Source organism: Crocodylus siamensis, chromosome 5 (genome assembly GCF_052110815.1).
Source record: "Crocodylus siamensis isolate JL-2025a chromosome 5, ASM5211081v1, whole genome shotgun sequence".
Taxonomy (NCBI): domain Eukaryota; kingdom Metazoa; phylum Chordata; order Crocodylia; family Crocodylidae; genus Crocodylus; species Crocodylus siamensis.
This window is the reverse complement of record NC_143399.1, coordinates 206228479-206299590: the sequence shown is the minus strand read 5'-3', so window position 1 is coordinate 206299590 and position 71112 is coordinate 206228479. Positions and strand designations below refer to the sequence as shown.

General features: G+C 49.8%; 2 protein-coding genes across 4 annotated transcripts in view; one reads left to right on the top strand and one right to left on the bottom strand.

Moving 5' to 3' along the window:
• Positions 1 to 14918: 14918 nt before the first annotated feature.
• Positions 14919 to 43508, top strand: LOC149865236 (uncharacterized). The gene is made up of 13 exons (XM_090048105.1): positions 14919 to 15160; positions 16974 to 17046; positions 20633 to 20681; positions 27280 to 27342; positions 27711 to 27773; positions 30032 to 30094; positions 30463 to 30525; positions 32784 to 32846; positions 33215 to 33277; positions 35387 to 35449; positions 35818 to 35880; positions 39539 to 39601; positions 40533 to 43508. Exons 1-13 carry the CDS (start codon positions 15081 to 15083, stop codon positions 41303 to 41305), a joined length of 1542 nt encoding a protein of 513 aa, XP_089904231.1. The 5' UTR covers positions 14919 to 15080; the 3' UTR covers positions 41306 to 43508.
• A 23286-nt stretch (positions 43509 to 66794) lies between these two features.
• The window catches only part of LOC149865235 (GTPase IMAP family member 4-like), a 9846-nt gene continuing 5528 nt past the window's right edge, over positions 66795 to 71112 (bottom strand). For all 3 annotated transcript variants that reach the window (XM_090048125.1, XM_090048124.1, XM_090048126.1), the window contains one exon: positions 66795 to 69664. In XM_090048125.1, the coding sequence (XP_089904251.1) occupies positions 68697 to 69664 (968 nt within the window). In that variant the 3' untranslated portion in view covers positions 66795 to 68696. The remainder of the gene's footprint in view (positions 69665 to 71112) is intronic.

Genomic DNA, 71112 nt, shown 5'->3' with positions numbered 1-71112 from the left:
CACCTTGCACTTGTCGGTCTTGAATCCCGTCCTATTGTCATCTGCCCACCCCTGTATCCTGTCTAGGATTGCAGCCTATTCCTCCCTTCTAATGTCCCCACATCCCCTCACATCTTAGTGTCATCAGAAAATTTGAATAGGGTGCTCTTTACCCCCTAGTCCAAATCACTGATGAAGATGGCCAAGCCTTGTGGAACCCCATTGCCCACATCCCTCCAGGTCAAAAATTACCCATCCACTACCACTCTCTTGGTGCAGCCCTCCAGCCAGTTGGAGACCCATTTAACTGTGTAGGTGTCGACACCACAGTCCCCCAGTTTCTTAATGAGAACAGGGTGAGAGACAGTGTCGAAAGCCTTCTGGAAGTCCAGGAAAACTATGTCCACTGCTACCCCTGCATCTAAGAATTTGGTGATCTGGTCGTAGAAGGGATCAGGTTGGTCTGACAGGACCTGCCTCTAATGAACCCATGTTGGTTGCCCCTAAGCATGAAATCCCCTGCTGGCCCCTCATGGATGTGTGCCGAGGTCTAATTGTAGCCTATTCCTTCCTTCTAATGTTCCCACATCCCCCCACATCTTAGTGTCATCAGCAAATATGAACAGGGGGCTTTTTACCCCCTCGTCCAAGTCACTGATGAAGAAGTTGAACAGTGCAGGCCTGAGGATTGAGCCCTGCAGAACCCTACTGCCCACGTCCTTTCAGGTTGACCCATCCACTACCACTCTTTGGGTGTGAGCCTCCAGACAGTTGGCAACCCATTTTTTTGACTGTGTAGGTGTTGACACCATGGTCCCCCAGTTCTTTAATGAGAATGGGGTGAGAAACAGTGTCAAAGGCCTTCTGAAAGTCCAGAAAGACTATGACCACTGCTACCCCTGCAACTAAGGAATTGGTGACCTGGTTGTAGAAGGCCACCAGGTTGGTCTGACAGGACCTGCCACTAATGAACCCGTGTTGGTTGCCTCTAAGCATAATCTCCCCCGTTGGCCCCTCATGGACATGTGCCAGAATAATTCCCTCAAAAAGCTTACCCAGGATTGAGGTAAGACTAACTGGCCTATAGTTTTCCTTATGTCCAGCCTGAAATGGTCTTGTAGTAGTTTAGTGATCCAGAAAGCATTTGTGTCAGGAGGCGCTACTTCACAGTCAGGGCAGCTAGGAGCTGGAACCAACTTCCAAAAGAAGTGGTGCTCACTCCTACCCTGGGGGTCTTCAAAAGGAGGCTAGATCGACACCTAGCCGAGGTCATTTGACCCCAGCATTCTTTCTTGCCCATGGCATGGTGTCGGACTTGATGATCTGTTTAGGTCCCTTCCGACCCTACTGTAGAAGTAAATTTAGTTGGGCTTCTGGCCTACTTGACTAGAAAAACAGACAGAGGCCAGAAGTGCTGATACTGATTATTTCAGTTACATATTTTGAGATAAGAAATCCTTCATGTCTTATTACCCTGTGCACAGATGTCCAATTAAGTAAACTTGTTTTAGTTTCTCCAAGGTCATATTTTTTTTCCTCTTCATCTGTCTTAAGTATGAAAATGCTTGAAACCTTAGCGAAGAGGAAGATTCCTTTGAAACAGACAAGTGGGTAATTCCCCGTGCTGTATGAAATCCTCCCTGTGATCACTGTATAGCCCTAAATAAAGAAAAGCTGGCTCTGTCAGTTGTGATTCAACCACAAAGCGAAGTTTGATTTCTTCCACACTACTAACTATGAAACTATGACCAGGTTTAGTTTAAAGTGCAAAACTTACTTTTAAAGTGGTGGGATATCCCATTCATGCAAACACAAATGCAGTTGTAGTGTTGTAAATGGGAAACTGTGTCATGTATAAATCCCCTTGATTACTTGCATTAGAAACACAAATGCTTTCTGGATCACTTCTAATATTGGTCCCTACTCTGCTTCTTCCCTGGCCTCTTCTTCTTTCTTCTCATAATTTCCCTTGATTTCTTCTGCCACCTGCTGATGCTTTTATTCCAGGTCTCTCTGCTTTTGCAAAGTTTCATTTTTATGAAGCAGTGTTTTGATTTCTCCTTCTTTTCCCTGGAGTTTTCCCTTTAGCATTGGCATTTCTTTTGCTGAGCCAGCTGAGTCTGTTTGAACCTCATTTCTCATTGATAATGCTTGGTTTCTTCCTGAAGCTTTTCCTCAGCATGTTTATACTGTTCATTCATGAAGCACATCCCACTGTTCTTCTGCATCATCTTCTCTATCATCAGTAGCAGATCATTGACCTGGATCTGTTGCTTCTGTTCAGTGGCTCAGTTGTTGAATGCACAGTAACATTGTCCAAACTTGCAGATCAGCTCCCAAGTGCTACCCCCCAACTCCATTAAATATAAAACATGTTGTAAAAATAAAGAAACATTATTAGTGAAGACTATAAACTAAGATAACAAGAAAACAGTGTTGAATGGCACTAGGGCTGTGCAGAGCAGGTAATATTCAATTTGACAGCCATGTTGAATATTAAACCGGGTCCCGCTTTGATTTTCCATCCACTCTGAGTCGAAGCGGCTCAGTCGAATATTCAAGCTGCTTCGACTTCCCCATAGGTTATAATGGGGAAGGTTGAAGCAGGCTATAACTTTGGCATTTCTTGCCTAATCTTGATGAAACTTGCAGAAATGGTAGCACCTGAGGAGTCCACAAAGTGTGCCAAGTTTCAACAAGATAGATTCAGGGGGTGCAGAGAAACTACACCCCAAATTCTTGAGAGCAAACTGCCTGTAACTTCTATGTGCAAAGCCACAGGGAGCTCAAACTTGCAGCTCCTGAGGATCCCACAAAGCCTGCCAACCTTCAGCAAGATAGGTTCATGGGGTTCAGAGAAACAGCACCCCAAATTCTTGAGAGGAAACCTCCTGTGACTTCTGTGTGTTAAGCCACAGGGAGCTCAAAACTGCAGGCTTGCTAGCCCCTGAGGAGCCCACAAAGCCTGCCAACATTCATGGTGATAGGGGCAGGGGTTTGGGGGAAACTGCACCTTAGGCTGCTGACAGACAAAACTCATGATACTGATGGAGTGAGGAGGGTGGCATTTACTCTGTCTGCCCCTGGCGCTTGGGGACCCCCAGCAGCAGGAGGTTCACCTTGAGGAACACCAGCTGCTCCCCCAAACCAGGATCCAAGCAGGTGCGGTGGGGTGTCACAACACCTGCAGCCATGCTGAACACCCTCTCACTTGGCACACTGGTAGGTGGACAGGACAGGTATTCCCGGGCAACTGTGGCCAGATCCGGCCACATCGGGCTGTGGGTTGCCCAGTAGACCAAGGGGCTCCACAGGCTCGGCAAGATAGGCAGACACTACGTCTGCCTGATCCTAGGGTCTGGTGGGTCTGGACCCCCTAATGTTTGCCATGGCCTTAGCCCATCTTGGCAGCACCTGTGGTGGAGGGGAAGACTGGCTCGTGGATGGCAGGCTGGGTTCAGGCAGTGGATCCGCCTGTTCCACGTCCCCCGCCTCCACTGTTCTGCCTCCATCACTTTCTTAATAAGTACCTCCCTCCAGTGACTCAGTGTCTCACTGCCACATATGCTGGCCTTCACCCTTGGGTCACAGACGGTGGCCAGCATATGCACTGTGTAGGACCCCAAAGGTTCAAGCTTTTTCCTAAGGCCCTCCTTCAGCCGCCTCACCAGTGCCTGCACATCTGGTGAAAGTGGCCTGCCCCAGCCAGGAACATTGGTCCCCAGGAAGCTCTCCATTTAGCTGCAGAGCTCCTTCACTATGGGGACCACCTGCCTGAGGAAGGCTTCAGCAGCACTGAGGGTGTCAGTGGCCTCAAGGAAGGACTTGAGAACCAGCAAGATCTGGGAGATGGCATCCTACTCAGCTTTGGTCAGGGGTCCACTGATCCCAATCTCCCCGAGCAAGCCCCACTCATGGATGGCCTTCTGTTGCTCCACCAGCCTCATGAGCATCAGGTATGTGGAGTCCCACCGAGTCTCCACATGCTGGGTGATTCTGTGCTGCGGGACATTTAGCTCTGCTTGTTTGTCCCGCAGCATCTTGCCCTCCTTGATGCTCTGGTGGAAGTAGCCTGCCATCTTCCTGCATCTGGAAACAAGCCTGCTGGTGTTGCTGGTCCCATCACTGGCAGCCCTGTCCCCCTCCAAGGCATCCCTCACAATCAGATGTAAATTGTGTGCCACACAGTGAATACCAGAAAAGCTGGCATCATGGACTGCCTTGACCATATTGACCTATTGTCAGTGACCATGAAGCCGCGGGTGAGCTCAGCGTGCCCAACGCCCAACCACCCCTGCACCAAGCAGTTCATGGCCCCCCTTATCTCTGCTGCTGTGTGGGACTCATCCATCACCTTGGCATGAAGGCGAGCCCACCGACGGCCTGACTGGCCACACCAGTGCCCTGTGAGGGAGAGGTATGCATGATCTCCATCCCGGCTGCTCCAGATATCTGAGGTGAAGTGTATGGTCATCTGAAGACCTGCCTTGTGCAGCTTCTCCCTCAAGTGCTCCCTGCATGCTTCATATAGGGAGGGCACCACCGTCCTGCTGAAGGTGGTGCACGTGGGCACCTGGTGAGATGGAGACAGCAGTGCCAGGAGCCCTGAATCCTGGCCACTCAACAAAGGTGAAGAGCTGGCCATCCAGAGCAAGCATCTCCTCAGTGGTCCAGAGGAGAGCCACACACATGATCAGAGGGCAACAGTCTCAGACCATTGGGTAGATGCTTGCTCTGGATGGCCAGCCTTTTGCCCCCAATGTTCCAGGGTGCCCTGCCTCTGCTGTGGGGGGACGGGGGGTGTGGAACAAGTGGGGATAATTCCTGTGGCAAAGGGGTGCTACCTGCAGAGATGACTCAGCATCCCCGAGGTGGTCATGCACGTTGTTCCCTTGCCCTGGCTGATTTTGTCTTGGCAGCACATGCAGATAGCAAACGCAGGATCATCTGCCAGCTCATAATGATCCCAGGCTATGCTAGTACTAGGCCTTTCCCTCTGGCATGCGGATGCATCTGTGGATGCTGCTGAACTCTCCCCCTCTTCAGCAGTCAGAGGCACAGCAAAAGAAAGAGCGGACTCAGCTGAGCCACTTGCCTTCACCTGTACAGAGGCACTTTCTGAAGTGCCTTCTGGGAAAGACCTCATGGCTTGAAAGGAAAAAACTTGAGAGGTGTCGAGCTCAAACTCAATTGATTTCCCCCTCCTTCCCCAGAACTTCCCTTGCCAGGGCACTGAGATCCAGATCCAGCTCCAGCTCCAGCTCTTCTTCTGGCACGGGAAGGCTCAGCATCGGCAGTGACACAGGGGTGCAGTGCGCTGCTGTGCTGGTTGCAGTTATGATGGGAGAGGTTGTGGCTGCTGTGTCTGGACACGAGAGAGTGGCTCTAGTGGCACTGCTGCTCCCTTCTCTTTACTGCTTGTAGCATCCTTATCCCTTGTAGCGGGAGGAAAGAGGCTGTGTCTGAGTTTGGTGGGGGGAGAAACTGCAGCTCTCCCGCTTGCAACCCCCCTTGCTCCTCTTCATGCGGGCTGGCCAGTGCGGCCATCTGCCTTTCCACCCAGCTTCATAGTGTGTTCCTTCAGATGTAAACTGGAACCTCTAAGTGTGCTGTGCGCCGTGGATTAGATTTCTGGATGTTATATAAATGTGTTTGTGTATGTAGATAATATATTGAGAAGCGCTGGTGTGGTGGAAAGAATGAATGATGTATAATATATATATATATATATAAACCAAATTCCTGTACATAGAATAGATCCTGGGCTACTACTAACCCTATCCAATATAAGTGTAAACTAATATGAAAAGTAGTTATAAAATAAAAGCACCAAGTTCTCAGAAATCTCTGTTGCTAATGTTGCAAGCAGGGAATCTGTTGAAGATCAGGGCTTCCAGCCGGTGTGGCCTGACGCAGAGGTGCTGGAGAACACCAGCAGCTCAGAAACTGGCCCCAAGGCAGAAAGTAGGCAGCTGAAAAACTGCTGCCTTTTATGCATTTTCTCTGGTCCGCCTCCAGAGCACTGGGATTGGAAGGGACCTCAGAGAATGCTGACAGGTCACTGGCCAGCCATACACGTCAGTCATGAAAGCGCTCCTCCCCCCTCTCCCCCTCCCTCCCCTTACTTTCCTCCCCCCCCCCCCCCCCCCAGGGAATCCAGTATAGGCAAGTCAAATATTCGACCCTTGTTGAATATTCAACCCGCGCTGTTCATATTCGACTCGCGCTGTTAATATTTGACTTCTGGTATTTGATTCAACAGCTATTCGACCAGCTGCTATTTGACTTGAGTTTCACTTTTCAAGGTTGAATATGTTGAATATTTGTCGAATCAAATATGAAGTCGAAGCTTTGCACAACCCTAGCTGGCACTATTCCAAGGTGATAAAGGAACGAAGGAGATAAAAAATATGCCCTTCTGTTTTCCCAAGGACATACATCCCACCTAATAGACACCTTCCAAGTCCATAACAGAACTGGCTTGATATAGTTTTAAACGTTTCACTGAAACAAAGAAATTTGATAAAACTATATACTATCCATTAGACAACAGGAACAAGCTATCTACAAACATAAGCTACAGGATAGAGAGAAAATGGGGAAACTCCACAAATTCAAGAAGATCTGCTGCCAGTCTGCAGGCCACCTCCTGGGTCTCTGCACCTGGTGAGGAGCTGTATTAGGCTGTACTGTGTTGTGGAAGGAGCTAGATGGGAAGTGAAATGTGCCTGTTTCTGTGCTTTGGGGATGTGACAATAGAAAGGCGAGGCTATAGGTTTGTCTCTTGCCACTTTTCTGCCTGGGCAGTGAGAATTAAAGGACCTGGGCTTTACTTTTGTGTTTAATTTGGTAGCAGATTTCCTGACCGTCAATAGGCTGTAGTCTTGTCTCTCAAAAGGCCAAATGGGTGACATGACATCTGGACCTTAACTGAGGGCCATGAAAATGAAAGGGACTGTCGTTTCTGGGAAGTGGTCTGAGCAGAAAACACATGCAACTTCTGCTGGCTGTGACTCATCCACTTCTACCACATCCTACTGGGGTAGAACACAAGGTCACCAGAGGATGTAAATACACTAAGACAGGGGTTCCCAACCTTTTTTTCCACCATGGACTAGCAGCAGAGCTGGGTGGGAGCGAGGGGCCAAGAGGCCGGGTCAGGTCAGGCAGAGGGATGTGACAGGAGGCAGGGTGCACCTGAAGAGCTGAGCTGAGAGACAGAGGGACAAGCCACTGCTACCACTTGAAGCTCGTGCCACCACAAGCCAACACTTCATGATCTGGTCCCAGGCCACTGACCTGTGCTTGGGAACCTCTGCACTAGAAGAAAGGCTCATGAAGGGATGCATGGGGATGATAAAGTTCATCTTCATTGTCTTGACCTAAAGGTTTTAATTGATCAGGATCAGAGCATGGTGGGTGATTAATATGCTGCTGGTGGTTCTATAGGAAAGCAAAGTTCATTGTGCTAAGAAATAGGCTTGAGGGGAACATACAGTATAAATTTCTACCTGTCTCCACAGACGATGTAAGGGAATGTGAAGCAAAGTAGTGAGAAGTGCAGAGCAAGTCTAGACTGGCAAACCCAGGAGAACTGCTGAGAAGCATATCAACACCTGGTGCTGCCTCTCAGCATGTTTCTGGGCCCAGGATCTAGGCCAGGCATGGCCAAGGCAGAAGCATGGCCAAGGCAGACAGCAAAGGGATTTTTTGGTGGTGATTTCTTTAATTGGAACAACTGTATGGTTAGAACAAGGCTGAACAAGCCTGAGAGTACAAGACATTTTTCATCTGCCAATTGCAATGTTAGAGCAGCACTGCTTTCCTAGTGAGGGAAGCCAGCCTTCTGACTCCGACTCTTTGAGACCCTCTTGGAGTGCAGGGGGAAAAGAGCCGGTGAGTCAGATTTCTCCTCCACCCCAGCCCTCTTGATTTGGGTTGTGCCAAACCTTGGATTATGTTTTCCAGAGAGAACTTCCCCTTTGTTATGAATGGTCTGTCCAAGAACAGGAGGTCCTGAGTCGCTGGTGGCCAGTGCCTGATCTGTGTCAGCCCTGCAGAGAAGAGAATGAGCAAGATCTGAGATATGGGGATGTGTTGAATATGCTGGTGTGAATCAAAAGACATTTTTCTGTGAAATTTGCTAATACCAGTGCATGAATAGTTTTACAGTGTAACAGGCAGTTTAAGGGCAATAACCTTCTGAGTGTCCTACTTTGGGCTCTGCCTGAATGCTTGAGGGACACCATACTTGTAATTTAGTATTATCTCCAGAAAGGGGATGCAAGATTCAAAAACCAGTTATGGATCCTGGGAAAATTCCTGATCAGGGATTGGCTGGCAGCTCCCCTTAAAACCAGAGTGTCTCCCTGCCCCGGAGTGGAGAGAGAGAGAGGCACGTGCTGCATGAAAAGGGCTGGGAAGAGCATGCAGCATGGTCCCACCCTGGGCCAGAGGCTACTGGAGCACCTAAAGGGTCAAGCTAGAGAGAGCAGGCCCCTAGATAAACACAAGGAGTTTGAGAGCGAGCTGGACAAATTCCTTAGGGTGGGGACACAGCCCTGGGAAGCCCCCAGAAAGGCAATTCCCCAGTGGGTTTGGAGACTTGGGGGGGGGGGCGGTTGGTAAGAGTGTGATAACTCCCACCCACCCATGTGAATGGTTGGGAAAAGGACTGTGACAGGACTGGGTCAGCTGGGTGGAAAGAGAAGACACCTAGGGAAAGGTCACAGGATGCCTGTGTGTGCTAAGACCCAGGGAAGCTGGACCTGAGGGGAATCTTTGGTGTGCCTGTATGCTTTAAATGGGAAGTCAGCCCAGTGGTGCTGCCTGGTATGTGGTGGCACTTTGCTCTCCCTCAGTGGCTCAACTGTGTAAAAAGCTCTGTGGGCTTGGAGAGGCTGTGCCAGGCAGAGACGAGTGCATGGAGGTGTGTGGGGAAGAATTTGTGTTTTGCAGGGGTCTGAAGTGGAAACAGCCTCTGCAGACTGCGAGACACCTGGGCCTGCATGGGATAGACTGAGGCAGCTGGAGCCCACAAGCATGTGATGAGAGCAGTGAGAGACTGCCCCTTCCTCCATTCTTGGGTATAAGTCAGGGTGAGTGGCTATTAGTTATAAATAATTAATTAGGGATGTATTAATTGGCAAAGCGTAGGAGTGCACATGGGTTCACACGCACTCCTTGAGATTGACCATGCACCCGTTGAGATTAGCCACTGCCAACACTGGTGGCGGCATCTGCGGGCAGTTGCCACTTGCCCCATCCCCCACCCCACCAATGCTGCTGGTGGCATCTGTGGGTGGTCTCTGATCATCTCTCAACACTCGCCGCACTGCCCCCCCCCCCCGCCACTGACAACACTGCAGCCACCTGTGGGTGATTCCCACTTGTGGCCACCATGTCCCCACCACTGCCGCCCCCGCTACCACCTGCAGACAGTAACCTTGCTCTCCCAAGCCTCGGGAGGTACTAGGTGTTCATGGATTTAATATAATGAATATTTAACCTAGTGCATAGTTATTAGCTTTGTATTCATTAATACAGATGCACTAGGGGAAATACCTTACTGGACTTGGTCCTGGCTACTGGGAATGATTTGGTGGGGGATCTACTGACACAGGGTAACCTAGGGGACAGTGACAATCACTTTTTTGAGTTCACTATCCAGTTAGGGTGGGGATAACCAGTAGGTCAGAAGTCCTAGACTTCAGAAAGACTAACTTTAGTGTGCTCAGGAAATTAGTTAATGAGGCACTGAAGAACAAGAGAATTGGTTAAATAGGAGTCCGGGAAGGGTGCTCATTCCTAAAAGGAGCAACCCTACAGGCACAGAAGACCCCAGGGGAGGCACACCTAGGCCAAGGGTTAGTGAGAAACTAGTTAAGGAACTTCTGGAAGGACTGGATGTATTCAAATGAGCTGGTCCAAATGATCTCCACCCTAGAGTTCTAAAGGAATTGGCTGAGGTCATTGCAGGACCCCTGGCATGGCTTTACGAGCACTCGTGGTGCTCTGGTGAGGTACCAAAGGACTGAAAGAGGGCCAATGTGGTTCCCATCTTCAAAAAGGGTAAGAAGGAGGACCCAGGAAACTATAGGCCAGTTAGTCTTACCTCGATCCTAGGCAAGCTGTTTGAGAAAATTATTCTGGCACACATCCACAAGGGACCCCAAATGCCTCTACACAAACGCTCGTAGTATGGGAAACAAGCAGGAGGAAATCACCCTCCTGCAAGCTGACACCAACCCGGACATAGTGGGGATCACTGAAACATGGTGAGACTCAACTCATGACTGGGAAGTGAATATCAAGGGCTATAGGCTGTACAGGAGGGACAGGATAGGAAGGAAAGGTGGGGGCGTGGCACTCTACATTAAGGAGGAATACCTATCCTCACCAATTAACAAAGAATCAGAGGAAGGGTACTCTGAAGTGGTTTGGGTTAAATTGCAAGGCAGCCGTGGGGAAAGAGACTTCATAGTTTCATAGTTTCTAGGGTCGGAAGAGTAGATCATCTAGTTCGACACCCTCCCATGGCAGGAAAGAGTACTGGGGTCAAATGACCCCAGCAAGGTGTTCATATAACCTTCTCTTAAAACCCCCCAGGGCAGGAGCCAGCACCACTTCCCTTGGAAGTTGGTTCCAAATCCTAGCTGCCCTGACCGTGAAGTCGTGCCTCCTGAAATCTAGCCTAAATCTACCCTCTGACAGCTTGTGACCGTTATTCCTGGTCACTCCTGGCGGTGCTCGGGGGAACAGGGACTCCCCCAATGCCTGTTGGTCCCCCCCTGACTAGTTTATAACAGGCCACTAGATCCCCCTCAGCCTTCTCTTGTGGAGGCTGAACAGGTTCAGGTCCCGTCACCTGTCCTCGTAGGGTCTGCCCTGCTGCCCCCTAATCATGCGAGTGGCCTCCTCTGGACCCTCTCGATGCTGTCCACATCCCTCCTGAAGTGTGGTGCCCAGAACTGGATGCAGTACTCCAGTCGCGGCCTGCCCAGTGCCGCATAGAGGGGGAGGATCGCCTCCCTGGACCTGCTCAAGATGCATCAGTGGATGCAGGACAAGGTGCGGGTGGCCTTCCTGACCGTGTCCCCACACTGCCGGCCCATGTTCATCTTGGCATCAATGATGACTCCCAGATCCTTTTTCACCTCTGTGCTCACAAGAGGGAAGTTCCCTAACCTGTAGGTATGGTGCCGGTTGTTCCTCCCCAGGTGCAGCACTTTGCACTTGTCGGTGTTGCATCCCATCCTATTCTCATCCACCCACCCCTGTAACCTGTGCAGGTCCAACTGTAGCTTGTTGCTTCCTTCTAGAGTGCCCACATTCCCCCACATCTTAGTGTCTTCGGCAAATTTGAACACGTGCTTTTTACCCGCTCGTCCAAATCACTGATGAAGATGCTGAACAGTGCAGGCCCGAGGACCGAGCCCTGGGGGACCCCACTGCCCACATTCCTCCAGATTGAGAAGGACTCATCCACCACCACCCTCTGGGTGCGGCCCTCCAGCCAGTTGGCGACCCATTTGACTGTGTGGGTGTTGACACCACAGCCCCCAGTTTCTTAATGAGAACAGGGTGAGAGACAGTGTCAAAAGCCTTCCGGAAGTCCAGGAAGACGATGCCCACTGCTACCCCTGCATCTAATGATTTGGTGATCTGATCGTAAAAGGCCACCAGGTTGGTCTGACAGGACCTGCCACTGATGAACCCATGTTGGTTGCCCCTAAGCATGCAGTCCCCTGCTGGCCCTTCATGGATGTGTGCCAAAATAATTTTTTCAAACAGCTTGCCTAGGATTGAGGTACGACTAACTGGTCTATAGTTTCCCGGGTCCTCCTTCTTCCCCTTTTTGAAGATGAGAACCACGTTGGCCCTCTTCCAGTCCTCTGGCACCACAGCAGAGCACCACGAGTGCTCGTAAAGCCGTGCCAGGGGTCCCGCAATGACCTCGGCCAGTTTCTTTAGAACTCTAGGCTGGAGATTGTCCAGACCAGCTGACCTGAATACGTCCACTCCCTCCAGAATCTCCCTAACTAGTTTCTCACTAACCCTTGGCCCAGGTGTGCCTCCCCCGGGGTCTGAGGGGGGCCCAGCAGGGAGGTGGCTGTTCTGGTCCCTACTTAGGAAGACTGAGGCAAAGAAATCGTTAATCATGTTAGCTTTGTCATCTGGTGTGAAGACGAAATTTCCCAACGCGTCCTGCAGGGGCCCCACATTACCTGGAATCTACTTTTTACCCCCTATGTATTTGAAGAAGAACTTCTTATTATTCTTTATCTGGGAAACTAATCCTAGTTCCATCTCTGCCTTGGTCTTCCTGACTGCCCCCCTACATCCCTGAGTGACTGCAGTATAGTCATCCCTGGTAATGTCCCCTTCTTTCCATTGGGTGTACACCTCCCTTTTAGCAAGAAGACATTCCCGGATGTTTTTGGTGAGCCATGAGGGCTTGTGTGCCCTCCTGCTCCCTTTGATCCTCATTGGGATTACCTCCCTTTGGGCTTGTATAATTGTCTCCTTAAGGAGCAACCACTCTCCTTGGACACCTGGCTCCCCTCCCCTCCGGGACCTCGGCACTTCTCCAACTATCCTACTTAGCTCATTGAAGTCTGCCCTCCTGAAATCTAGGGCTGCTGCCTTGCTGCAGGCCTTTGCCACCTTGCGCTGGATGGTGAATCCCAGCAGGCGATGATCGCTGTCGCCCAGGTGGTCAAGCACCCGCAGCCCCCTCACCAGGTCGTCTCCCGTGGCCAGCACCAGGTCCAACAAGGTGTCTCCCTTGGTTGGGCTGTGCACCTCCTGGGTGAGATGGAGGTCCTACATTCTGGTTAAGAACCTACGTGAGCGGTCAGACCTGGCTGACTGCTCTTCCCAGCAGATGTCTGGAAAGTTCAGGTCACCCATGATGACCACATTCTAAGACTTCACTACCTCCATGAGCTGACCTAAGAATTCTTGGTCGAGCTCTTCCCCTTGGTTGGGAGGTCTGTAGTAGACCCCACCGTTAATGAATAAATGAACAAAATGAATAAACAGGTAAGCAACAGGGGCCAGGGCAACTCTGGGACTAGGTGGTCAGTACACACATCCACAGGACACCTCAAATGCTTCTCCACAAACGCTCGTAGCATGGGCAACAAGCAGGAGGAACTCACCCTCCTGCTAGCTGACACCTGCCCGGACATAGTGGGGATCACTGAAACGTGGTGGGACTCAACACATGACTGAGCAGTGAATGTCAAGGGCTATAGGCTGTACAGGAGAGACAGGACAGGAAGGAAAGGTGGGGGTGTGGCACTCTATATTAAGGAGGAATATACATCCTTGTCAATTAGCAAGGAGTCAGAGGAAGGGCACTCAGGTCCCTTCCAACCCTAGAAACTACAAAACTATGAAACTATTATTGACTCCAAGATGACCATGAGCCGGCAATGCCAGACTGCAGCCAGCAAGGCCAGCCGTACCTTGTCATGCATCCAAAGGTGCATCTCAAGCCAGTCCAGAGAGTGATGCTCCCCCTCTACGTGACACTGGTCAGGCCGCAGTTGGAGTACTGTGTCCAGTTCTGGGCACCACACTTCAAGAGGGATGTGGCCAGCCTGGAGAGGGTTCAGAGGAGGGCCACCCACTTGGTGAGAGGGCAGCAGGACAGGCCCTAAGAGGAGAGACTGAGGGACCTGAACCTGTTCAGCCTCAGCAAAAGGAGGCTGAGGGGGGACCTGGTGGCTGCCTACAAACTCATCAGGAGAGATCAACAGCAGATAGGTAGAATCCTTTGCTCCCCAACTCCACCTGGGGTGATGAGGAGCAATGGTAATAAGCTGATGGAAAATAGGTTTAGGCTACAGATCAGAAGGCAATATTTTACAGTTAGGGTGGCCCAAATCTGGAACCAGCTTCCCAGGGAAGTTGTCCTCGCCCCTACCTTGCGCAAATTCAAGAGGAGGTTGGAAGATCACCTGTCTGGGGTCTTGTGAACCCAGCATTCATTCCTGTCTGTGGGAGGGCGTCAGGCTAGATGATCTGTTCAGGTCCCTCCTGACCCTAGCTACTATGAAACTATGAATTTCCTACCCTATGTCTAGAGCCCTTTCTGTTTCTTTTGACTGTTATTGACACTCCTGTTGCATTTATGCTCTAAAAGGAGAGTGGATTAGACTGCTGATTTATGGCTGGTATGCATGGATGTGGGCTTCTATTTAGGGTTTCCAACATGCTGTCAGGGTGTGCATGCACACAGGCTGATTCTCAGCCTGTGCCCAGAATAACCAGGTAGAGAAGCATGAAAAAGACCTAGCACAGGCTGGGCATGTGGCCCACGCTTTTATACAGGAGAATGGAGCAGGTCTCATGGTCCAGTGCAGGGGGTGTTCAGTGAGGGAGTCTTGGGAAAAAGTTTTTCTAAGATGCCATGTGATATCCACATGCAAGGTTAGACATGGTTATGTATGGAGAAAAGTTACTTTTCTCTCTTCCTCCTGGTCCCATGTACCTCCCCCTCTGGGCTGTCCAGGGACCATCTGAGCTGGTCAGTAGCTTTTTGTAAGATGTCAAACACTAGGAGAGGCAAGTGTTTCTTTTGGGGTGGTATCTTACATTGGACCAGCTGCAGAGTTGGCAGAGAGTTCAACAAGCTTTCCATGTTCTTCAGCTCTTCTTCTCCTTGCACAGAGTATTTCCCACACAAGGGTTGCAATGTGGCTCTTGGAAAGTCCCATCAGTTAAGTCTACCTTTCACTGGGAAGGGACGGTGAAACTGTCCCTTGAACTGCTCATCCTGGTTCTTGCTGTTCAGTGTTAAGCAGCAGGGACTTCAGTTTCATGCTGAATACGTATATCTGCTGCTTCCTTTCTGCACCCCCTCCCCTTCCTGTAGCATTCAAAATGGTTCATGTAGCAAAGATTCGTGACTGTTTGGTAGCAGCAGCCCAGTTCCAGTCTGGATGTGGATAGCAGTTTCCGCCACAACATCATTCTCTCTCTTTTTTTTCTGGTTTCACTTCAGTTGAATCTCGGGTTCACATGACACTGTTGCTAGAAAGGAGAAGCCAGAAGAGCCCTGTCATTTCTGTGCAAGGCCAGCTGCTTGGAGCATGAGTCGGGAATTGGAAACACCGGAGAAGCTGAAGGCACAGCACTGCTCTCTTCTACCAGCTGGAGCAGATCCCCAAAGGTAGCGTGAGTAAGAGGGGAGAGAGAGAGAGATTGCTGGGGGAGAGGCATAGACAGGGTGCCAACAAGGATGAAAGCGCAGTGGAATAACTAGGATAGTTTTGGGCTGCCACTACAGAAAGCATGTGAACTAATTGGAGAGAGTTTAGCAGGGGGCAACAAAAATGATTGGAGATTGGGGGGACAGGAATTGTGAGGAGAGGCTGAAGGAAAAGGGCTTATTTATGTTAGAGAAGAGAAGACTGAGGGAGGTTTAATAGCAGCCTTCAACTTCCTGTAGGGTGGTTGCACTCTTCTCTATTAAATCCACCCTCAGTCTTCTCTTCAACAAACTAAATCAGCCCAGTTGCCTCAGCCTCTTCTCAGAAGTCATGTGCCCCAGCCCCCAAACCATTTTCCTTGCCCTCCCCTGGACTCTTTCCAATTTGTCCACATCCTGCCTGTAGTGCAGGGCTCAAAACTGGACACAGGACTCTGGATGTGGCCTCACTAGTGCTGAACAGAGGGGGGTCACTTCCCGTGAACTGCTGGCAATGCTTCTACTAATGCAGCCTATTATGCCATTAGCCTTTTTCACAAAAAGGGCATCCTGTTGGCTCATATTCAGCTTCTTGTCCACTGCCATGCCCAGGCCCTCTTCTGCAGAGCTGCTGCCCAGCCAGTCAGCCCCCAACCTGTACCAGTGCATGGGATTGCTCTGTCCTAAGTGCAGGACTTTGCATTTATCTTTGTTGTACCTCATGAGATTTCTTTTGATCCAATCCTCCAATTTGTTGGGTTCTGTCTGAATCTAGCCCTACCCTCCAGTTGATCTACTACTTCCCCCAGCTTGATGCCATCTCAGATTTGCTGGGGGTGCACTCTATGCCATCTTCCAGGTCATTGGTGAAGATATTGAATAAAATCAGACTCAGGACCGACCTCTGGGGCACTCCACTTGATGATACCAGCTGCCAACTAAGCATTGAACCATTACTTACTACTCTCCGAGCCTGATGCTCCCTCCAGTTTCCTGTCCACCTTACAGTCTGTTCATCCAGCCCATACTTCCTTAGCTTGCCTGCAAGAATGTTGTGGGAAAACATATCAAAAGCCTTGCTAAATTCAAGGTTTGCAACATACACTGGTCTCCCTACATCCACAGAACTAGCCATCTCATCATAGAAGGCAATCAAATTGGTCAGGCACGACTTGTCCTTAGTGAATACATGCTGACTGTTTCTAATCACCTAATCACCTCAGCCCTGGGGATTTTTTTTTTTTTTTAGACTGTTTGATGCTCAGATATTAAGGTGTACTAGGCATCACATACGCCATATTCTGTACTCATACAGTAGGGACAAGGAGAGAGATTTTTCAAATACTCAGGTTGGGGTATAATTCTCCCTGGCATGGACAGATATCTTATTGCCATTTGTGCATTCAAAATCCCTGTTGTCTTCCATCCTCTGTTAAAAAGCCAGGTATGTTTATGGCATTGTATAAATACACACATACAAGAAGAACTGCTGTGAAATCTCTGAATGTTCTTCTGTGGATCTAAGATAATTTTTTTTATGGTTGAATCTGGTGTTCACAGCTGATAAGAGTTTTACCTTATGCCCACAATATAGTTAGTCTGTGCTGGCCAGTGTGGCCTGACTCTGACCCATGCCAGTAGTTTGGAATGTCCTTTTGCTCACCACAACTGAGGAAGAATCCAAGTGCCAAAGCAATAAACCTCCCTGTAGCTTGCACAGACAAAACACAACACATTCAGGTTGGGACTTGTGTTTAGCTTCCAGGTACATTAACTAATTCTGTTCATTTTACAGGAAAAACCTCAATAAGGACTTTCATCTTGGGAAAGAAATGCCCAGCTATGACTCCCTGGAAAAAACAGAGGGGGTAAGTGTAAAAAACATACACACCAACCTAAGCTGGGTTGTTCCTTTTTACCTGACAGTTTAGTGGTTAGAGCAGGCATTGACAAATCAGGAAAGCAGAGCTCAAGGCTAGTGCAGCCAACAGAGAGGCCATTTCACACACCCCACACTCCAGAAAAATGCCCTCCCCACCAACCAACCTACAGGCACATCTGGGTGAGCATTCCCTTCCCTGCTCTGCTGGAGCTGAGCTGTTGGTTGGCCAGAAGCATAAGGTGCCTGTCACCAGAGGCAGCCAGCCCCTTGGAGGGCCCTGCAAGGCAAGGAAAAAGCAACACAGCCATGCACCCACATTCACCTGTGAAGCTGTTCAGATCATTTGAAGGCACCCTGATAGTGCAGGGGGTGGTGGAGCCAGTGAGAGCCCCAGTGAAAGGACATTGTGCACACTGTGCAGGAGAGATATTATATCAGGGGTAGGCAAAGTACAGCCCATGAGCCAGATCCAGCCCACCAGGCAGTTTCATCCAGCCCTCGGCACTCCCCAGTGAATTGTACCCCACCCAGCCCTTCCAACTACGAAGGTAGGAGCAAGGTGCTTATATCTGCCCTCAACATACCTTATTATGCCTTGCTGCCACTCTCATGGGTGGAAGGACCTGGTTCTGCCACCACCAGGTGGGACTGTTGTTTCAGGCTTCTCTGGTGTCCCATTTCCTCTGGGCAGCAGGTAGGAAAGCAGCAGGGGAGGGGGGGTAGGCAGGGCAGGGACAGGGGTGGCAGGTGCAGCTGGGTGGGAGTATGAAGAATGGGGCTGGCAGCAGTACAAAGCCCACACCCAGGGGGTAGGGGCACTGTGGAGATTGGCTGGGTAGGATGTGGATGTGAGGGAGGGTGGAGGAGTTTAGGGAACCCTTCCCACACCCCCAATCCCATGCCACATCGCTCTGGCAGGCAGCAGGGGCAGCAGCAGCAGTAGGGTGGTGCTGGTGCCTGGTTCTGACCAATGCTGCACATCATGGTGAGGGATGCAGGCCCCAGTCAGCCATCTGAATCACCAGCACTCCCCACACTCGCGTGGCATGGGAGGGAAGTGCCAGGCACAGGAGAGCTTCCCCAGGCACTGGAGCCAACTGGGGTGGGGAAAGGAGCCACCTGCAGTGCCTGGTGCTTCCCTTCCCTGCCTCATGCATGCTGGGGAGTGCAGGGAATAGAGCCTGCCTGGCAAAGGGATGCACTCCTGGATGTGCCATGGGGGAAGTGTGCAAGTGTGTGGGGTCCCCACACACTTTCAACTCTCCCTCACACCCAAAAAATGCCCCCTCCCCTCTCCACACATACACTTCCCTGCGTTGACTGCAGGAAAGGACAGTGTGTTCCAGAGACCAATGTGTTCCAGAGCCACACACCCACACATACCACACAAGGCCCCCCAACATACCCTATGCCCCACAAAGATAGCCACACCCTTCACAAATTCCCCACACACCTCACACTCTCCCACACCCCACCACACACACACCCCCTCACACCACACTGCGTTCGCTCTAAGCTGCGTGGTGTGTGTGGCTGTGCAGGCATGCTCATACCATGCTGACAGGTGAGCCTGCACAGTTGCACACACCACACAGCTTAGAGGGAATGCTGACCACAGACACGTATACACGCACACCTAGTCACAACCCTCTAGACAATATAAGAAACTAAGAATTTATTTTTGAGTTATTATGCAATCACCTTTATGTTCTTTAAACAAACACAGCTCATTTCAAAAATATTTTTATAATAAAATTAAAATATGTTTTAGTAGGTGTTTGGCTTTTAGTGTATGATTTGTTCGATTTTTTTCTGGTTCTAAGCACTCCCCACTCCCAAAAGGAGTATTGCCCGGGAGCCGAGCTCAGGGACTTCTGGTAAAAAAGGTCAGGGTTTAGGGGTAGGACTTCTGGTCCCAAGATGGTGACCTGAGGAGGGGCAAAATTCAAGGGGCAGGGCTACCCATGTGCTCCTCAACAGCTCACCAAACCTCATCAGTGGCCCTCTGCCCAAAATAATTGCCTGCCCCTGTGCTAAAGCCTGATGGGAAGGAAAACATGAGCCATGCAGTTTTTGCATTCTTTTATCTAAGGGGCTCGGTCTTCCTCCTGGATCTCTCCAATATATCCTAACAAACTTCTTGTCCTTGCAGTGGCAGGACACTTCTAGTGACCTCAAACTTTTGTTTTACCTGAGGCAAGTTAAAGGGAGTTTGTGATATGCTGGGCATTGTGCCTGGTAGCCATGTGAGGGGCCTGCTCATGCAGGTTTCAGACATCTTAGATGAGCACTTGTTGATCATGATTTAGAGTAGGAAGGTGCTGCACTGAGCAGGGGGTATGGATTATATGGGACCTCCTGAGGTCCCTTCTAGTACAGGTTTCTTGTGATTTTGTATGAAGAATGGGAGACACTTTCCTGCTTCATGTACAAAATGCAGCTCAGCCAGAATTATGGAGCTGCAGAAGGTGCCTGTGTAGCAAACTGAAGTTCAGTCCATTTCTTGATGTAAAAGGTGTGCAAAAACACTAGGAAAGAGTACACCAGACAGGACCATAAGGTTAGCAGCAGAGGTGCTGTATTGTGATGGGTTGTGTCACTCTCCACTGAAGGCTATGAGAGTGCTTGGTTTCTAAATCCATCAGCAATTCATTTCACAGACCACATTTGTTCTGAAGAAACCAGGTCTAGGCCAGGTGGGGGGATGGTCACCCCGATCACATCCAGGCAGATGATTTTCATAGATTTCATAAACATAGACATCAGGTTTGGAAGGGACCTCGGAAGATCATCGAGTCCAGCCCCCTGCCCAAAGGGCAGGAAGTCAGCTGGGGTCATAGGATCCCAGCAAGATAAGCATCCAATTTACTCCTGAAGGTGTTTAATGTAGGTGCTTGAACCACCTCCGCTGGCAGACTGTTCCAGACCTTGGGGGCTCGGACAGTAAAGAAATTCTTCCTTATGTCCAGCCTGAAACGGTCTTGCAGGAGTTTGTGACCGTTCGACCTCGTCATCCCTTGGGGCGCTCTGGTGAACAAACGCTCCCCCAGATCCTGGTGGTCACCCCTGATAAACTTATAGGTGGCCATCAGATCACCCCTGAGCCTGCGCTTTTGCAAGCTAAAGAGTCCCATGGCTCTCAGCCTGTCATCGTAAGATCTATTTTCCTGACCTCTGATCATGTGTGTGGCTCTCCTCTGGACTCTCTGGCACAATAACAAACTGTCACTTTATTATCTGTATTAGAGTAGTCGGGATTGGGGCCCCACTGTGCAGTGGGCACACACATAACAGGAGACAAGCCCAGCACCAAACAGCCTGAGCTAATTAAAAGCAGGATGCAGCAAGTGAGCAATGCCTGGTGGGAGGGAAGGGGGGAGGGAATGACAATAAAAGCTCTACTATCATGTCACCAGACACCCCAGAGTGACACATGGTTCAGAGCTTCCTCTTAAACAAAGCTGTGCCTAAGTGACACAGCACAGCCCAGTGATCCTTTTCCTAATGAGTGTGTTTCTATGTACTCTGAGCATCAAGGACATAAATAACACTGTTTATTTCCCATATTTCAGGGCAACATAGAAGAAAAGAAACCCAGAGCAGAGGAAGGGGCCTTTAGTGGTAAGATGGTCACTGGAGGCACCAATTCTCACTGCCACGTTGTGTTCAGCTCATACAGAAAGCACCTCAAGATGGTAGAGGCAGAGCCATGTGTTGCACGTGCCTGGGCTGTGCTACCCAAACAGTCATGCCTGGACACAGCCCTCTGACTCTACTATGGGTGCAGCCATTACAGGGAGGAGAGGGACATGCCTCTTCAAGTGTTTCTCACCAGGGCTTAATGACCTGCCTTCCCAAAAGGGGGATGCCCCAAGAACAGCACTTTGGGGGTAGCAAGAGGGGTGTTCCTGGATGTGGCAGCTGCACAGTGTGAACCGGCTGCCTCTGAAAAAGGCTGGGGGAAGTTGACTCTGGGGAGAGGCATTGTCAAATCCCTGCCAAGAAGAATAACTGACATGGGCTCACCTTAGCCACAGACCAGGTCAGCAATAACCTGTCACTTCCACTTGGAGGATGAAGTGGTCCAATCAGACTTAGAGTTTGAATGCCCTGTGGCTGTGAAAAACCCTCAGCTCCAATACAGCATGAGGATGCAACGGTGGCATGATAACAACTGGCATCTGTATTCTTTGCTATCCACACAGGTGTCACATCTGGCTATTCCAGTAATTCACATCCAGGGAAATGCAACATGTGGGGTTGTGGTGAGATCCTTCTAGGGAAGCCCTAGGGGCCCAAACAATACCAGCCCTATGAGGTGTGCAAGTACCTGCACTTGCTTCATATAATGAACCCCAAAACTGGAAATAGGCACCCACAGTGTCAAACATTGTGCCCTGATCTGGTTCTTCTGAGCTCTTTGCAACAGAAGATGTTCTCTGGTATCTTTTCACAATCAAAAAATACATGAAAGGTGAGAGCTGTCATTGTCCAAGGGTGGAGAGGGGGCAGCTGGGGTCTAAAAAGGTTGATAAATCGAGCAAAAGTCAAAGATTATGATTATGGTTGCAAAATCAAGCACCTAGGATATCCATCTGCACAGATCATGTTACTTATGACAGAATGGTTCAAGGCCAGATCTGATTCCACCTTTTATGCACTTAAGTGCAGTCCTATTCAGCTCAAATCATACCATTACTTGAACACCCCTTCTAGGTAATGCTTGCAAAATGCCACGTTCACCAGACTGTGACTCTCTTGATCCTCAGGTAAGTCTCACCACTGTCAGATCTCCTTTGAACAACTCTCCTCTGGACACACATATTAGGGGAGTTCACTGATCTTTGCTGGCACGAAAGGCCAGGAGAGATTCAGGGATCTCTGATTCCATTCCAGCATCCACAAAGAAGTTGAAGCCGGGGAAATCATAGATTTCATCAATTTCATAGACATTAGGGTTGGAAGGGACCTTGGAAGATCATCAAGTCCAGCCCCCTGCCCAAAGGGCAGAAAGTCAGCTGCGGTCATAGGATCCCAGCAAGATAAGCATCCAATTTACTCTTGAAGGTGTTCAATGTAAATGCTTGAACCGCCTCCACTGGCAGGCTGTTCCAGACCTTGGGGGCTCAGACAGTGAAGAAATTCTTCCTTATGTCCAGCCTGAAATGGTCTTGCAGGAGTTTATAACTGTTCGACCTCGTCATCCCTTGGGGCACTCTGGTGAACAAACGTTCCCCCAGAAACTAGTGGTCATCCCTGATAAACTTATACATGGCCATCAGATCACCCCTGAGCCTACAACAGAATGCCCTGGTGAGTTGTAGCTGGAGGGGGGAGGAGTGTCGCAGGACACTTGCGCATGCCCCGCTCCTGATGATGGTGAAGAACTTAAGGGGGAAGGCATGTAGCAGAGCACTAAGGTGCTCGCTACTAGCAATAGTAATAAAGAGAGCTGCCAATCACCAGGCAGCTTAGGTGAGGGTTGCCAGGGCAACTAATGTTGGTCAGCTGGCCAGGAGGGGGCAGGGCCGGGCCTTTATAAACAGCCCAGGCCAGAGCCTAGCTAGCAGTTCCCTCCAGACAGCTGCAGGAGCAGGAGCAGGAGCAGGAGCAGGAGCAGGCCGGGTGGATGGTTGTTGCCTAACCACACAAACCGGCTGCAAGGATGCATGGGGTAGGGAGAGAGCCCTAGAAGGGGTATGATAAGGAGCCAAGTGAGTGCAGGCTTTGTGTTACAAGCCAGGAAGCTCCTTATGTTTGTGTTGCAGCCGTTTGGCTCATGGTTGAGTTGTGATTATTACACAGGAGGACTGGGTGAGGCTGTAGGGGTGTGAGGAGGCCTCCAGGGGCTACCCAGTAACCTGGGGGCTCCCGGTGCCCAGTGGGGCACAGCGAGTGGTGCCAGTGGGGCACAGCTGTTTGCACCAGTGAGGCTCGGTGTGAGGGGGCAGACACCCCAACCCTGAGGGCGGAGTTGGCCCCCTCGGGCAGATGAACCCAAAGAACGGCAGGGGGCCAGGCACGGCTACGCACCACCTGGGCCCCAAGGTGCGAGAGGCACGGCACAGGCCCCAGACAGGGGGCAACGGGAGCTAGAGTTGCAGCATAGGCCCCAGACAGGGGGCGCTGGTGGTGAAACCAGGTCGGGGGTGCCAGGTAGGGTGCTGAAGTGTAAGGGCTTGATAATGCCCGGGAATAGCTGTGAGGCTTGGGGCGTGCTGAAGGGGAGGTTGGAGGCACGCATCGCCCATAAGGCAGGGGTGCACTGGGGCACCCCAATCGGAATGGGGCATAGAGCGGAGTAGTGTCCAAAGCGAGACAAGGCAGCCTCCCTTACTGAACTTAGAACATCAAAGACATGGCAGGCGAGTTGAGGGTGCTGAATCACCTAATTGGACATGGCAGGGGGCACTAGTGGGATCACGGCCACCCCTGCACCCACTCCGTGACAGACATCAATCTCTTCTCCCTTTTCCAGGTGATAGGTCACCTGGTCATAGAAGGAAATGAGATTGGTCAAGCAAGACCTACCTGCAACAAACCCATTCTGGCTATCCCTCAGGATGTTGAAGTCAGCCAGTCCATTAAGCATGGCTTCTTTGACAAACTTTTCTAAGTTCATCCCAAGGGTAGAAGTCAGACTGGTGGGTCTATAGTTAGCCAGATCCACTTTTCTCCCTTTCTTGAAGATAGGCACCACATTTGCCTTCCTCCAGTCTTTGGGCACTTCACCATAGTGCCAGGAGCTCTCAAAGATATATGCCAGAGGCTGGGCTATAATGCTAGCCAGCTTCTTGAGTACACTGGGGTGTAGATTGTTAGGGCCAGCTCATTTGAAGGTATCCAGCCTCTCAAGGTGTTCCTTCACATGGCTGGCATTTATGTAGGGCAGGGGATCTTCCCCACCCCGACCTCCCTGTCCTGTAGCGGGCATGGGCATCCCATGGGACTGATGAAAGAGTAATGCAAAGTACCCATTTAATAGCTTGGCTTTTTCCTGGGTGTCAGTTGTCAGTTGTTCCTTTTGGTTCAGCAGGGGTCCAATGTTGCTCTTGCTTTTCCTCCTGCTCCTCACATATCTGAAAAAGGACTTTTTATTGCCCTTAATGCTCAAAGCTAGTTGGAGTTCAGTTGCAGCCTTGGCTTTCCTGGTTTGCTCCCTGCAGGACCAGACCAGCGCAGAATAATCCTCCTTGGAGGTGAATACCATCCTCCATCCTTTGTAGGCTTTTCTTTTTAGCCTCAGGAGGTCTGCTAGATCCCTGGAGAGCCGGGGGGCTGCTGTGACTTCTTGCTGCCTTTCCTCTGAGATGGAACAGACTTAGCTTGTGCATTGAGGATCACTCTCTTGAGGAGCAACCACTCTTCCCGAACTCCCCTCCCTCTGGGGTTGTGGTCCCTTAGGGCCTCACCGATAAGCCTCCTGAGCTTGTCAAAGTCAGCTTTCCTGAAGTCAAGGACTTCCATGTTGCTGACTGACTTGCCAGCTTTACGGCGGATGGTGAAGGTGATCAGCTTGTGGTCACTGTCACCCAGCTTCCCATCTATCACTACGTCACCGATTAGATCATCCCCAGTAGCCAGTATCAGGTCGAGCAGCGCTTTACCTCTCATTGCACCATAGACTTTTTGAGTCAGGTAAAGGTTATCCATGCATGATAGGAAGCTTTGCCACTACTTGGATTTTGCTGAGTGATCCTCCCATGAGATGTCTGGGTAATTGAAATCACCCATGACAACCATAATCCTGGAGCATGCAGCCTCATGCTGTTCCTGGGCAAACTCCTGGTCAAGCTTTTGAATTGGGTGGGAGGTCTGTAGTAGATTCCCACGATTGTGTCCTTTGTGCTGTGTTCCCCATGGATTTTGACCCAGAGGACCTCCAGTCATCTACCCTGGTCACCAACATCATCTTGCAGGGATGTCTAGTTTTCCGTAACATAGAGAGCTACACCCCGGCCCCTTTTATCTACTCAATCCCTCCTGTACAGGGTATAGCCCTCTATATCCATGGTCTAGTCATCCTGGTACAGAACAAAACTGTGGGCTCATCTCCCAGAATGCACTGCTAGGAAGGGGGAAATGTGGGTTCAAAGTTCCTCTGACTATAGGGGGCCCAAATCACAGATCCCCAGTAGTATGGGCAGGTCACCCATTAGGCTATTTGGCTGAATAGTGGTTAGAAGCTTATTCCCCATACCATGTGACTACCTATGCTCATCCTCCAGCTAAAGGTGCAGGGCTTTTATTGAATACTTATTCAAATGGAAAGTGGACTTAGACCCCTCCATGCAACTTGCATGTCCCTAGTACCCTGGAGGCTCTTGTACTGGCTGCATCAGGAATCCTCTCTGTAAGTTAAAAGCTTAAAAGTTGCATATATTGCAGTGGAGGCAGGAACAAAGTAATTTATTTTAACAAAGTGGGAGATGTAATTGGGTGTGTTCAACCATTTAGCAATGTGATTGTAGAATCCTAGTGCCCACATAGGAAAATGTTTTGCATAAAAACTGGCCAGGACTTGCTTATCATTTTAGTACTCACCTGGTGCACATATGATGTTGAAGAAAAACAAAAGAGTTAATAAATATCAGGAGGTGGATCTGTTGGTTTTCATTACAACACAGATAGCCACAAGAGCAATCATAGGACTGCTCAATCCCCCTACCCTGCCCTTACAATGCCAGATGTTCTGAGGTGAAATTATTTGGCTAGTGTCTTTCCTTAGTACAACAACACAGCCTCATGAGCTCTCGTAGATTGTATCATACCTGCAGCACTACACACTTTCTTTAATTAGACAGATATCCTAAGAGGCCCCAATTTTGATGCACCCTTTTTAATTTCAAAGTAAATTCCTTCTCGGGTTCTGCTCGCGTATACCACACGATTGACATTGAATTAAACACTGGAATCCCAGTGCTACTCAACATTAACTTACATGGGAGTGACAATAAAACACAGCCAATCCAACTGGTGAACATGGGCTGGCAGTGTGGGGATGCAGTCAGGAAGGCCAACCGTACCTTGTCATGCATCCACCGATGCATCTCAATCAGGTCCAAGGAAGTGATCCTCCCCCTCTGTGAGGCACTGGTCAGGCCGCAGCTGGAGTACTGCATCCAGTTCTGGGCGCCGCGCTCCAAGAGGGACGTGGACAGCATGGAGAGGGTCCCGAGGAGGCCACTCAAATGATCGGGGGCAGCAGGGCAGGCCTTATAAGGAGAGGCTACGAGACCCAAACCTCCACAAGAGAAGGCTGAGGGGGGGGTCTAGTGGCCTGTTGCAAACTAGTCAGAGGAGACCAGCAGGCATTGTGGGAGCCCCTGTTCACCCAAGTACTACCAGGAGTGACTAGGTACAACGGTCACAAGCTGGCAGAGGGTAGATTTAGGCTAGATATCAGGAGGCGCTACTTCACGGTCAGGGCGGCTAGGATCTGGAACCAGCTTCCAAGAGAAGTGGTGCTGGCTCCTGCCCTGGGGGGTTTTAAGAGGAGGCTGGATGAACACCTTGCTGGGGTCGTTTGACTCCAGTACTCTTTCCTGCCATGGCAGGGGGTCCGACCTGACGATCTGCTCAGGTCCCTTCCGACCCTACTAACTATGAAACTATGAAAAGCTGGAATAGAAAGATATGTTGCAGCCAATCCAGTGAGGACTTGCTTTTTCTTCTTGGTACCCACCTGGCACACCTTTGACACTGAAGAAAACCAAAAGAAAAAAGAAAGATCCAGAGGTTGATGTGCTGGTTTTCATTGCAACACTGATAGCCACATGGCCTCTTCTTGGGGCTGTTCAATCCCTCCACTCTGCTGTTCCCACTCCAGCTGTTCTGGGTTAAATTCTTGGATTAGAGTCTTTGCTTAGTACACCGACAAAGTCTCATGCATTATTGTAGATTGTCTACTACCTGCGGCAATGAACGTTCTCTTTAATTGGACTGACAACATCACAGACCCCAAATTTAATCCATCCTTAATTATATGCAGCCTTTTTAATTTCTGAGTCAGTTCCTTCTCTGGTCACGCTTGTGTATACTACCCGGTCGGCATTGAATGAAACACTGGTACTCCATATTAACCTGCATGGGAGTGACAATACAACATAGCCAATCTAACTGGCTCAGTCCTGGTATTTTGTCTGCAAAGGAGAAGAAACCCCATCTTCCTGGGGCAGATCCCCCTTAGCTGATTCTTTGCTTCTCCTTCCCCTTTTAGGTAATTCTCCTGAAACACCCCGTTCTCCAGATTGTGACACTCTTGTGCCAGACATCACCTCGGGTAAGTCTCATCACTCTCAGCTCTCTTCTGTGCAATCCTCTGATCCCTGCCTGCAGTCGGGTTATCACTGCACCTCCATGCAGCTGCACAAGCCCCTACCAGTTTCCTCTGTCCTGGACAACAAGCTCACATGACCCCCGGGCCTATTCCTTCTGGCTCAGCCACCAAAGCCTATCAAGGCAGCTTCCCATCATCCTGCTCTTTTGTCAGAGCACCGGTGGGAGTAAAAAGCCCAGTTCTGCAGCAGCTAAGAAAGGTAACACAGCCCCCTGGCTCAGGCCCAGTATTTTGTCCCTGCTGGAGAGGAAACCCTATCTTCCTGGGGCAGATCCCCTTAGCCAATTCTCTGCTTCTCCTTCCCCTTCTAGGTAAAGCTCAAGAAATGACACCTTCAGAGGATAGTGACACTCTGGTGACAGACCTCGGCTCCGGTTAGTCTCACCACTTTCCGATCTCCTCTGCATAATCCTCTGACTCCCGACTGGGATCAGGTTATCACTGTACCTCTGTGCACGGGTACCAGCCACTACTGGTTTCCCCACCCTGGGAAAACAAACTCCCTTGACCCCCAGGCCTTTTCCTGCTGGCTCAGCCACCAAAGCCTACCAAGGCAGCTTCCCATCTTCCTGCTCTTTTGGCACAGCACCGGTGGGAGTATACAGGCTAGTTCTGCAGCAGGTAAGACAGCGGTTCATCTGCCTTCTCCAGTTGTGGCCCTGTGCCAATGATCAAACAGCTAATGAGGGAGATGAATTTTGGGCACTTGAATGGCCTGAGAGGGCTGGCACATATGTTTTGGGGCCCATGTGTATGTGGCAGCAAGTGTGGGGCAGCTAAGTGTGAGGTTCTGCAAAATGATGGGGATGGAAAGACAATCACAGACTCAAGACATGTCACCTTGACCATCTCAAATAAGCTCTTGATACACTCTGATTATTAAGGTTGCCAAGTCAAGCGTAGAAGACTTGTATCTGCAAAGACCATGTTGCTTATGCTCGAATGACCCAGGGCCAGACCAAATTCCACCTTTCAAGCACTTACGTGCAGCCCTGATCAACTCCTGTCACACCATTCCTTCAGATCCTGCTGCCGCCCCGTTAAAACAGGATCTCTTCAATACAATGACCTCATGAAGTCCCTTCCAGCCCTACTTTCCTATGATCGTGTGTTGGACAGACACTTGGCTGGGATCGTTTAATAAGGAAGAATACTGCCTGGTGCCCTGGAGTGGACTCTATCACCATGCCAAGTCCCTCCTAACCTTACAGCCTTACAACTCAACTCATGGAGTAACAAATGCCAGGAGTCACGGGACAGCAGCCTGATGGACATGTGCATTGGGTGAAGGGAGGAGGAATGCACACGCTTATCATGGGAGTTCACTGATATTTGTTGACACTAAAGGACTGGAGAGCCTCAGGGATCTCCAATTCTAGTCCAGACTCCAGAAGGGAGTTGACAATAGGGTAATTGTCCTGGCACAGAACAAGACTGTGGGCTCGTATCCCAGAATACTTTGCTTGAAAGGGAAAATGTGGAGTTAAAGGTTCTCTGACTACAGGGGGCCCATATGACAGGTTATTTGGCCTGGGCGCCGCACTTCAAGAGGGATGTGGTCAACACGGAAAGGGTCCAGAGGAGGGCCATTCTCATGGTCAGGGGGCGGCAGGGCAGGCCCTACGAGGAGAGGCGATGGGACCCGAACCTGTTCAGCTTCCACAAGAGAAGGCTGAGGGGGGGGTCTAGTGGCCTGTTGCAAACTAGTCAGAGGAGACCAGCAGGCATTGTGGGAGCCCCTGTTCACCCAAGTACTACCAGGAGTGACTAGGTACAACGGTCACAAGCTGGCAGAGGGTAGATTTAGGCTAGATATCAGGAGGCGCTACTTCACGGTCAGGGCGGCTAGGATCTGGAACCAGCTTCCAAGAGAAGTGGTGCTGGCTCCTGCCCTGGGGGGTTTTAAGAGGAGGCTGGATGAACACCTTGCTGGGGTCGTTTGACTCCAGTACTCTTTCCTGCCATGGCAGGGGGTCCGACTTGACGATCTGCTCAGGTCCCTTCCGACCCTACTAACTATGAAACTATGAAAAGCTGGAATAGAAAGATATGTTGCAGCCAATCCAGTGAGGACTTGCTTTTTCTTCTTGGTACCCACCTGGCACACCTTTGACACTGAAGAAAACCAAAAGAAAAAAGAAAGATCCAGAGGTTGATGTGCTGGTTTTCATTGCAACACTGATAGCCACATGGCCTCTTCTTGGGGCTGTTCAATCCCTCCACTCTGCTGTTCCCACTCCAGCTGTTCTGGGTTAAATTCTTGGATTAGAGTCTTTGCTTAGTACACCGACAAAGTCTCATGCATTATTGTAGATTGTCTACTACCTGCGGCAATGAACGTTCTCTTTAATTGGACTGACAACATCACAGACCCCAAATTTAATCCATCCTTAATTATATGCAGCCTTTTTAATTTCTGAGTCAGTTCCTTCTCTGGTCACGCTTGTGTATACTACCCGGTCGGCATTGAATGAAACACTGGTACTCCATATTAACCTGCATGGGAGTGACAATACAACATAGCCAATCTAACTGGCTCAGTCCTGGTATTCTGTCTGCAAAGGAGAAGAAACCCCATCTTCCTGGGGCAGATCCCCCTTAGCTGATTCTTTGCTTCTCCTTCCCCTTTTAGGTAATTCTCCTGAAACACCCCGTTCTCCAGATTGTGACACTCTTGTGCCAGACATCACCTCGGGTAAGTCTCATCACTCTCAGCTCTCTTCTGTGCAATCCTCTGATCCCTGCCTGCAGTCGGGTTATCACTGCACCTCCATGCAGCTGCACAAGCCCCTACCAGTTTCCTCTGTCCTGGACAACAAGCTCACATGACCCCCGGGCCTATTCCTTCTGGCTCAGCCACCAAAGCCTATCAAGGCAGCTTCCCATCATCCTGCTCTTTTGTCAGAGCACCGGTGGGAGTAAAAAGCCCAGTTCTGCAGCAGCTAAGAAAGGTAACACAGCCCCCTGGCTCAGGCCCAGTATTTTGTCCCTGCTGGAGAGGAAACCCTATCTTCCTGGGGCAGATCCCCTTAGCCAATTCTCTGCTTCTCCTTCCCCTTCTAGGTAAAGCTCAAGAAATGACACCTTCAGAGGATAGTGACACTCTGGTGACAGACCTCGGCTCCGGTTAGTCTCACCACTTTCCGATCTCCTCTGCATAATCCTCTGACTCCCGACTGGGATCAGGTTATCACTGTACCTCTGTGCACGGGTACCAGCCACTACTGGTTTCCCCACCCTGGGAAAACAAACTCCCTTGACCCCCAGGCCTTTTCCTGCTGGCTCAGCCACCAAAGCCTACCAAGGCAGCTTCCCATCTTCCTGCTCTTTTGGCACAGCACCGGTGGGAGTATACAGGCTAGTTCTGCAGCAGGTAAGACAGCGGTTCATCTGCCTTCTCCAGTTGTGGCCCTGTGCCAATGATCAAACAGCTAATGAGGGAGATGAATTTTGGGCACTTGAATGGCCTGAGAGGGCTGGCACATATGTTTTGGGGCCCATGTGTATGTGGCAGCAAGTGTGGGGCAGCTAAGTGTGAGGTTCTGCAAAATGATGGGGATGGAAAGACAATCACAGACTCAAGACATGTCACCTTGACCATCTCAAATAAGCTCTTGATACACTCTGATTATTAAGGTTGCCAAGTCAAGCGTAGAAGACTTGTATCTGCAAAGACCATGTTGCTTATGCTCGAATGACCCAGGGCCAGACCAAATTCCACCTTTCAAGCACTTACGTGCAGCCCTGATCAACTCCTGTCACACCATTCCTTCAGATCCTGCTGCCGCCCCGTTAAAACAGGATCTCTTCAATACAATGACCTCATGAAGTCCCTTCCAGCCCTACTTTCCTATGATCGTGTGTTGGACAGACACTTGGCTGGGATCGTTTAATAAGGAAGAATACTGCCTGGTGCCCTGGAGTGGACTCTATCACCATGCCAAGTCCCTCCTAACCTTACAGCCTTACAACTCAACTCATGGAGTAACAAATGCCAGGAGTCACGGGACAGCAGCCTGATGGACATGTGCATTGGGTGAAGGGAGGAGGAATGCACACGCTTATCATGGGAGTTCACTGATATTTGTTGACACTAAAGGACTGGAGAGCCTCAGGGATCTCCAATTCTAGTCCAGACTCCAGAAGGGAGTTGACAATAGGGTAATTGTCCTGGCACAGAACAAGACTGTGGGCTCGTATCCCAGAATACTTTGCTTGAAAGGGAAAATGTGGAGTTAAAGGTTCTCTGACTACAGGGGGCCCATATGACAGGTTATTTGGCCTGGGCGCCGCACTTCAAGAGGGATGTGGTCAACACGGAAAGGGTCCAGAGGAGGGCCATTCTCATGGTCAGGGGGCGGCAGGGCAGGCCCTACGAGGAGAGGCGATGGGACCCGAACCTGTTCAGCTTCCACAAGAGAAGGCTGAGGGGGGGGTCTAGTGGCCTGTTGCAAACTAGTCAGAGGAGACCAGCAGGCACTGGGGGAGTCCCTGTTCACCCAAGTACTACCAGGAGTGACTAGGTACAACGGTCACAAGCTGGCAGAGGGTAGATTTAGGCTAGATATCAGGAGGCGCTACTTCACGGTCAGGGCGGCTAGGATCTGGAACCAGCTTCCAAGAGAAGTGGTGCTGGCTCCTGCCCTGGGGGGTTTTAAGAGGAGGCTGGATGAACACCTTGCTGGGGTCGTTTGACTCCAGTACTCTTTCCTGCCATGGCAGGGGGTCCGACTTGACGATCTGCTCAGGTCCCTTCCGACCCTACTAACTATGAAACTATGAAAAGCTGGAATAGAAAGATATGTTGCAGCCAATCCAGTGAGGACTTGCTTTTTCTTCTTGGTACCCACCTGGCACACCTTTGACACTGAAGAAAACCAAAAGAAAAAAGAAAGATCCAGAGGTTGATGTGCTGGTTTTCATTGCAACACTGATAGCCACATGGCCTCTTCTTGGGGCTGTTCAATCCCTCCACTCTGCTGTTCCCACTCCAGCTGTTCTGGGTTAAATTCTTGGATTAGAGTCTTTGCTTAGTACACCGACAAAGTCTCATGCATTATTGTAGATTGTCTACTACCTGCGGCAATGAACGTTCTCTTTAATTGGACTGACAACATCACAGACCCCAAATTTAATCCATCCTTAATTATATGCAGCCTTTTTAATTTCTGAGTCAGTTCCTTCTCTGGTCACGCTTGTGTATACTACCCGGTCGGCATTGAATGAAACACTGGTACTCCATATTAACCTGCATGGGAGTGACAATACAACATAGCCAATCTAACTGGCTCAGTCCTGGTATTCTGTCTGCAAAGGAGAAGAAACCCCATCTTCCTGGGGCAGATCCCCCTTAGCTGATTCTTTGCTTCTCCTTCCCCTTTTAGGTAATTCTCCTGAAACACCCCGTTCTCCAGATTGTGACACTCTTGTGCCAGACATCACCTCGGGTAAGTCTCATCACTCTCAGCTCTCTTCTGTGCAATCCTCTGATCCCTGCCTGCAGTCGGGTTATCACTGCACCTCCATGCAGCTGCACAAGCCCCTACCAGTTTCCTCTGTCCTGGACAACAAGCTCACATGACCCCCGGGCCTATTCCTTCTGGCTCAGCCACCAAAGCCTATCAAGGCAGCTTCCCATCATCCTGCTCTTTTGTCAGAGCACCGGTGGGAGTAAAAAGCCCAGTTCTGCAGCAGCTAAGAAAGGTAACACAGCCCCCTGGCTCAGGCCCAGTATTTTGTCCCTGCTGGAGAGGAAACCCTATCTTCCTGGGGCAGATCCCCTTAGCCAATTCTCTGCTTCTCCTTCCCCTTCTAGGTAAAGCTCAAGAAATGACACCTTCAGAGGATAGTGACACTCTGGTGACAGACCTCGGCTCCGGTTAGTCTCACCACTTTCCGATCTCCTCTGCATAATCCTCTGACTCCCGACTGGGATCAGGTTATCACTGTACCTCTGTGCACGGGTACCAGCCACTACTGGTTTCCCCACCCTGGGAAAACAAACTCCCTTGACCCCCAGGCCTTTTCCTGCTGGCTCAGCCACCAAAGCCTACCAAGGCAGCTTCCCATCTTCCTGCTCTTTTGGCACAGCACCGGTGGGAGTATACAGGCTAGTTCTGCAGCAGGTAAGACAGCGGTTCATCTGCCTTCTCCAGTTGTGGCCCTGTGCCAATGATCAAACAGCTAATGAGGGAGATGAATTTTGGGCACTTGAATGGCCTGAGAGGGCTGGCACATATGTTTTGGGGCCCATGTGTATGTGGCAGCAAGTGTGGGGCAGCTAAGTGTGAGGTTCTGCAAAATGATGGGGATGGAAAGACAATCACAGACTCAAGACATGTCACCTTGACCATCTCAAATAAGCTCTTGATACACTCTGATTATTAAGGTTGCCAAGTCAAGCGTAGAAGACTTGTATCTGCAAAGACCATGTTGCTTATGCTCGAATGACCCAGGGCCAGACCAAATTCCACCTTTCAAGCACTTACGTGCAGCCCTGATCAACTCCTGTCACACCATTCCTTCAGATCCTGCTGCCGCCCCGTTAAAACAGGATCTCTTCAATACAATGACCTCATGAAGTCCCTTCCAGCCCTACTTTCCTATGATCGTGTGTTGGACAGACACTTGGCTGGGATCGTTTAATAAGGAAGAATACTGCCTGGAGCAAGCAGTGGGCTAGATGACCGTGTGAAGTCCCTTTTATGTTAAAGTCTTAGGACTGAGCTCATGGAATAACAAATGGCAGCAGTAACATGCAAGCACCCTGGTGGACATGTGCATTGTGGGTCGGGCAGGAATGCACACGCTTATCATGGGAGTTCACTGATCTTTGCTTACATGAAAGGCCTGGAGAACTTCAGGGATCTTAGATTGTGTTCCAGCCTCCAGAACTTTGTTGAAGACAGGGGCATTGTCCTGGCACAGAACAAAACTGTGGGCTCATGCACAGAATCCATTGCTAGGCAGAGGGAAACATGGGTTCAAATGTTCTCTGACTACAGGGGACCCAAATCACTGGTCCCCAGTGGTATGGGCATGTGCCCCACCCATTAGGTATTTGGCTGAAAGGTGGGTAGAAGCTTTCTCACCATGCAATATGACTAGTTATGGTTGTCCCCCCAGCTAAAGGCTTGGGGATTAGCATCAAATTTGGATTGAAATGGAGAATATGTCGACTTTGACCCCTCCATCCAGCATGCGTGTCCCTGTTGTCCTGGTGGCTTTTGTACTGGCTGCACCAGGAATCTTCTTTGTAAGTTAAAGGTCTAAAAGCTGCATGAATTGCAGTGGAGGCAGGAACGATCCAATTTATTTTAACAAAGGTGGGGAGAGGTGTAACTGGGCATGTTCAAAAATTTAGCAATGTAATTTTAGAATTCTGGTGCCCACATAGGCAAATGTGTTGCATAGAATCTGGCCAGGCCTTGCTTATCATTTGTACTCACCTGGCACACATATAAAGTTGAAGAAAACCAAAAGATTTTATCAGGATGTGGACTTGTTGGTTTTCATTACAACACAGATAGCCACAAGAGCAGTCATAGGACTGCTTAATCCCCTTACCCTGCCCTTACCATGCCACCTGTTCTGAGGTGCAAGTCTTTGGCTAGTATGTTTCCTTAGTACACCAACACAGTCTTATGAGTTCTTGTCGATTGTCTCATACCTGCGGCACTGCACATTTTCTTTAATTGGACTGGTATCCTGAGAGGCCCCGATTTTGATCCATCTTTAGTTCTATGCACACTTTTTAATTTCAGAGTCAATTCTTTCTCTGGTTATGCCGGTGTATACCACACGGTCAGCATTCAATTAAACACTGGAGTCCCAGTGCTGCTCCATATTAACTTGCATGGGAATGACAATAATACGTAGCCAATCTAAGTGGCTCAGTCCTGGTATTTTGTCTGCAAAGGAGAGGAAATGCCATCTTCCTGGGGCAGAATCTGTTAGCCAATTCTTTGCTTCTCCTTCCCTTTTCTAGGTAATGCTCATGAAACGCCTTGTTCACCAGATTGTGACACTCTTGTGCCAGACGTCACCTCAGGTAAGTCTCATCACTCTCAGATCTCTTCTGTGCAATCCTCTGATCCATGACTGGGGTCAGGTCATCACTGCACCTGGTGCAGCTGCACAAGCCCCTACCAGTTTCCCCTCCCCGGGAAAACAAACTGACGTGACTCCCGAGCCTTTTCCTTCTGTCTCAGCCACTGAAGCCTATCCAGGCAGCTTCCCATCATCCTGCTCTTTTGCCAGAGCGGTGGTGGGAATAAAAAACCCAGTTCTGCAGCAAGGTAATACAGGTAACACAGCCCCTTGGCTCAGTCCTTGTATTTGGTCCCTACTGGAGATGAAACCCCGTCTTCCTGGGGCAGATCCCCTTAGCTGATTCTTTACTTCTCCTTCCCCTTTTAGGTAATGCTCATGAAAAGCCTCATTCTCAAGATCGTGATGCTCTTGTGCCAGACGTCACCTTGGGTAAGTCTTATCACTCTCAGATCTCCTCTGCAATCATCTGGTCCCTGACTGGGGTCAGGTCACCACTGCACCCCATGCAGCTGCACAAGCCCCTACCAGTTTCCCCTCCCCAGGAAAACAAACTGACATGACCCCCGGGCCTTTTCCTTCTGGCTCAGCCACCGAAGCCTATCAAGGCAGCTTCCCATCATTCTGCTCAGTGGTAATCAAAAGGCCATTTCTACAGCAGGTAAGACAGTGGTTCATCTGCCTTCTCCAGTTGTGTCCTGTCCCAATGATCAAACTGCTAATGAGGAAGATTAATTTAGGGTACTTGAATGGCCAGACAGGTCTGCCATGTTTGTTTTGGAGTCCCCGTGTATGTGGCAGCCAGTGTGAGGCAGCTAAGTGTGAGGTTCTGCACTGTGATGAGGATGGAAAGACAATCATAGACTCAAGACTTGTCCCCTTGACCATCTCAAATAACCTCTTGATACACTCTAGGCCCCCTTGAAAAATGCCATATATTGGTTTTCACTCATTGTTTGACTACACACTAATCCTAGAGCAACTCTTCAGCCTTGAAGAGCTCAGACACCGTAGCTCAGACTGTTAGCAGGTCAGGATGGTGTGACCATTGCGGGTTCGTATCTACTATTCCTGGGTTTATCTTCTGAATCCTACTTGCACACTTCTCCATGATAACCTTGTAGGACATGAAGAAATTTCAAATGGTCTGAGGGCACCCCAGAGGGCCACAGGACCCTGGTTGATAATCGGTGATCTGTTTGCTCTGTGCCTCTTTGCCCGTCTGTATAGCATAGTTACTAGGGATAATTAAGAACTGTATACCAATTCCATTCATCATTCCTGCCTGTTGAAAGACGTTGGGACCATCAGGCTTGTTCCCACCCCACAGGGAACCACAGGAACTCAGAGCTGATAATTGTCCTTTTTGGGAAAGCATGGTGGTAGGAGAAGGGAACACCCTCTTTGGACAGAACCAATTCAAGTCCTGACTCAGGGCATGGGCAGTAAGCATGACATGTGAACTAGGACAAGGCATGCACAAGGTGCAGGGAATGGTGTTGATCAACAGCCCAGACCTGTTTAACCTCCACACCTGCAATGCAGAACCCTACCTTTCAGTCAAGCACCAACATTAGGATCCCTGTAAAGTGTGTGAATACCTGCATTTGCTTTACAGAATGATGCCAGAGCCCTCAAATAGGAATCCACAGTGTCAATCACCTTGTGCCCAGCTCTGGTTCTTCTGAGCTATTTGCAACAGAAGACATGCTCTGGTATATTTCCATATGGAGAAAACATATGAAAGCTGAAAGCTGGCATTGTTCAATGGAGGTGAGGGGGAAGCTGGAGTCTAGCAAGGTTGAAAACCCCTGCAAAATTTAAAAGGTGATGATTAAGGTTTCCAAGACAAGTGCCCAAGATTTGTATCTGCACAGATCATGTTACCTATAACAGAATGACCCATGGCCAGATCAAAATCCAACTGACAACTGACACCCAGGAAGAAGCCAAGCTATTACATGGGTACTTTGCATCTGTCTTTCATCAGTCCCATGGGACACCCATGCCCACTATGGGACAGGTAGGTCTGGGTGAGGGAGATCCCCTGCCCTCCATCAGCGCTGACCTCGTAAAGGAACACCTTGAGAGGCTGGATACCTCCAAGTCAGCTGACCATGACAATCTACATCCTAGGGTGCTCAAGGAGCTGGCGAGCATCATAGCCCAGCCTCTGGCATGGGTCTTTGAGAACTCCTGGTGCTCTGATGTAGTGCCCAAAGACTGGTAGAAGACCAATGTGGTGCTGATCTTCAAGAAGGGGAGGAAAGTGTATCCAGAAAACTATAAGCCCATCAGTCTGACTTCCATCCTGGGGAAGGTCTTAGAAACATTTATTAAAGAGGCCATCCTTAATGGACTGGCTGACACCAACATCCTGAGGGATAGCCAGCATGGGTTTGTTGCAGGTAGGTCTTGCTTGACCAATCTCATTTCCTTTTATGACCAGGTGACCTATCACCTGGACGATGGAGAATAGATTGATGTCATATATCTTGACTTCAAAAAAGCCTTCGATCTGGTATCCCACTATCACCTCTTGGCAAAATTGGCCAATTGTGGCCTTGAGCCCCCCATGATCTGTTGGCTGGGAAATTGGCTCCCTGGTCAGACTCAAAGGGTGGTAATTGATGGAAGTCAATCATCATGGTGCCCTGTGACCAGTGGGGTCCCCCAAGGATCTGTCCTTGGACCTATATTGTTCCACATCTTCATTAATAAAGATATGGTCATTGGAGTCAGAAGCAGACTTGCCAAGTTCACCGATGACACAAAACTGTGGGGCAAAGCGTCCATACCTGAAGACAGGCAGGTGATCCATACCTGAAGACAGGCAGGCTGACGTGGACAGGCTCAGCAAATGGGCGGACAAGAACCTGATTGCTCTCTTTTCTCCATGTCGCCAACCCCATTCTCTCCTGCCACAACTTGATGTTTCTCAGGGTAAGGGGACGGACCGCAGGACACTCTGTGGCCCAGGATCCCTCGGAGGTCACTTCATGGGGCTCCACCACCCCTGCATCCTGACCTCATGCCACCTTCGGTGTGTCCCTCCTCTATTGGTCTTGTTCCCCAGCCATGGGATGACACCCCCAGGCCTGCCCCTAAGTGGCCTTGACCCCCTGTCATGGTGATCACCAGTAAGCTCAGCCCCACAGCCTTCCTCGTCTACTCCCCTCCCTTCAAGGAACGGAGAATCAATGAAAACTCTAGCCTCACTGAGGCCTCCCTTCAGCCTCAATCTGCAGGCACACCAGTATCTGGGGGAACGTTTGTTCACCAGAGCGGCCAAAGGGATGATTTGAAACAGTTATAAACTCCTGCAAGACCAATTCAGGCTGGCCATAAGGAAGAATTTCTTTACTGTCCGAGCCCCCAAGGTCTGAAACAGTCTGCCATCGGAGGTGGTTCAAGCACCTACATTGAACACCTTCAAGAGTAAATTGGATTCTTATCTTGCTGGGATCCTATGACCCCAGCTGACTTCCTGCCCTTCAGGTGGGGGGATGGACTCAATGATCTTCCAAAGTCCCTTCCAGCCCTAATGTCTAATGTCAATGAAAACCTTTCAAGCACCTGCATGTAGCCCTAATCAACTCCTGTCATGCCATTCCTTGAAATCCTGCTGCTATCCCATTAAATCAAGATCTCTTTGATACAATGACAATGACATCATGAAGTCCTGTCCAGCTCTACTTTCCTATGTTCCTGTGTTGGACAGACACTTGGCTGGGATGGTTTAATAAGAAAGAATCCTGCCTGAAGCAGGGGGATGGACTAGATGACCATGTGAAGTCCCTTCTAACCTTGTAGTTTTATGACTGAGCTCATGGAGTAACATGTGACAGCAGTAACATGACAGCATGAAGATTAAGTCGACTTAGACCCCCTCCATGCAGCACTCATGTCCCTAGAGCCCTGCTGGCTTTTGTACTGGCTGCATCAGGGATCTCCTTTGTATTTAAATGTTAAACTAGTCTAACACACCCCCATGGCTCAGTCCCAGTATTTTATTTGCACTGGAGAGGAAAACCCATCCTCCTGTGGCAGATCCTGTTAGCCAATTGTCTGCTTCTCCTTCCCCTTCTAGGTAATGCTCATGAAATGCCACATTCACCAGACTGTGACGCTCTTGTGCAAGAACTCACCACAGGTAAGTCTCATCTCTTTCAGATCTCCTATGCACAATCCTCTGATCTCCTGCTGGGGTCAGGTCATCCTAGCACCTCCATGCAGCTGCACCAGCCCCTACCAGTTTTCCCTCTTTGGAAAAACAAACTCACCTCACTGCCCAGCTTTCTACTTCCAGCTCAGCCACTGAAGCCTATCAAGGCAGTGTCCCATCATCTTGCTCTTTTCTCAGATCACTGGTGGAAATCAAAAGGCCAGTTCCACAGTAGGTAAAAGCAGGATTCATCTGCCTTCTCCAATCATGGCAGGGCATGACTGCTTCCCTGTTACAATGATCAAACCTCTAATGAGGGAGATGCATTTAGAGCACTTGAATGGCCTGAGAGTGTGAGCATGAATGTTTTGGAGCCCACATGTATGTGGCATCAAGTGTGAGGCAGCTAAGTGTGAAGTTCTGCAAAGTGATGAGGATGGAAAGACAACCATAGATTCAAGACTTGTGCCCTTGACCATCTCAAGGAATCTCTTGATATACTGTGGGCCCCTTTGAGAAATGCCAGCTCTTACTTCTCACTCATTTTTTGACTACACATAAATCCTAAAGCCAATCTTCTGTTTCAAAGAGCTCAGAAAGCTCAGCTCAGATTATCAGCAGTGCAGGATGATTTTATAACTGTGGGTTGGTATCTACAATCCCTGGGTTTCTCTTCTGAATCATGCTTGCACACTTTGCAGAGCTTACATTGTAGGGCACTCTGAAGAACTCATTCAAAGGGTCTCAAGGCACCCCAGTGGGACACAGCTCCCTGATTTAGAACCAGTGGTCTGTTTACTCTGGGCTTCTGAGCCCCTCAAGATGTTAGTTTGAGGCAATTAAGAATTGTATACCAATCCCACTCAGAATTTCTGCCTGTAGAGATGAGTGACTGTTACGCTTGTGCCCTCCTCCTCAGATGACCACAGGAACTCAGAGCTGAGAATCATCCTTGTTGGCAAAAGCGGTGGTGGGAGAAGTGCAACTGGAAACACCCTCCTTGGGCAGAACCTGTTCAAATCCCAACTTGGGGCAAAGGCAGTAACCATGAGGTGTGAGAAAGGACAAGGCATGCACAGGGGGCAAGGAATCATGGTGATCGACACCCCAGATCTGTTTAACCCACTTAGCTGCAATGCAGAAATCTATGAAGAAGTCAAGCACTGCCTCGCACTCTCCCAGCCGGGACCCCACGCGGTGGTGCTGGTGACCCAGCTGGGCCGTTACACTGAGGAGGACAAGGCAGCTGTGAAGAGGGTCCAGGATGTGTTTGGGAAGGAAGTCCTGAAGCACACAATCATCTTATTCACCCGGAAAGAAGACTTGGGAAATGGGTCCCTGAGGGACTATGTGACACAATTACGCAACAAAGATCTTCAGGCCCTGATCCAGAAGTGTGGGAAGCGATTCTGTGCCTTCAACAACAGAGCAACAGGAGAAGAACGGGATGAGCAGGTCAATGAGCTGATGGACATGATCCAGAAGATGGTCTGGCAGAATGGAGGTGGCTGTTATTCCAATGAGATGCATCTGGAACCAAGCATAACTGAAGAGAAATTGAGATACCCCATGAAAGGATGCAATACAGCCAGGGTACAGGTTGAGAAATGGACCTCTAAAAAATGTTTGGGGATTATTTTTGCTTTTTGTGTTGCAGTTCTTATTATTGTCCTTCTTGTTTTACTTCTTTAGACATTAATTGTATGTCATCTCAGTTCTCCAGCCAGCATCACCCCAATGTTACTATTATTAATCATGTTTATTGTGCTGATGCTTAAGAGCCAATCAAACAGACGCCTGCTATGCCTCATCGGTGTAGCACTTTTGTACTAAACACAGTTCAGGTGATTAGTACTTTCTCTTTACTAAAATATACAGAAGAACAGTTTAATTTTGCTGGGTCTGCTCCCAACTGCAGCTCACCTGGGTTTACAAAGTTTATCTCCTTTGCAGAAAAAGAGGCTACAGAGGGGAAGAGCATAACATAATATCAGGTCTCACTGAGTCTAAAGGTTGTCCCAGTGATGAACAACAAAAACTGCTGCTCTTTGACACAGAGGGCAGGGCCTAAGGTAGAAGGCTTAATCTACAGCAAAACAAATTCAAATAAAATCTCAGGAAGTATTTTCTGCCTGCAAGAGCAGCAGGACAGTGAGACAAACTACCTGACAAGCTGTGGGACCTCCTTTGTTGAAGGATTTCCAATAGAGGCTGGACATGTGTTTGTGCAGGATGAATCCAGGTGCATGAACCAGATGACCCCTGAGGCCCCTTCCACCTCTAGGATTTTGTGCTCTCCATGTATGTAAGTGGATAATGCAGATTTGGGCCAATGTAGTTGTTCCCAATGAAACTTTGCAGCTGTATGTTTTAACTGGCTTCTGGGCAGTACCTTAGATTTACTGCCGGGTATCAGAGAATATAATTTGTACAGAGACTTGGATGGATCTGTGTAATATCTTCAGTCATCACAACAGTTCTAATTCTGAAGCACCAAGCATGGCATCTTTGTCATGAAACATAAGGTCCTGACTCTCTCAAGCTCACAGTCAGGCATGGTGTAACAAGGTGTAATTTATTTTGATATTTTGCAAGACATCAGCAATGTGCCCGTGAAGTCCATTTGTGGTAATGTACAGTTAGAGAAGCTGATAGATACAGAACCAAGAGAAGAAATAGGAAAAGCAAAAGAGAAAGACAGTGACACCAGGCCCCCTTGTAGACCTTTGGGTTTAGCATTGGTGACTGTGGGCATTTCATAGATTCATAGATTCACAGATGCTAGGGTCAGAAGGGACCTCAATAGATCATCGAGTCCGACCCCCTGCATGAGCAGGAAAGAGTGCTGGGCCTACATTACCCCAGCTAGATACACATCTAGCCTTCGCTTGAAGACCCCCAGGGTAGGGGAGAGCACCACCTCCCTTGGGAGCCCGTTCCAGACCTTGGCCACTCGAACTGTGAAGAAGTTCCTCCTAATATCCAATCTAAATCTGCTCTCTTCTAGCTTGTGGCCATTATTTCTTGTAACCCCCGGGGGGGCCTTGGTGAATAAATACTCAGCAATTCCCTTCTGCGCCCCCCTGATGAACTTATAGGCAGCCACCAGGTCGCCTCTCAACCTTCTCTTGCGGAGGCTGAAAAGGTCCAGTTTCCACATGACCCTGGAAAGTGGGTCTAGGGCTGTATGTCATTCCAAGCTTGTCCATCATTGACAGTGCTTGTCTCAATTGCAGTCTTCCTCCTGCAGGCAAGCAGTCTTGGTAAAGGGAGTTTTGATGCCTGGACAGAGCTCTGGCTCCATCAGCTTCTCATAACAGAGGAAAATACATCCTTGAGCTTAAAGTGCTGAGGCGGGGGGAGTCAAAATGTATTTGTACCCCCTTTGATTCCTGCTCCATCCAAACAAAAAACAGTACCTTCCCATGGCAGCAACATTTTTATTCAGGCAGCAGTGATGGAATATATTGATGTCATGACTCATTATAATATGTCTGATTCCTTCTAAGCTCTTCATCCCACAGCTGTTAATAATCCTCTCTCCTTTTTAACTGTTTTGATTTGCACTAGTCAAACTATTTTTTCTTCTGTTGTTCTGCTGTCTGTTCATGGGTCCTGGTTATTTAGTCCCCATTGCACAGCCCTGCAGGTTGTTTTTAACTCTAACAAAAATTATCAGCTCAGGTGCAGAAATAATTTTCAGTGAAGTACTGGATGTGTTGTCAAGATGCTCAAGAAAGCTGTATATTATTTTATGAATCTGAAAAAAGAGATGGATATTTAATTCTAATGACTACCAGATAAATTAAACATATTTTAATTCATTTTTTTTTTGGCCTAGTTTGTTCTGTCTCAGCTACATGAAAGCGCATTCCAATAAAGTTCTTGCAGTGTCCGGACAATAACTGTTTCTTTGTCTCTGTGATGTGCCTGTGGCAAACTAAAGGGGTGGTTTTCATGTTTAAGGTGTTATGCTTGGTAGTTGTGTGATGGTTGTTCATGAAGTATTTAGGATGGAATATCTCATATGACAGTTGTTCATGAAATGTTTAAGGATGGCTTGGATTGGGATGATCCTTCCTAAAGCAAGGGTTTGGACTAAAAGTGACCTCCTACATCCCTTTCAGGTCTATTTTTTATGATTCTATGAACTGAAACTAAGAAGGATAGGAAAAAAATTGAATTTGAGTTCAGAAAGTTCTTAATATACTGGAAAGTAGGGGTGTGCAAAGCTTTGGTCGCCAATTCAATTTGGAGAAGATTCAGCCTGATTCAGCAGCCAAATCACTGAATCGGGAGACCCATTAAAAGTCCTGAATTCTTTCAAAGAATCCAAATTGATTCAGAAGAGATTTGGAGAAGATTCAGCAATTTGGCAATTCGGAAAGGTGGTCTTGTAAGGAAACAGAACCTGAGAAGAGGGAGGTGGGGAGGAGAAGGGGAAAGACTGTTCTTATATTGACAACTGTAGCTGGCCAGTGACTGTGATTTTTCTCTGAGTTGTCTTTCAATCACAGTGCTCTGTGGGAGGGAAGTTGAAACAGTGAAGCCTTCCTCTTCCTTTTGTGAGCTGTCTGTTTGGAAACAACAGTGTGTGAAAGGTATTGGTTGAAGTGGCTGGCTTCCTAGTCACTGTCTTGCTAGTCTCTCTTCTTGGAAATGATTGGATACACCTTTCCAATATATTACTGATAGAAGATATTTTACAGATAGAAAATATAGTAAACGGATAGAAGATATAGTACAGATAGAAGATGTGACGGGCCAGTAGGGGGTGGTCCTGCATTGCTTCACCCACCCGACCACCTTCCAGGCCCTGAGTGCCTCCCTGGGTTACCTCATGTCCAGTTAACCCACTTCCTGGAGCACACCTGCAAGCCTAGGGGTAACGCCACCACCACCCAGAGTCTGGACTGATCTGGGACCTGCACCCTCTGGGAAACACAAGCCTAGTAGTCCTTGAGGGTACTTAACCCACTGCAAGAACTTGTGGCACTTCCCTCAGTCTGAAGCACAGATAGTGGTCTCCCTTAGTCAGCCAAACCAAGGAGACCCTAAGGCATACTCTAGACCTCCTCCCAATAAGTCTCCCACACTAGATACAAAGAAGAACTTTATTAATTACAAGGAGTAGGTTCAAAATAGGGTACAAGTTAGAGCAATATCTGAGAAATACCACAAGAGAAGGCTAAGAGGGGATCTAATGGCCATCTATAAAATTACTACGGGGGACCGGAGGGGAATGGGTGAGACCCTGTTCTCTTGAGCGCCTCCCAGAGTAACAAGGAATAATGGCCACAAGTTGATTAATAGTAGATTCAGGCTAGACATCAGGAGGCACTACTTCACAGTCAGGGCAGCCAGGATCTGGAACCAGCTTCCAAGGGAAGTGGTGGTAGCTCCTACCTTAGGGGTCTTTAAAAGCAGGCTTGATAACTACCTAGGTGGGGCCATATGAGTTTAAACTACCAGGGGCCATATGAGCCAAGAATTCATTCCTGCCCAGGGCAGCAGGTCAGACTTGATGAATTGCTCAGGTCCCCTCCAACCCTACATCTATGAAATTATGAACCTTAGAGCAAATGGTGGCATGGTAGCCTTTGATCACACATCTGAGTTACTGCAAGATATAGATCTAATTAGATCACAAGTAGCTTACTCACAAGTACCATACAGAGGAGATTTTCTCTGGAGGCAAACAGTTCCTTGACCATGAGTTTCAAGAAAAAGAAAAAGAGAGAGTTTCAGATGGTCCAGCTTCTCTGTGAGTTTTCATCATGGCTGCTGCCCCTCCTGGGCAGTCCTTCACTTACATAGCCCTTATGACCTCATTTGCCTGGTCCAATGAAGGCCAGCAACTGTTGACTGACAGCCAATCAATTTGAAATGCATCACTGGTTGCTGGGCAGACTGGAAGGGTCTTTAGCCCCCTCCCAGTCATTCTGGCTTTACTTAGAACAATAGGGAGTTTAAGCCCCGCATCCAGGTGTGTGAGACCAGTCACATAGGCAGAGGGAGCAGGTTTCCCCCTCCCTCAGGAATGTATCCAGCTCAGGTTACAACTCAGGGTTACCTGAAGCTGATAGGAACCAGATGTATCTGCCCTCTGCAGTGACCATGGTAACCATATTGTCAGATAGCAGAGTTTGGGGAGAGACAGAGATGGTATTCTACCACAGAAGATACAATATAGATAGAAGATATAGTACAGATAGAAGGTATAGTAAACAGATAAAAGATATAGTACCGATACAGATAGAAGATGTATTACACGTTCACACACATATATTAAACAGATAGAAGATTACACACATACACACGTTAAACACATACAAGATATATCACACCCACACACACTTTCCAGTACAGCAAACATTATGAAACATGATGGAAAGGTTGGTGCCAGGTCTTCTGGCAGGGAAGGGAGAGGGACTAGAGGGCTGGGGAGGAGAGCTGCAAATTACCCCCTCCCCCAAAAAACATAGACACACCCTCTTTCTGGCAGCGATTAGTCTTCTTCTGCCAGTGGGAGCAAGGAGGTGGAAGCAGTACCTATCCCTGCACTTGCACCACCTCCACTAACACCAGAAATAGCTACCAGCACTAGCACTAGCACTAGGCTCCTCCACCCCAATTTCAGCTCCCAGCAAGAGCCTCCCAATGCTGGAGGAGGGAAATCTGAGTTTGTGCTGCACACCCCTCAAAGTTTAATAGTTTCATAGTTTTATAGTAGCTAGGGCCAGGAGTGACCTCAACAGATCATCTAGCCTGACCCCTTGCCACAGGCAGGAATGAATGCTGGGTTCACAAGACCCCAGACAGGTGATCATCCAACCTCCTCTTGAATTTGCCCAAGGTAGGGGTGAGGACCACTTCCCTGGGAAGTTGGTTCCAGATTTTGGACACCCTAACAGTAAAATATTGCCTTCTGATCTCTAACATAAACCTGTTCTCCATCAGCTTATTACCATTGTTCCTCATCATCCCAGGGGATGCTGGGGAGAAAAGGGCTCTACCTATTCACTGTTGATCTCCCTTGATGAGTTTGTAGGCAGCCACCAGGTCCCCCCTCAGCCTCGTCTTGCCAAGGCTGAACAGGTTCAGGTCCATCAGTCTCTCCTCATAGGGCTTGTCTCACCAAGTGGGTGGCCCTCCTCTGTACCCTCTCCAGGCTGGCCACATCCATTTTGAAGTGTGGTGCACAGAACTGGACACAGTATTCCAACTGCATCCTGACCAGGGTCGCATAGAGGGGGAGTATCACCTCTCTGGACGAGCTTGAGATACACCCTTGGATGCATGACAAAGTATGGCTGACCTTGCTGGCTGTGGTCTGGCATTGGTGGCTCATGTTCATCTTGGAGTCAATAGTCACATTCTACCTCTGTGCTTTCAAGGAGGGAATTCCCCAGCTTGTATGTATTCTGTGGATTCCTTCTCCAAGGTGCAGCACTGTGGCAGAAAGCCACCTTGGTTTCTTCCCAAAATCTCTGCCCTGTGACAACGTGATTAGATGGGCCAGCACAAAGGATTCACACCTCAGCCTGTCTCTTTAGGTAACCTGAGCTGGCTGCATTCCTGAGGGAGGGGGGAAACCTGCTCCCTCTGCCTATGTGACTTGCATCAATTACCTGGGTCGGGGGTTTCTACCTGGGGAGCTGGAATCTTCCCGGTGACAGGTGATGTATTACAAATTGGTTGGCTGACAGCCAACTGGGGCTGACCTCCACTGGACCAGGTGAATGAGGTCACAGGAGCTATATAAGTTAGGACGGGCTAGGAGGCGGCCTCTCTTCAGCCATGAAGTGAAGCAGCAGCCATGCGGGGGACACAGAGAAGCCTTATCATCTGAAACTAGCTCTCTCTCACCCCAAAACTCATGAGCAAGGAACTTCCTGCCCCCAAAGGGAAACTGCACCTGCCTTTGGAAGATGCTTGTGAGTAAGCTACTTGAGATCTGATTAGATATTTAGCTGGCAGTAACACAGATGCATAATCAAAAGGCTACCTCAGCCACACTGTTTGCTCTTTAGGATTTCTAAGATATTGCTCAATCCTGTACCCAAGTTTATCCTACCCCTTGTAATCAATAAAGTTCTCCTTTTTGACTGGTGTGGGAGTCTTAATGAGGGGTGGGTCTAAATTATGCCTGAGAGACCCCTTAGGTCTGCGGACTAAGGGAGACTTTACTTTTTGCCCCCTGACTTGGGGAAGTGCCCCAAGTGCCTGTACCAGGCTGCATTCCTGAGACAGGCTGAGGTGTGACTCCATTGTGCTGGCCCATCTAATCACGTTGTCACAGGGCAGAGATTTTGGGAAGAAACCATAGTAAAGAATCCAGAGGCTGGGGTGCTGGTAAGAAAGCCAGTAACTGAAAATGTAAATTGAGATGCCAGGGGGTGAGAAGTGTAGCAGGTAAAAGTGGAGAGGCACCTGAGGAGTCAGATGTCAGACAGGTTATAGTGTGTTGTAAATCCAATGTCTATATTGCGTCCATGATTTTTTATATCCAGTAGATTTATGAAGTGTAGTTTGTAGCTGTTGAAGGAAGGAGCTGTGGGATTTGCAGGCCTGGGTTGGTCTCCCTCTCCTTCCTCCACCCCTGCTGTTCCACCTCAGTATTGAGTCACTGGGCCCTGAAGTGGTGTGTGCCTTGGTGGACTAAGTGGCACCACACCAAATGGTCAGCAGCTTGCTCCTCCCTGTTGGTGTCAATGCCGCCATGCTTGAGGGCAAACTTTAGTGTGCCTTTGTACCATTTCCTTTGGCTGCCCTTTGAGCATTGGTCAATAGAGAACTAGGAGGAGATAATCTGGGGAGAGAGGCAATTCTCAGACATCCAGGTGCAGTAGCCTGTCTATTGGAGTTGATTTCTCAAGAGCAAGGCTTCAATACTGGTGGACACAGCTTCATGTAGGATGCTCACACTGATCCAGCAGTCCTCCCATTTGACCCCCAGGATTTAACGCAAGCACCACTGATGAAAGCTCTTGAGTGTATTAATGTGGGAGCACTGGATGGTTCAGGTTTCACTGCAGTAGATGCAGTAGATGTAAACCAGGACCTTTGTTGATTTCTGAAGGTCTCTATTTTCAAAGATACTTTGTTGCAGTTTGAAGAAAGCACCACTGGTGCAGCTGAACCTGTGCTACACTTCTTCATTGATAGTAGCCTGTTTAGAGAGGTAGCTACCGAGATATGGAAAGTATTCCTGTACTCCAGAGCCTCCCTGTCTATGTAGATAGCACAAGGGATGTTCAGCTAGCCTGGGGAGGGTTGATGGATAACCTTCATCTTGGTGATGTTCAAGGACAGGCCAAGTCTCTTACATGAAATGTGGAAGAGATCTAAGGTTGCTTGCACATCCTCCACCTTTGGGATAAAGAGGACATCCCTGGGGATCTCAAGAATGACCATCTAAATGAAGGGGGACAAATCTGACAGTGGGAACTACAGGGGAATTTTCCTTCTGTCCATTGTGGGTAAGATCCTGACCTGCATCCTCATGAACCTCCTCTGTCAAATCACTGCAGATATCCTTCCAGAAACCCAGTGTGGAGTTCAACCATCCTGAGGCAAGAAAAATGTCGGGAGCAAAATCAAGAACCGTCCCTTACCTTCACTGACCAATTTTTCAATTTAAATTGCCAGAACCACAGGCCTGTTAAAAGCCACAAAGGAAGCTCTTCCAGCAGGAACAGGTGTGCCTGTGACACACCCAGATCCTACCAAGACCAAATCAGATTACCTGAGTTGCAAGGGGTGGAGTGTAGGGGAGGCACGGAGCCCCATAGAAGAAGTATCAGCGAAGGCACCCAGTGTCATAGAGCAAAACTGAACAACATTTTCCAGTGAAACCTCAGATTACATGAAGTCATGGAAGGCAGGCAGACCCTGATGTGGCACGCTTAGATGGGCAAGGCATGCTAGCTGTACACAGAGTATACATCTGCCACACACCATAGACCATGGACAGCAGGGGCAGGTGGACCCCATTACCAATGGGGCAGACCATGCCAAGCCACCATCCTCACCAGTCCAGGACACATACTAAGTCCTGCACTGGAGAAGAGCCCTCCCAGTCCCCGTCCCGCCCCTGCCCCCGCTCCCTGATCACAGCCGCCCACATTCCCCTAACCCCACATTCCCCTGCTACAGCACACAGTTCAGAACTTTATTCAGCAGCCCGTGTCCCTGCAACTGGGCAGGCATGGGCCTCTAATATGCTGAGGAAGGTGTTGATGCTAGCAGGGATGTCCTTCACAACAGCAGTGAGAAAGGAGATACAGCACTGCTGCAGGCAGCCGTACACGCAAGTTGGAGGTTGCACAGTAGCCTAGGCTTACTCCCCACACTGTCATAGCTCAGGATCCAAAAGCAAGAGTGCGTATGTCCCCATGGCACCAGAAGAAACAGCAGGTTCAGGGCACAGTGGTTCAGGTATCCCTGCACCTGCACAAACAGCTCATTGTACACCTCCCAGGGCATATGCAGCAGTGGCATGTTGTCATGGGGTCACGTAGGTGCCCCGTGACTGGGATTGAGATTGACAGAGCTGCCAATCACCAGGGCAGCTCAGGTGCTGGTTGCCAGGGCAACCAGGCAGGTCAGGTGGCCAGAAGGGGGCAGGGCCGGGCCTTTATAAACAGCCCAGGCCGGAGCCTGACCAGTAGTTCCCTTCTGGCAGCCGCAGGAGCAAGACCTCTGTGGCTGAGCTGAGCGGCCCGAGTTGGTGGTTGCAGCCTTACCTTGCTGACCGGCTGCGATGATGCCAGGGATGAGAACACCCTAAAGGGAGGTATGGTTGGGAGCCCTAGAGGGGGCTTGGAGTTTACATTATGAGCAGGGAGGCTCTGTGGTGTTTGTGTTATAGCCAGATGGCTCAGGTTTCAGTTATAGTTAACCGGAAGACCAGGTGAGGCTGTAGGGGTGTGAAGAGGCCTCACGGGAGCTCCCCAATAATCTGGGGGTCCCGGGTGCCCAGTAGTGGCACGGTTGAGCGGTGCCAGTCGGGCACTACTGTTTGCGCCGGAGAGGTGTAAGGGCAGTGTTTTGCCCAGTGGGGCAAAAGACCCAGAGAAGGGTCAAGGGGCCAGGCACGGCTGCGGCCACCTGAGCCCCAAGCGCGAGAAGTGCGGTATAGGCCCCAGAGAGGCCGAGGCCCCAGAAGGGGCGGCGAGTGCACACAAAGAGCATGGCATAGGCCCAGAAAGGGGGCAATGGCCGCAGAGAGCATGGCATAGGCCCCAGAGAGGGCGAGGCCCCAGAGGGGGTAGCGAGCGCGCGTGAAGAGCGCAGCGTAGGCCCAGAAGGGGGCAACGGCCGCGAAGAGCGCGTCATAGGCCCCAGAGTGGGGCGGCAGGCTGAGTAGTAGCCCAAGAGCGTAACAGGCCCAGGGACGCAGGTAACAGGGCGGCGGCTACGTGCCTGGCCCAGGGGCACCAGGTGGGTGAAAACCCACGGTGCCAGAGAGGGGCACCAAGGCGGGACGAGCCAAAGGGGTGCCAGAGAGAGCACTAGAGGGCAGGAGGCCAAACAACACCCAGGGAACAGCTGCGAGGCTTGGGGCGTGCTAAAGGGGAGGTGGGAGGCAAACATAGCCCTTAAGGCAGGGGTGCACAGAGGTACCCCATATGGAGTAGGGGCAGGAACATGCATACCGTCCGCTCGGGGATAAAGACAGCCTCCCATATAAACCTAATGGTCATCAAAGTCATGGTGGGCGAGAATCCGAGGGTGCTGAGTCCACCTTGAGTGACGGTAGGGGGCGCTAGGGAGTTCACGGCCGCTCCTAGACCCCACTCCCTCACACATGTTCAGGGTGAAGTGATGGAGTGAGGGGGATAGACTCCAAGAAACCTAACCATTCGCCTGGTCCAGCTGTCCAGGGGCCCCACACACCCCAAGCCTGGGTGCTCTGGGCTGGGTGACAGTTTCATAGTTTCATGGTTGCTCGGGTCGAAAGCGACCTGAGCAGATCATTGAGTCTGACCCCCAGCCATGGCAGAAAAGAGTACTGGGTTCAAACAACCCCAGCAAGGTGTATATTTAGCCTCCTCTTAAAGACCCCCAGGGTAGGAGCCAGAATAACTTCTCTTGAAAGTTGGTTCCAGATCCTAACCACCCTGACAGTGAAGTCACACCTCCTGATATCTAGCCTAAATCTACCCTCCGCCAGCTTGTGACCGTTATTTCTTGTCACTCCTGGTAGTGCTGCCAGGAACAGGGACTACCCAAATGCCTGCTGGTCCCCTCTGACTAGTTTGTAACAGGCCACTAGATCCCCCCTCAACCTTCTCTTGTGAAGGCTGAACAGGTTCAGATCCTGTAGGCTCTCCTCGTAGGGCCTGCCCTGCTGCCCCCAATCATGTGAGTGGCCTCCTCTGGACCCCTTCCATGTTGTCCACATCCCTCTTGAAGTGCAGCGCCCAGAACTGGATTCAGTACTCCAGCTGTGGCCTGAACAGCATCGCATAGAGGGGGGAGATCTGACTGCATCCCCACATTGCTGGCCCATGTTGGTCTTGGCATCAGTAGTGATTCCAAGATCCTTTTCTGCCTCTGCACTGATGAGAAGGGAGTTTCCCAGCTTGTAGGTATGCTGCTGGTTCTTCCTACCTGTGTGCAGCACCTGGAACTTGTCAGTGTTTAAACCCACCCTGTTCTCATCCGCCCACCCCTGTAACCTGTCTAGGTCTGATTGCAGCCTATTCCTCCCACCTAGCATGCCCACATTCCCCCACATCTTAGTGTTGTCAGCAAATTTGAACAGGGTGCTTTTTACTCCCTTGTCCTAGTCACTGATGAAGATGCTGAATAGTGTGGGCCCGAGGACCAAGCCCTGGGGGACCCCACTGCTCACATCCCTCCTGGCTGAAAATGATGCATCCACCACCACTCTCTGGGTGCGGTCCTCCAGCCAGTTAGTGACCCATTTGACTGTGTAAGTGTCAACACAACAGTCACCTAGTTTTTTAATGAGAATGGGGAGAGAGACAGTGTTGAAGGCTGTCCTAAAGTCCAGAAAGACTACGTCCACTGCTACACCCACCTGCTTCTAAGGCCAGGGACTCTTCCTGACCCTTACCCATGGACTTGCAGGGCTCCATGGTCCTACCCATTGCCCCACAGCAGACCCCAACCTGGCCCTGGGAGCACAGGGGGAGTGGGGCCTGGAGCCATAGCAGCAGGTGCTGCCCAGGAGCTTGGCCTGGCCCACCCTGAGAAGGGAGTAGGGAGGAAATCTGCCTGCAGACAGCACCCAGTGTATCACCAGCCTGCAGGAGCAAAGCAGGGAAGCAGGGCTCAGACTGCAGCAACCTGGGCCCAGGCCTCAACCACCAGATTACCATGGTCCATGGGCACCTGTGCAAGGCCAACTCAGGATCTGAGGCCAAGCAGCACATGGTTCCTGGTGCACAGCATCTTATCTGCGAAGTGTTGCAAACTCTCACAAAAGGCATCTGTCTCTTTGCCTCTGCAGGGCCAACATCTGGATGTAAGGGGAGAGCCCACCAGCCCCAGTGGGTATGTGGGCTCTGGGTCACTGCCACCCACCACTGGAGCCATTTGGATGTGCCAGTTACACCAGTGATGCACCCTAGACCAAACCCTCTTGATCCAATGACTGATATTAGTGGGTAGGAACAGAGGAGCAGGATGCATAGGAGCAGAACTGGAGGGGGCAGGTTGTCCCCCAGGTGGAGGCGTGGGACTGTGCACAGTGGGACCACTGGGCCTGAATGAAGGTCCTGGAATGGGAGCACCTAAAGCTGCTCTGGCAGCAGGGTGGTGCTGACCAGCAGACCCTGGACACCCTCCTGGGCTTGGTGGTCATGTCCATGCCTCCCGCTGCCCAGCCCCTGCCCATGGCCCTGCATGGTCCCACCCATTGCTCTGCATCAGACCTCAACCTGGTCCTGGGAGGAGCTCCTCAAGTACCTGCTGCCTGCCAGACTCCCTGGCCCAGGCCCTGCCCCAGACAACTGACACTCACCTGGGCCTAGTACTGCTGCTCCCCCACACCACAAGGCTGAAGACCTGGCCATGCATGAGGCTGCCAGCCAATGGGGTCACCACAGCCTCTGGATCCATGAGGGAACATCCTGAGGCTGGGATGCTGGGCAGTTGCCCCAGAGTTCTACCTCCTAGCCCTTCCTCCCATGGCCCTGTATTCTGGGCTCAAAGACAAAAAAAAATTGTAAAGTGGAGGGGCTCTGTTTGTTGAGGGGGGAAGGGAGCAGAGGGTTTTGACCTTCAGGCCTGGGTTTTGACCTCTGTGCTTAGTTTAAGCTGCATGCTTAGTTTCAATTGTGATCAAGACTTGAACCCAGTGAAAAAGATAAGGTAAAATAGTGTCCCTGACTGAAAATGAATGAGGAAGTTAGGTAACTAAATAGAATAAATATAGCCTGGGAAAAAAGAGGAACAGTCAAAGCAAAACCTACCCCCACCCAAGAATGAAAAGATTATCTTATAATAGAAAATTCCACTTAAGGATGACCATATTTGGTAAACATAAGCAATTTTTAAATGTGCATTAGAACAAAGGCTTAAGCCTAACAAGTGGGAGGGATTTTCCCTCTGTTCTCTTGAGTATCAATTAACAGCCTTTTGGAGAAGCTGGCTACCCTGGTGCCCATGCTTTACCTGTTGCAGGTTGGCACAGACTATTTCTTATGTCTTGTTTCAGGGTTAATGATAGCTTTTAGAGGTGTACCAATGCATATCTTATTAGCACTGATAAAAGGAAAATCAACATTATCAGCAATTGGCTTTTTTGGTTGATGCAGCCAAAAATGTTACCTATACGTGCTCCATGCATGCGTGGAGCCACAGCATGCATGAGGCCAGTAGAGCAGCTAGGGAAAGCTTAGAGAACAGCATCTGGCTAGTAAGTTGCAGGGGGGGATTGGGGAGGGAAAGGAGAGGCAGATCGAGGCCCCCACCATGAAGGAGAGGATGGGGCTGGGGCTGGGGCTGGGGCTGCACAGATGGGGCAGGGCTGAGTGCAGAATGGAACTGCGACTTGTCTGGGAGGCCTAGGGGGGCACACACACCCAGGGGAGACATGGGAGGCAGATGCCTGGCAGATCTATATACAGGGCAAGGATGAGCTGTTGCTGCACACTTGGGGCCAGCACTGGACTCTTCCCAGCAGGAGGGGGATGGGCAGGGTTGTTCTTAGGATTGGGTGGGAGACTGTGGTGCTGGGAGTGGTGTCTACAGGGAAAGCTACAGCCACCCCCCCAAAATCATCTTAGCTCTCCTGTAGCTCCCCTCCCAGTGCTGCTGATGCCTGCCCCACCCTGAGCACAGCCCCAGCCCAAATTTCCTGCTGGTAGAAGCCCAGCTCCAAGCATGCAGTGGCAGCCTGCTCTTGCACCATGCACAGATCTGGGGGACACATGCCCCCCATTCCTTCCCTGGATGTTTGCACAGCAGTTAAAGCCACCCTACCTAAGAGCTGTAGCTGCATCCCACATCCTGCCCCACCCCAGCGGGGCAGCTCCCCTCCCTGCAGGGGCATTGATCTTCCCCTCTGGCCCCTCCGTCCCTCATGCCCCTTGCCCTCCACAGACTTACCAGCCTAACACTGCTCTCTAAGCTACTGGGCTACATATTGGCAATTGATATCAGCCCAAAAAATCTTTATCAGTGCACCCTTAGTAGTTTTACAAAAAAGTTTAGATTATGAATTGTATAGGATGATTTGGACAGGGCTTAGCCTGCCTCAGGCATGGAATTGGACAAGATGAACTCTGGAGCTCCCTTCAAGCTCCCCTTCTACATGAATCTATAATTGTATTAAAGTATATATGAGATTTTGACACACTGAGCCACTGAGAGGGCACTCCTCAAGTTGAAAGATGAATACTCCTAAATGTGTAACTCCATGAAGGGTGTTGCATGGACAGGGCCTTGATCTCTTGGGAGATGAGTGTTTTTGTTCTGACAAGAGTTTCATACTCAGTTTGGGGATGGAAAGTAAATTGAGGGTGAGGGGTACTTTGGCATTTTCATCTTTTGTTTTTTAATTTTTCTAATAAAGGTCTAAAGAAGAAAAAAAAATTTAGTCAAAGTACATCTGGTCAAGATGCAGGCTCCACTCTGAGGCTCTTTCTCTTAGTTGTCAGTAGTTTGGAGGTGGGATGCCAAGGCCCACACACCCCCTCCAGTGGGGTGCATGAGGCGGGTTGCTGGTATGCCATTGGCCATGGTGGCCTGAGGGACCCTTCCCAGGGGATGGGGATAGGGACCCCTCTCAAGTAAGAGAAGGAGGGACAGGGAGGGACAAGGAGAAACAGGGAGGGACAGCAAGGAGGGATAGGAAGAAGGGAGGGACCCTTTGTTATTCTCAAGTTTCTGCTTCTGTATTCTCCTTCTCTCTTGTTGACTCCTGATGACTCTTCATCCATGGCTATCACTGGTCTTTCTGTGGTAACACATCCACATAGCTTTCCTGGCTTTTTCCTAATTTGATCATTTCCTCCAAAACTGGGACTCAGGCCCCCCTGCTGCTCTTGGGTCTTCTTGCTAGTGTCACTTATCTTGTGTTATGGGACACTCCTGCCACCCACCTGGATGCAGGATCCTTGCTCCCAGCCAGCTGCAATGCCTTCCCTGCCATCCCTCTCCCTCCCTAGTGCCCAGAGTTAGCTGGACACTGGGAAAGACATGCAGGACCCTTGGGTGGCGGCAGCAGGACTCCACCTGGAATCTACATGCTGGTTGGGCTGAGCCCTTCTGTGACCATGGCATAGAGGAAGGGAAAGAAAGGAACTTGGACAGGGATATTAGTGCTGCCCTCATGGAGGGAAGAACCAGGCACCCCAGAGCTAAGAGCCCCAGTCATGTACTTAGTTTGCCTGTCAGTGGGTCTGCACAGAGTACCCTCCCCAAGCCTCTTGATTCTCTCCTGCCACAACTTGGATCTTAATAGAAATAGGGAGGAAGGGGGTGATATTTGAGAGAATACCCACAGGAAGTACCACTCTGGATCAGGTATAATGCAGGTGATTTTATTCAGCTCTTTTCTATTACTTACAGGAACCCCCTTTGGAGGAGGAAGCAGTCCAACAGACTGATCTTGCCTTGCCCACAAGTCTCCAGGCTGATCCCAGTTCAATAATACAATTGGTAAGTATCACACAAAGTCCCAGTATCCACTGCTAATTATCTCATTAGTGGCTTATTACAGCTGCCACCTGCGTCTTTCTCCAGCAGCCAGCGTGCAGGCTCCGCAGCTCTCCCACGGTCGGGGCTTGCCCTCTTGACCCTCAGTGTCTCTCCCTACTCAGGATGCATTCTGGCTTCCTCAGACTCTTTAGGGGTCTGGGCAGGGGTCGTCCCTCCCCGCTGTCTTTTCAGATCGGCGTAGCCTCCCCGATCCTTAAAGTCGGCTGTGGCTCCAGCCCGCAGCGTGGCTCTGCTTCTCCCTGCACTCAACAAAATGCAGCTCAATTACCCAGGCAGTCATCTGTCTCATATCTGACCTGTCTTCTGGAGTCCCAACCTCATGGCTCTCTCCAGTATCCCAGGTCAGAATCCTTTTCCACTTTTCCTCTCCTGGGATCTGGATTAACCCCGAGTTTGTCATCTTGTGCCGGAAGGCAATTTCTCCTTTACCTTCTCTCCCTCTTATTCTTTGGGTCCCAGCCTCATTGGTTCTCTGTGGGTGGGGCTCACCCCCATGTTGTAATTGTCTTCAGCTGCCCCTGTTCCTTTAGTAACAGGGTCTCAGTCAGGGCCCTGTTACATTGCCTATGTGTTAAAGTGGCTCTGCTCAAGACGGAAAAAGCTCCTGTGCAGCCTGCACAATGGTTTGTCTTTTAATCTCAAAGATCAGAGGCTGTTGCTGTGGTTCTGAAGGGCCTAGGCCTGACAGTGCTATAGTGAATGTCAGGAATATTATTCAAGTGCTCTCTAAGAAGGCCAGAATTGAGGTTGCTCTTTGATACTAAGTTTTTTTTTATTAAATTGTCCACATATATCTCAGATGCAGAATGCGATAAGGACTGAGCACCCTTGCACCATCCAGAAATAATTGAAGCTGACCTATGAGGTTGCAAGCACTTATCTAGTGGAAAGAGTCCAGTTATCCCAGGCCTTTGGACTTTGCTGGTCACTATATGGGGACTGGAAAGAAATCTTTCCTTTCTTGATGCTATGGGTATCTGCCTTCTTCTATCCCCTTTTTCATAAGTGTTGGATTTTGGTGCAGCCTGGCAGGGGGTATGAACTGAGTTGTACTGCTGATCCTGCCTTGATTGTCTGCCCTTTCCTGGCTCAGGGTTACACCAATGCTGTGTTGGGGTCAGGTAGCATTTCCTCCCCTTGTCAGATAAATGTGGGTGGGGGTGGGGGTGGGGGTGAGTGTTCTCTTCCTCTGCACTGGGGGTCCTGGAAATCTCCCTTGGACCTCTAGATTTCATAGACATTAGGGGCTGGAAGGGACCTCACAAGATCTTTGAGTCCAGCCCCTGGGCAAGAAGTCTGCTGGGGTCAAATTATCCCAGCAAGGTAAGTATACAAATGCCTTCTGAATGACTACAGAGTAGGTGCTTGCACCACCTCTGCAGGGAGTCTGTTCCATGCCCTAGATATTCAGACAGTAAAAAGTTTTTTCCTGGTGTTCAGTCTCAATTGTCCTTCCAGAAATGTGTGACTATTAGACCTTGTTATCACTTGGCAAGCACTAGTGAACAACTGTTTTCCCAGATTTGGGGGGTAGCCCCCTTATAAATTTATAGGCTGCCACCAAGTCCCCCTGAGACTTCTCTTTTCCAGGCTGAAGAGTCCCATGTCCCTCAGCATTGTCCTCAAAAAGCTTGCTGTCTTGGCCTTTGATCATGTAGGTGGCTCTCCTCTGGACTCTTTCAAGCTTATCTACAGCCCTTCTGCAGTGGCGGGCCCAACACTGGATGCAGTACTTCATCTGCAGCCTCACTAAGGCCAAGTAGAGTGGAAGGATGGTGTACCTGGTTTTACTTGCTCACGTAGGTTCCTAGCCAAGTTACAGGACCTCCATCTAACCCAGGAGGTGCACAGTCCCACCAGGGGAAAGCCTTGTTGGACCTGGTACTGGCCACTTGTGAGGGGCCTCTGGGTGTTCAACCACCTGGGTGAAAGTGATCATCGCCTGCTGGAATTCACCATCCAGTGCAAGGTGTCAAATCCTGTGGCAAGGCAGCCCTGGACTTCAGGAGGGCAGACTTCCATGAGGTAAGGAGACTAGTTGAGGAGGCACTGAGGTCCCAGAGGGGAGGGGTGTTGGGAGTCCAAGAAGAGTGGTCATTCCTTAAAGAGATGATCCTCCAAGCCCAAAGGGTGACAATCCTAACATGGATCAAAGAGGGCAAGAGTGCTCAAAAGCCCCCATGGCTCACCAAAAGCATCCAGGAATGTCAAAGCCAAACAGGAGGTGTACACCCAATGGAAGGGAGGGGCCATCACCAGGAGGATTATACCGCCATTGCTTGAGATTGTAGGGGAACTGTTAGGAAGACTAAGGCAGAGATGGAACTGGGACTAGCGACCTGGATCAAAGATAACAAGGAGTCCTTTTTTAGATACAGAGGGGGTAAAAAGAAGGTACCAAGTAATGTGGGGCCTCTGCTTGGTTATCTGGTGGTAGCACCAGATGACAAAGCTAATCTCTATAACAGATTCTTTGCTTCCATTTTTCTGAGGCGGGACAGAGACATCCCCCCACCGGGATTCCCGATGGACCAAGGGGAGACGCACCCAGGCTCAGCATCAGTGAGGACCTAGTCAGGGAACTCCTGGAGGGACTAGACGTGTTCAAATCAGCAGGTCCTGAAGATCTCCATCCCAGAGTGCTGAGGGAATTAGCAGGGGTCATTGTGGGATCCCTGGCACATCTTTACAATCACTTGTGGTGCTCTGGCAAGGTGCCAGGGGACTTGAAAAGGGCCAATGTTGTCCTCATTTTCAAAAAACATAGGGAAGAGAACTCTGGTAACTATAGGCCCATTTGTCTTACCTCAGTCCTAGGGAAGCTCTTTGAGAAAATTATCCAGGAACACATCTGCAAGGGACTACCAGGGGAGATTATGCTTAGGGGTGATCAGTATGGGTTCATTAAATGCAGGTCCTGCCAGACCAACCTGGTTTCCTTCTATGACCAGGTCACAAAAGCCTTGCATGTACATGTTGCAGTGGACATAGTCTTTCTGGAAGAAAGACTTTAGGAAGGCCTTCGACACTCTCTCACCCTATCTTCATTAAAAAATTAGGCGACTGTGGTGTCAACACCTACACAGTCAAGTGGGTCACAAATTGGCTGGAGGGCCACACCCACAGAGTGACGGTGGATTGGTCATTTTCAACCTGGAGGGATGTGGCCAGTGGGGTTCCCCAGGGCTCAGTCCTTGGGCCCACACTGTTTAACATTCTCATTGTCAGCTTGGACGAGGGGGTGAAAAACACCTTGTTCAAGTTTACAGATGACACTAAGATACTAAGTTATAGGGAGAAGTGAGTATGCAAGAAGAGAGGGACAGCCTACAACTAGATCTGGACAGGTTACAGAGGTGGGCAGATGAGGATGGGTTTCAATAGACAAGTGCAAGGTGTTGCACCTGGGGAGGAAGAACCAGCACCATACCTACAGGCTGGGGAACTCCCTTCTCATCAGTGCAGGGAGGCAAAAAAAGATCTTGGCGTCATTACTGATGCCAAAATGAACATGGGCCGGCAGTGTGAGGACGCAGTCAGGGAGGCCAACTGTACCTTGTCATGCACCCACAGATGCATCACAAGCAGGTCCAAGGAGGAGATCATCCCCCTCTATGCGACACTGGTCAGGCCGCAGTTGGAGTACTGCGTCCAGTGCTGGGTGCCGCACTTCAGAAGGGATGTAGATAGCTCGAGAGGGTCCAGAGGAGATCCACTCACATGATCAGGGGGCAGCAGGGCAGGCCTTATGAGGAGAGGCTACAGGACCTGAACCTGTTCAGCCTCCACAAGATGAGGCTGAGAGGGGATCTGGTGGCCCCCTATAAACTTGCCAAGGGGAATCAGCAGGCAATGAGAGAGTCCCTGTTCCCCAAGCACCACTGGGGGTAACAGGGAACAATTGCCATAAGTTGACTGAGAGTAGATTCAGGCTACACATCAGGAAGCACTACTTCACAGTCAGGGTGGCTAAGAGCTGGAACCAACTTCCAAGGGAAGTGGTGCTCACCCCTACCCTGGGGGTCTTCAAAAGGAGGCTAGACAACCACCCTGCTGGGATCGTTTGACCCCAACATCTTTTCCTGCCCATGGCAAGGGGTTGGACTTGATGATCTGCTTAAGTCCTTTCTGACCCTATCAACTAGGAAACCAACTATGAAACTGGTGAAGATTCCTCCTTGTTTGTTTGCCAGCTACGGCATCACATTGGTGGCTCATGTTCATGTTGTGGTCAATCAAGACCCCTAAGTCTCTTTTGGTCATGGTGTTAGCAAGCATAGTACTGCTGAGCCTATAAGTATGATACAGTTTTTTCCTCCCAAGGTGGAGCACCCTGCATTTCACTATATGAAAAACTGTCAGGTTTTGGTCCACCACCTTGCAAGCCTCTCCATGTCGGTCTGTATCCCAAGCCTGTCCTCCAATGTGGCCTCCTTCCCCCATAGTTTAATGTCATTTGCATACTTTGCCAGTCTCCATCTAATGCCAGAATCCAGATCATTTATAGAGAAGTTGAAGAGTACTGGCCCAAGTACTGAGCCCTGAGAGACACCACTAGTCACCTCACACCATATTGGTTTGCTCCCATCAACTAATATTCTTTGGGTTCAACCCCAGAGCCAGTTCCCCAGCCATCAGGCTGCGAGATGATTGAGGCCTCAGTTCTCCAGCTTAGCCATGAGGATATCATGTGAAACCAAGTCAAAGGCCATCTGGAAATCCAGGTATATGACATCAAGCTCATCTCCCTTGTTCAGGCAATGCATCACCTGGTCATAGAAGGAGACCATCTTAGTAAAGCAGGACCTTCCAGCAACAAAGCCATGTTTGCTAGCCTTTCCAAAGCCTTCCACTAGCCTGCTGCTGATGTAACCCTTGGTAATTTTGTCCAGGATCTTTCCAAGGATCAATGTCAGACTGATTGGTCTGTAATTCCCTGGGTCTTCCATCCTTCCTTTCTTGAAATTTGGGACCACATTGGCTCTTTTCCAGTCCTCTGGTATTTTTCCCAGGTGTCATAAGTTCTAAAATATCTCAGCCATAAGGTATGCTATAATGGCCACAAGGTCCTTCATGACTCTTAGGTGCATTTCATCTGGGCCCACAGATTTGTGGATGTCAAACTGTGGTGAAGTGGGGCTCCCTGACTACCCACAGTGCTAATTTCCACACTTGCCTTTGGGCATGCCACGCCTTGTTGTTAATTAATTAAGTTGTTGATAAAGACAGGAGGCTGCCCAATGCTAGGGGGCACTGCCTGCAGCTCTGTTCCTCCCCTACATCGCAGCCCAAGCCTCACAGATGGCATCCAGATGATCCAATGCTCCTGGCCTACAGCCAGACCAAGCTTAGGCCTTGTTGTCAGACTTCAGACACACACAGATTCATACCACCCTCCTCTCACTAGGGCCTCTCACACTCTACTCTCTCACAGGGTCTCTTTCACATGTCAACAACTTGTACTGCCTTCCTCTCTCTTGGAGTGGACCCATAGGCCATAGGCTTTAGCTAGCTCTTACCTTGGGTGGCAGATGTACTGTCTTTTGGGTTTCTCCAGCAACCCTCACCAGGGTAGTGGCCAGCCAATTACCCAAACAGGTCTAAGCTTGTCCTGGAACCTCCCAGAGCAACTCTATACTTTCAGACATTCTGTCTAGTTTCTCTGTCACTGGGGTTCCAGACCCTTCCCTCACCATAGATTCATAGATGCTAGGGTCGGAAGGGACCTCAAGAGATCATTGAGTCCGACCCCCTGCATAAGCAGGAAAGAGTGCTGGGCCTACATTACCCCAGCTAGATATACATCTAACCTTCGCTTGAAGACCCCCAGGGTAGGGGAGAGCACCACCTCCCTTGGGAGCCCGTTCCAGACCTTGGCCACTCGAACTGTGAAGAAGTTCCTCCTAATATCCAATCTAAATCTGCTCTCTTCTAGCTTGTGGCCATTATTTCTTGGAACCCCCGGGGGGGCCTTGGTGAATAAATACTCACCAATTCCCTTCTGTGTCCCCCTGATGAACTTATAGGCAGCCACCAGGTCGCCTCTCAACCTTCTCTTGCGGAGGCTGAAAAGGTCCAGTTTCTCTAGTCTCTCCTCGTAGGGCTTGGCCTGCAGGCCCTTAACCATATGAGTGGCCCTTCTCTGGACCCTCTCCAGGTTATCCGCATCCTTCGTGAAGTGCGGCGCCCAGAATTGCACGCAGTACTCCAGCTGCGGTCTGACCAGCGCCCGATAGAGGGGAAGTATCACCTCCTTGGACCTATTTGTCATGCATCTGCTGATGCACGATAAAGTGCCATTGGCTTTTCTGATGGTTTCGTCACACTGCCGACTCATGTTCATCTTGGAGTCCACTAGGACTCCAAGATCCCTTTCCACTTCCATGCCACCCAGCAGGTCATTTCCTAGGCAGTAGGTGTGCTGGACATTTTTCTCTCTGCCCCCTTTTCTGGGGCCACCCCTCACAGGGGCATTCTTAACCCACACCACAACCCTCTGGTGCTCCAGGGTCTCACGGGGACTCTGACTCCCCCCCCCCCCCACAAAGCAGCAGGTCATTGTGCTCAACTACAGGTCTTACTTTCAACCCACCCTTGGCCTCCAAGTGATGGAGTACTTACTGAGGTCAGGACTCACCCCTATCTCTCTGATGGAGCCCCCTTACTTGGCCTCCAGCCCAAGCTACAGCCTCAGGCATATGTGAGGGGAGTAGGTCAAGGTATGCCTTTGGATGCCTGAGGCTGTAGTTTTGTAGTTGCCTGGCCACAACTACCTCCAATGTTAGATGACCCACCCCAAGGTGAGGGCTTGGGTTAAGGCACACCTATCAGCCTTTCACCAGGGTGGTAACTGGCCTGGCATTTCCACACCACTAAAAGCACCACAAGGCCACCCACTCCCATCAGGATGCAGTTTTAGGTCATGCCCAGGATCAGGAGCCTCCAAACCATCCCCTACAGCTCCTGCCCTTACCTCCAGGATCTTGCATGCAGCCAGGCAATGTTACTGCTTGTCTTGCCAGCAGGGAATTTCTCTATTTATATAGGTGGCCAGAGGTCTAAAATGGCCACCGCAATCAAGCACCTGCTAGCTGCTTGGCTCCACTCTTAAAGTGGCAGGCACCAACAGTGCCCTGCCACACAAACTTATAGAGGTGTTTACTTACTTGATCAGCATCAGTTGTGGGCCTGTCTCCTGCCCCTTGGATGCACTGCATCTTATCTGACAGGGTGACCCCTTTGGATGGATGGAAGACCAAAGGGAAATAATCATTTAGCAGATTGGCCATTTCCTGAGAGTCAGATGCCAGCTGCCCCATTGTATTTAGCAGGAGTCCAATGTTGCCCTTGTTCTTTCTCCAATTCCCCACATATCTGAAGAAGGATTTTTGTTGTCCTTCATTCCCGTGGTTAGTCTGAGTTTGATTTCTGCTTTGGCTTTTCTGGTCTGCTCTCTGCAGGTGTGGGCTAGTGCTGCATAGTCCTCCTTGGTGATGATTCCCATTTTCCATCTGGTGTAGGATTCTCTTTTTAGTTTCAGGAGGTCTAAAAGTTCCCTATTGAGCCAAGGGAAGACCCTCACCCACTGTCTGCATTTCCTGCAGGACAGAATGGACTTTCCTTGTGCTTTGAGGATTGCATTCTTAAGGAACAACCATTCCTTGTAGGCTCCTCTTTCTAAGGAGTCATGGTCTCTAAGTGCCTGGTTGGCAAGTCTCCTGAGTTTCTGAAAGGCAGCCTTCCCAAAGTTGAGGAAATCTGTTTTACTGAGACATTTACCTATCCTGCATTGGACAGAGAAAGTTATCAGTTCATGATCACTGTCACTAAGTTTCCCCTTGATCCCATTATCGCTCAGTAGATCATCCCCTTTGACCAGAACCAGGTCCAGCAGTGCCTCCCCCCTACTTGGCCCATAGACCTCTTGCATATAGTAGAGATCATTAGTGCAAGTGAGGAAGCTATGTGACCAGTCAGATTTGGCCATGTTTTTCCCATGAGATGGTGGGAAGGTTGAAGTTCCCTATGATGACCAAGCATTGGGATCATGCAGCTTCAACCAGTTCCCTGTTGAATTCTTGATCCAGCTCATCCTCTTGGTTGGGAGGTCTGTAGCAGACTCCTACAGATATATCCCCCTCCCCATGCTCCCTTTGTATTTTAACTCAGAGGGTCTCAAGACACCCTCAGTTGCTAAACTCAGTTTGAAGGGAAGTATACTTGTCCTTCACATAGAGAGCTACAGCCCCACTTTGTTTCTCAACAAGGTCTCTCCTGTACAAAATACAGCCTTCTAGAGCTATGGACCAGTCATAGGTGGAGTCCCATCAGGTCTCCATTATTCCTATAAGATCATAATCATTGTCACTCTTGAGGAGGGCCAGTTCCTCGTTTGTTTCCCAAACTCCTGGCATTTATGTACAGGCAGCTGAGCCTTCTGTGGGAGTCCCTGAGCTTCCCTGTGTTCTTGGACATGAACTTCTCTTGGTCTGTCTTTGGAATGGGCTTCCTAACCTGTTAGTACTGCAGTTGCCATGATCTGGGCTAGAACTGTTAATTGACTATCTATCCCCACCGATCCTAATTTAAAGCCCTGTGAAGTATGTCAGCCATCCTGGCCCATTCCCTTTCAGAAAGAGGTGGAGGCCATCCCTCCCCACCAAGCTGCTGCCTCTCTCCCTAAAGTGTGGGACATGGCTGAAGAAGTCAAATCCCTCATGATAGCACCATCACTTGAGTCTTCTGTTAACCTCTCTGATACACCTCTCCCTCTGGAGCCTGTAACTTTTTACTAGGAGAATCAAGGAAAAAACTACCTGTGCTCCCAGAGCCCTGTAGTTACTCATGATCCAGCCAAGATTCTTATGATCCATGTAATTTGTGCCCATATGGATGCATAGTATGGGGTAGTGGTCTGAGGGCTGGATGAGTTAGAGGATCCTCTCCATTATATCCCAGGCATAGACACCCAGGAAGCATCAGACCTCATGGGCTAACAGGTCAGGAAAACAGATAATTCCCTCAGTCCCCCCCAGGAGCAAGTTTTCCACCACAATTACTCTGTGCTTTCACCTGGGTGTGGTTACTGGACGCTCTAGGCCCTCACATTCTGAAGCCAGCAGCTCAGATGAATGTGCTGATGTAAGGGAGGAAAAAGTGTTGAGTGATTGTCATAGATGACTCCATCGTGAGAGATACCGAGGGCCCCATCTGTCACCAGGACCCCTAGACACATGAGGTCTACTGCCTACCTGGAGCAAAGATTCAGGATGAGAAGGGAATGATCCAGGCCGTGATCCAGCCCACCGATTACTACCCCATGGTTCTCACCCATGTGAGTACTAATGATGCGGCCAGGAGAAGCCCTGATCACCTGATGGCGGACTACCATGCTCTGGGATGCATGATGGGTTGCTCAACACCAGGGCAGTGGTCTTCCTGGTGCAGTGCCTCCTAGGGCCAGAGACTACCTTTGTCCAGGCAACCCCTGGCTGGACCACATAGTGGTTCTCCATTTCTGCCCTGCATTTCCAGGCATTGTTGCTCCTTTTGCTTCATTCATCTCGTGGGCAGCCTGGAAGTAGGCATCCAGTTCTTACTGTAACAGTCCACAACCTGTGCGTGGTGGAGCAGTAGAGGGCACTCCTGCATTGAGCCACCCACCTCTCTGCACCCAACCACCTTCCAGGCTCGGACTGCCTCGTGTCCAGCTGACCCCCCTTCCTGGAGCACACTTACTAGCCTGGGGGTAATGTAAGCTGCCACCACCCCGAGAAGGGACTGTCTCTCAGCCCTGTGTCCTCAGGGAAACACAGGCCTAATATTCCTATGAGAACTCAACCCAGTACAGGCACTTGGGGCACTTCCCCAAGTCGGGGACCAAAAAGGAAAGTCTCCCTTAGTCCGCAGACCTAAGGGGCCTCTTAGGCATAATTTTGACCCACCCCTCAATAAGTCTCCCACACCAGTCAAAAAGGAGAACTTTATTGATTACAGAGGTAAGGTGAAAATAGGGTACAAGATAGAGCGGTATCACAGAAATCCCATACAGCAAAACAGTCTGGCTGAGGTAGACTTTTGATCATGCATCTGAGTTACTGCCAGCTAGATATCTAATCAGATCTCAAGTAGCTTACTCACAAGCATCATCCCAAGGCTGTTGCAGATTCTGCCTCTACACAAACGCTCGTAGTATAGGAAACAAGCAGGAGGAACTTACTTTCCTGCTAGCCAACACCAACCTGGACATAGTGGGGATCACTGAAACATGGTGGGACTCAACGCATGCCTGGGCGGTGAATATCAAGGGCTATAGGCTGTACAGAAGGGACAGGATAGGAAGGAAAGGTGGGGACGTGGCACTCTATATTAAGGAGGAATACACATCCTCGTCAATTAACAAAGAATCAGAGGAGGGGCCCTCTGAAGTGCTTTGGGTTAGAATACAAGGCAGTCGAGGGGGAAGAGACTTAATGGTGGGGGTCTACTCCAGACCTCCCAACCAAGGGGAAGAGCTAGACCAGGAATTCTTAAGTCAGCTCACGGAGGTTGTTAGGTCCAAGGACATGGTCATCATAGGGGACCTTAACTTTCTGGACATCTCCTCGGAAAAGCAGTCAGCCAGGTAGGTTCCTAGCCAGAATGCAGGACCTCCATCTAACCCATGAGGTGCACAGCCCCAGGGGAGACGCCTTGTTGGACCTGGTGCTGGCCACAGTGAGGGGGCTGTGGGTGCTCAACCACCTGGGCGACAGTGATCATCACCTGCTGGGATTCATCATCCAGCACAAGGTGGCAAAGGCCTACAGCAAGGCAGCAGCTCTGGATTTCAGGAGGGTGGACTTTAATTAGCTAAGGAGAATAGTCAGGGAAGCACTGAGGTCCCGGAGGGGAGGGGAGCCAGGTGTCCAAGGAGAGTGATCAGTCCTTAAGGAGACGATCCTCCAAGCCAAAAGGGAGGTAATCCCAACATGGATCAAAGGGATCAGGAGAGCACACAAACCTCCATGGCTCACCAAAAGCATCCAGAAGTGTCTCCTAGCTAAAACGGAGGCGTACACCCAACGGAAAGAAGGGGACATCACCAGGGATGACTATACTGCAGTCGCTCGGGGATGTAAGGAGGCAATCGGGAAGGCCAAGGCCGAGCTGGAACTAGGATTAGGGACGTGAGTAGATCATCTAGTCCGACCCCCTGCCATGGCAGGAAAGAGTATTGGGGTGTAAGTGTTGTGGAAGGGGTAAAGGAGTGGAAGGGATGAGGGAATGGAAGTGGTGACTGAGAAATGTAAAGGGGGTAGAAGGGGTGGGGTAATTTCAGCTCAAAATAAAGCTAGAAATGTTTCCAGGTCCCAAAACCCATACCATCATTTAGAGAATTAAGATCTAGAACTAAGCATTTTTGAAGATTCATCTCTACAGAGGTGTGAATGAAGTCAGTGAGTATCTGCAAATCCCCTTTGACTCTGTTTTGGTGGTGGTAGACATTGGCAAGATCATTCTAGTGCTGTCCAAGCTGATCTGTCCTTCCAATAAACAGAGACCTCTGTGGTTACCTGGCACATTTTGCTAGCAACATCATTTAATGGTAATTGCAGAATGAAAACTTATGCTGTAATGGGCTGGAGCAAGGACTTTAAGGAAATGATGTTTTGTCTGAATGTGCTAGAGAACTGAAAAATAGGGACAAAGCCCCACCGAGGCAGAATCCAATATACTTATTCCCTGATCACTACGTCTACTGGAACAATTAAAAATATGGTTTATAAGTTTGTACTGAATCCCGAAGCTATTCAATTAGTGGCCCAAAGCTAAGAACATGAGCTTGATTTAGATTTGTTACCATGCAGTATCAAAGCCCAGGGGAGAGAGGAATAAATGCAATTCAATCCAAATACCATTTCTGAATTTCTTTAACCAGAAGCTTAAATGCTTTCTGGATTATTTCTAATATTGGGCCCCGCTCCACTTCTTCCCTGGCCTCTTCTTGTTTCTTCCCATAATACCTCTTGATTGCTTCTGACTCCTGCTGATGCTTTTCTTCCAGGGCTTTCATTTCTGGCAACATTTTGACTTCTCCTTTTACCTTCTTGAGTTCTTCCTCTAGCATTTGCATTTCCTTTTGGTAGTCCAACTGCAACTTCATCATCTTCATTTCTAGCTCCTCTGCATACCTTCTTTTCAGATGCTCGGTTTCTTCCTGAAGCTTTTTCTCAGCAAAGTCATATTGCTCATTCGTGAAGCATGTGCCACCATTCTCCTGCACCATCTTCTCTATCATCAGCAGCAGCTCATTGACTTGGGTCTCTTGCTCCTGTCCAGTGGCTCGGTTGTTGAACGCACAGTAACTTTGTCCAAACTTGCTGAGCAGCTCCTGAATGCCAGCGACCCTTGACTCTTTTAAATATTTCTCCAGCTTCATATCCTCCAGGTCATCTTTGCGGGTGAACAGCAGAATCATGTATCTCAGGGCTCTTTCTCCAAAAATGTTTTGTATCCTTTTGACTGCTTCTTGTTCCTCCTTGGTGTAGCGGCCTAGGGGCACCACCAGTACTATAGCATGAGGCCCTGGGGAGGAAACCAAGATGCAGCGGCTGATCTCACGATAAATTTCCTCTGAAGGTTTATCTGTGTCAAAAATGCCAGGAGTATCAACAACAACAACTTTCTTCTGTCTCCAGAGCCTTTCCTTCTTGCTGCATGCCTGGGTGACTGATTTTGCTGAAAGACCGGACTCAAACATTTTCTGACCTAGGATGGTGTTTCCTGTGGCACTTTTCCCTGCACCAGTTTTACCAACTAGAACAATCCTTAGTTCTGAGTCTGCTGTGTATCGTCCACCATTTCTTGGGTCTGTTGGAAACAAATTCAGCCAACACATCAGAGCATGGCACAGGTAATACAGAGATGGGTGGCTTCTAGTGTCTTCTTTTTATAGTAACAAGCATATTTTAATTAACTTCTTTTAAAATAATGTGACTAAGGGACACAGTTAGAAATCTGGACTTATTCTGAAAATGAAACAAGTCTGTAGATCTTATCCAAGTCAGAGAGAGATAGTTAGTCCTGTTTGTCTGCAGTGAGTCAGAAGGTTTTGTAGATATGCACCTTTAGACACTGACTAAATAAGTTATGCAGGCAGAACCTACACTTCCATGCGATGAAGCCCAGTTCCAAGTCACCAGTAAATGTTGTTCCCATAACAGAGCCCCCAGGTTTGCATTTGATGACTAGAATAGAAATTAGTTCCACATAACTGTGTACTGGCTGTGGGAAGACTATAGAGAATACCTGCTTTATTCATAGAATCATAGAATTAGAAGTGGGGTCAGAAGGGACCTTGTAGATCTTTAAGTCCGACCCCCCGCCTGGGCAGGAGAAAAACTGGGCTCAAATGATCCCAGCCAGGTAGGCATCAAGCCTCTTCTTAAAGCCCCCCAGGGTAGGAGCCAGCACCACTTCCCTTGGAAGTTGGTTCCAGCTCCTAGCCGCCCTGACCGTGAAGTAGTTCTTGCAGATGTCTAATCTAAATCTCCTCTCTAATAACTTGTGTCCATTGTTCCTTGTCATGGAGTCTCATTCATAGGATTCTCCCTGATCCAGCACCCACCTATGACCCTTAGGGCATGTCCAGATGAGCGTGCACGTGCATCTTACAGAGTCTCAAAGCCTTTTCCCCGGAGGCAAACAGAGGCTGGGCCCTCCACAGAGATGCTCTGGTAACATGCTCATGAAGGGCAAGCAGCAGGCCAGCTGCAGGGAGTTGGACCCAGGTGCCACTCCAGGTAAGGGATGGGGGGCTGGAGGAGGGGGAGCACCATGGGGGGCACCTCCAATGGCCCTGCCTGCTCCCCCAGCCCCTCAGTCGGTGCCTCACCTGGCCCCATCTGCTGCCTTCCCCCTGAGCCTCCTGATCCCTGCCCCACCCAGCCCCATCCCTCCTCATCTCCCCAAATCTCTCCAATCCCTGCCCCACCTGGTCCTATCCCCTGCCCACCCCCTGCCCCCACCCATCATTCCCTCTCCAGGCCCCAGTGTCCCAGCCATAAAAAACAAAAACAAAAAAACCCTCTCACTCACTAGCAGGAGCAGCTGCCATCGGGGTCACTGCACCACCCACCCCTGCACAGCATAGGGTAGGGAGACAGTCCCAGTGGCCCCAGCCCAGGCTCTTCTGTCCCCGACAATGCCATGCTGCATGGGGAGCTCTGCCAAGAGGCCCTGGAGCCCCCACAGCCCTTGCTTCTGTGGTGAGTAGAGGCTTTTTTTTTTAAGTGCTGGAGGCGGGGGGGGAGCCATGT

Bases quoted from the DNA above. Each gene is read 5' to 3' on its own strand.
- LOC149865236 (XM_090048105.1), top strand. From the start codon at position 15,081: ATGAGTCGGGAATTGGAAACACCGGAGAAGCTGAAGGCACAGCACTGC. The intron at 30,095-30,462 runs GTAAGTCTCATC...TTCCCCTTCTAG, and splicing joins TGTGCCAGACATCACCTCGG to GTAAAGCTCAAGAAATGACA. The intron at 32,847-33,214 runs GTAAGTCTCATC...TTCCCCTTCTAG, and splicing joins TGTGCCAGACATCACCTCGG to GTAAAGCTCAAGAAATGACA.